The following is a 72,089-nucleotide window of genomic DNA, read 5'->3' on the forward strand; positions in this document are numbered from 1 at the left end:
ATCCCCAAGAGTGTAGTTATCCCATTCCCCAAACATGAGCCAAGACTTCATGAAGGTATAAAGCAGCACCTTTTATTGAGGGCTACCTGCCCGTATTTATGCAGGTCCCCATCTGGTGTACACGCCCCTAGGGGACCAGAAGGAAGACTGTGACACAGGATAGATACGTAGCACTCAGGATACACAGACACAACACATCCCCACAATGCATCATGGTTTCCTCCTCTCTGCCCTGGAGACACCCGAGGAGTAATTCAATTATCTCTCAGGACAAAGGGAAATCACCAATACACATGTGGGGACAACAGGACAGAAATCACCACCCAAACACACAATGTCACACCCCCACAGCAAACACAGACATTTAACATATCCCCAGATAGCTCAAGTCTGAGTGCATATCATTAGGTGAATGGCACTCAGAATACACGAATACAATAAAATTAGCTATCTGGGTACCCTCACATAACAACATACAATTCCATAGACAGATTTAAGCTGTGCGGCCGGTCTGTCTTCTCCTTTAAAGTTAGTATGGGCCATAATCCTGAGGCAAGAGGCTGGTAGCCAGGCCTCTCCAAAACCCAGTGGCGAGGTTGGTTTTGCCACACATCTCCCCCTCCCAGGGAAGACTAACCAGATACCTGACCTCACGGTCAGTACCTGAGTTAGTCTGTGTCACGGCGGACGTACACTTAGCACAAAAGATAACACACCAACCAGGCTCTGGACGAGAGACAGGGGAAGGGTCACCTCCTAGCTTATCCCTGACCTCTTTCCCTGCACTGCTCAGCCCACAGCAGACCTAGATGGTAGGTGTGCTAGTGTCCTCCAGCCTGGGCTAACAAAACCCTGAACTCCCTAAGATGGTGAAGTGGGGAGATAGGAGCAGTCTGCTCGCACAGAACCTGGATGGAATAGAAGACACAAACAACCGAACAAGAAATGACACTTATCTCAGAGAGCAGGAACTGACAGCCAACCTTCCCTCTAAGCTTCCCAGACCAGAATGAACTGTATAATCCGCTCAGGACACTGGGCAGTGTGCTATTTAAACTAAAGACCCCACCCAGTGCACCTGATGAGAGGCGGATCCAGCACGGCTCCAAAACAACATTAAACTCGTGCTGCTATCCTGGCTGACCTCCGCACATCGTCAAAGTGGGGCATGACAGTCTGGCAGTCCAACCACAACCCAATACTGGACCTGTTGAATTTTGGGGCCTGGCTCTGTTTTGTATGTCCCCAGCTGTTGAGTGGGCATTTGCGACTCCTTGCTTCCTTGTGGTTCTCTAGCTTTGAGCTGGAGGTACTTGGTGGGCAGAGGCCGACTGCGCTCTGCCCAGATGCCAGCTCTTCCGCTGGGGTAGCCTGTGGGAAGTCCGGCTCTGGAGAAGAGGATAGGGGAGGGCAGAGGCCGACTGTGCTCTGCCCAGATGCCAGCTCTTCCGCTGGGGTAGCCTGTGGGAAGTCCGGCTCTGGAGAAGAGGATAGGGGAGGGCAGAGGCCAGCGGCACTCTGCCCTGATGCCAGAGCTTCCGCTGGGGTGCATGGTGCCAACTCCTGCTGGGTAGTAACTGAATGGTTAGGGCAGAGGCCAGCGGCGCTCTGCTCTGATGCCAGCTCCTCTGCTGGAGAGGGGTCAGTGGGGTTTAAAGCCTTACCCACTACCCTCAGTATTGGGCTGGGAGAGAGCTGTGGAGGGGGGCTATCACTTACCCCCTCCTCTGGATACCCCATCTGCCGCTGGGGAGAGAGACCAACTGTCTCCTCTCCCTGTAGAGTATACTGCCGCTGGGTAGTGAGACCGGCTGTCTCCACTACCAGTGATTCTGGTTGTTGCAGAGATGTACTCCCAGTGGCAGTTGGGGATCTGGGCCGCCTGCCCAGCCACCCTGTTAGGCCGGTGGAGTGACTACGGTCCCATCTCCACCTGCCGACTGGGGTTCCTCCCAGTACCAGTCTATGAAGTCCCCTACCTCCACAGTTGGTGAGGAAGTAGGGGATACCTCAGCTGTGACTTGCCCGGGGTAGGGCTGCAGGTCTGGGCCTGGTATTCAACTGTCTTGTATCTTGCGCTGGGCTTGAATGGAGCGAAACAACTGTTGATAATCTTGCTCCAGTTCCCACTCCCTTTGGACCAGAAAGGTCAGATCTGCCCTCACCCCACTAGTTGTAGGCCAATTGTGCAAGTCCCACCTGTAGTCAGTAATGTCCCAAAATCTAGATTCTTCTGTGCTCCCAAAGTCAATGTCTTCAAAAGACTCCCACAATAACCCAGGGCAATTATATTCATCACCTTCGGGCTTGGCGTACTCCTCCATCCATGTAGACTGTCGTACTGTGTCCCACCATAGTGCTTGGTAAGCGTCATCCAGCCAGGTTTCCTGCCATACCAGTGTCTCAAGCTCTGACACCCACTCCGTCAATGGTTGCTCTCCCAGTAGAGGTAGTCGCAGCGCCAATCGCATTCGCAATCTCTGCTCCTCACTGGGAAGACTCTCACCCCTCCGACACTGCACGTCCTCCAGGGCCTGGTGCCATACGCCTTTCCGCTCGGCATCCCTGTAATCCGGGTGATCTTCCTCATATTGCTGTAGCCAGGGGCGCTGTACGGATACTAGCGTTGCCCTCAATATACTCCACGAACGGTTTCTCCGAGCTGCTTCTCCTCACACTAGGACGCCATCCCACTGCTTGCCACCAATGTAACGGAACGCCTAGCACCCCGACCGGGTACCTCCGTTGATAGATGCTCCTAGTGCTTCCAGAGGACTCCAAGCACTCCACTTGACACCGTCAGCGCTGCAGACCCCACGAACCGCCGAAGCTTGGTGGAGGTCTCGCCGTCTCCTACCCACCCTGGACCTACGACAAGGCTCCAGGCTCCAGTGGGTGAACCTCTCCTAAATCCAGAGACCAGAACCAGGCACAAGCTCTTACAAGAGCTTCTACTCAGGGGAGTATTGGAATATAGCAATCCCCAAGAGTGTAGTTATCGCATTCCCCAAACATGAGCCTGAACTTCATGAAGGTATAAAGCAGCACTCTTTATTGAGGGCTACCCGCCCGTATTTATGCAGGTCCCATCTGGTGGACACGCCCCTAGGGGACCAGATGGAAGACTGCGACACAGAACAGATATGCAGCAACTCAGGATACACAGACACAACACATCCCCACAATGCATCATGGTTTCCTCCTCTCTGCCCTGGGGACACCCGAGGAGCAATTCAATTATCTCTCAGGACAAAGGGAAATCGCCAATACACATGTGGGGACAACAGGACAGAAACACCACCCAAACACACAATGTCACACCCCCACAGCAAACACAGACATTTAACATATTCCCAGATAGCTCAAGTCTGAGTGCATATCATTAGGTGAATGGCACTCAGAATACACGAATACAATAAAATTAGCTATCTGGGTACCCTCACATAACAAAATACAATTCCAAAGACAGATGGTTCTGTCACACACGTCAAAACCCCACATATCCCTATAATGTATACATCCATGGATAGCTCTGATCTGGGTGAACAACATATCCAAAAATCACCCAGATCCGAGCAGGGGTTCCCGAATTCCATGGAAGTCACATTTGGCCGACCGCAAGCATGGCTTTCCTGCCCAAAACAGTTCCACAGATTTAAGCTGTGCGGCCGGTCTGTCTTCTCCTTTAAAGTTAGTATGGGCCATAATCCTGAGGCAAGAGGCTGGTAAACAGGCCCCTCCAAAACCCAGTGGCGAGGTTATTTTCGCCACAGTAGATTATACTGGGTACAGGGGAAGGACGGTAGGTAGATTACACCGGGTACGAAGGGGAGGACGGTAGGTAGATTACACTGGTTACAGTTGCGGGAGGACGGTAGGTAGATTACACCGGGTACAGTGGGGGGAGGACGGTAGGTAGATTACACCGGGTAAGGGGGAGGGAGGACGGTAGGTAGATTACACCGGGTAAGGGGGGGGGGAGGACGGTAGGTAGATTACACCGGGTACAGTGGGGGAAAGACGGTAGGTAGATTATACCGGGTACAGGGGGAGGACGGTAGGTAGATTACTCTGGGTACAGTGGGGGGAGGACGGTAGGTAGATTAAACCGGGTACAGGGAAAGGACAGTAGGTAGATCACTCTGGGTACAGTGGGGTGAGGACGGTAGGTAGATTACACCGGGTACGATGGGGGGAGGACGGTAGGTAGATTACACCGGGTACAGTGGGGGGAGGACGGTAGGTAGATTACACCGGGTAAGGGGGAGGGAGGACGGTAGGTAGATTACACCGGGTACGATGGGGGGAGGACGGTAGGCGGATTACACCGGGTACAGTGGGGGGAGGACAGTAGGTAGATTACACCGGGTGGGGGGGGGAACGGTAGGTAGATTATACCGGGTACAGGGGGAGGACGGTAGGTGGATTACACCGGGTACAGTGGGGGGAGGACGGTAGGTAGATTACACCGGGTACAGTGGGGGGAGGACGGTAGGTAGATTACACCGGGTAAGGGGGAGGGAGGACGGTAGGTAGATTACATCGGGTACGATGGGGGGAGGACGGTAGGTGGATTACACCGGGTAAAGTGGGGGAAGGACGGTAGGTAGATTACACCGGGTACAGTGGGGGAAAGACGGTAGGTAGATTATACCGGGTACAGGGGGAGGACGGTAAGTAGATTACTCTGGGTACAGTGGGGGGAGGACGGTAGGTAGATTATACCGGGTACAGGGAAAGAACGGTAGGTAGATCACTCTGGGTACAGTGGGGTGAGGACGGTAGGTAGATTACACCGGGTAAGGGGGGGAGGACGGTAGGTAGATTACACCGGGTACGATGGGGGGAGGACGGTAGGTAGATTACACTGGTTACAGTTGCGGGAGGACGGTAGGTAGATTACACCGGGTACAGTGGGGGGAGGATGGTAGGTAGATTACACCGGGTAAGGGGGAGGGAGGACGGTAGGTAGATTACACCAGGTAAGGGGGGGGGGGGGAGGACGGTAGGTAGATTACACCGGGTACAGTGGGGGAAAGACGGTAGGTAGATTATACCGGGTACAGGGGGAGGACGGTAGGTAGATTACTCTGGGTACAGTGGGGGGAGGACGGTAGGTAGATTAAACCGGGTACAGGGAAAGGACGGTAGGTAGATCACTCTGGGTACAGTGGGGTGAGGACGGTAGGTAGATTACACCGGGTACGATGGGGGGAGGACGGTAGGTAGATTACACCGGGTACAGTGGGGGGAGGACGGTAGGTAGATTACACTGGGTAAGGGGGAGGGAGGACGGTAGGTAGATTACACCGGGTACGATGGGGGGAGGACGGTAGGTGGATTACACCGAGTACAGTGGGGGGAGGACAGTAGGTAGATTACCTACCGTTCCCCCCCCCCCACCCGGTGTAATCTACCTACCGTCCTCCCCCCACTGTACCCGGTGTAATCCACCTTCCGTCCTCCCCCCATCGTACCCGGTGTAATCCACCTACCGTCCTCCCCCCATCGTACCCGGTGTAATCTACCTACCGTCCTCCCCCCACTGTACCCGGTGTAATCTACCTACCGTCCTCCCCCCTGTACCCGGTGTAATCTACCTACCGTCCTCACCCCACTGTACCCAGAGTGATCTACCTACCGTCCTTTCCCTGTACCCGGTATAATCTACCTACCGTTCCCCCACCCGGTGTAGATTATACCGGGTACAGGGGGAGGACGGTAGGTGGATTACACCAGGAACAGGGGGAGGACGGTAGGTGGATTACACCGGGTACGATGGGGGGAGGACAGTAGGTAGATTACACCGGGAACAGGGGGAGGATGGTAGGTGGATTACACCGGGTACAGTGGGGAGGACGGTAGAAAGATTACTCTGGGTACAGTGGGGGGAGGATGGTAGGTAGATTACACCGGGTACAGGGGGGAGGACGGTAGGTAGATTACACTGGTTACAGTGGGGGGAGGACGGTAGGTAGATTACACCGGGTAAGGGGGAGGGAGGACGGTAGGTAGATTACACCGGGTAAGGGGGGGGGGGGACGGTAGGTAGATTATAACGGGTACAGGGGGAGGACGGTAGGTAGATTACTCTGGGTACAGTGGGGGGAGGACGGTAGGTAGATTAAACCGGGTACAGGGAAAGGACGGTAGGTAGATCACTCTGGGTACAGTGGGGTGAGGACGGTAGGTAGATTACACCGGGTACGATGGGGGGAGGATGGTAGGTAGATTACACCGGGTACAGTGGGGGGAGGACGGTAGGTAGATTACATCGGGTAAGGGGGAGGGAGGACGGTAGGTAGATTACACCGGGTACGATGGGGGGAGGACGGTAGGTGGATTACACCGAGTACAGTGGGGGGAGGACAGTAGGTAGATTACACCGGGTGGGGGGGGGGAACGGTAGGTAGATTATACCGGGTACAGGGGGAGGACGGTAGGTGGATTACACCGGGTACAGTGGGGGGAGGACGGTAGGTAGATTACACCGGGTAAGGGAGGACGGTAGGTAGATTACATCGGGTACGATGGGGGGAGGACGGTAGGTGGATTACACCGGGTAAAGTGGGGGAAGGACGGTAGGTAGATTACACCGGGTACAGTGGGGAGGACGGTAGGTAGATTACACCGGGACCGGGACCGGGTACGGGGGGGGGGGGGGGGGCGGTAGGTAGATTATACCGGGTACAGGGGGGAGGACGGTAGGTGGATTACATCGGGTACAGTGGGGGGAGGACGGTAGATAGATGTGGCGAAACCAACCTCGCCACTGGGTTTTGGAGAGGCCTGTTTACCAGCCTCTTGCCTCAGGATTATGGCCCATACTAACTTTAAAGGAGAAGACAGACCGGCCGCACAGCTTAAATCTGTCTTTGGAATGGTATGTTGTTATGTGAGGGTACCCAGATAGCTAATTTTATTGTATTCGTGTATTCTGAGTGCCATTCCCCTAATGATATGCCCTCAGACTTGAGCTATCTGGGAATATGTTAAATGTCTGTGTTTGCTGTGGGGGTGTGACATTGTGTGTTTGGGTGGTGATTTCTGTCCTGTTGTCCCCACATGTATATTGGCGATTTCCCTTTGTCCTGAGAGATAATTGAATTGCTCCTCGGGTGTCTCCAGGGCAGAGAGGAGGAAACCATGATGCATTGTGGGGATGTATTGTCTCTGTGTATCCTACAGTGCTGCATATCTGTCCTGTGTCACAGTCCTCCTTCTGGTCCCCTAGGGGCGTGTCCACCAGATGGGGACCTGCATAAATACGGGCGGGTAGCCCTCAATAAAGTGTTCCTGTTTTATCCTTCATCATGTTGAGGCTGGTGTTTGGGTAACTGATCAACACTGGGGGATTGCTATACGCTGAAGATTTGCTATACTCCCCTGGCTTTACTACTAGCTCTTGTAAGAGCTGTTCCTGCTCTCTGGTTTTAGGAGAGGTTCACCCACTGGAGCCTGGAGCCTTGTCGTAGGTCCAGGGTGGGTAGGAGACGGTGAGACCTCAACCAAGCTTCGGTGGTTCGTGGGGTCTGCAGTGCGTACGATGTCAAGTGGAGTGCTTGGAGTCCTTGGAAAGCACTAGGAGCATCCATCAACGGAGGTACCCGGTCGGGTGCTAGGCGTTCCGTTACATTTGGTGGCAAGCAGTGGGATGGCGTCCTAGTGTGAGGAGAAGCAGCTCGGAAACACCGTTCGTGGAGTATATTGAGGGCAACGCTAGTATCCGTACAGCTCCCCTGGCTACAGCAGGATTGAATCGGCTAGTCTTCGGACAGTGTTCCATGGCGAGGAGGAGGAGGCAGCCGCAGACTACAGGGATGCAGACAGAAAGGAAGTCTGGTATGATGCCCTGGAAAATGCCCAGCGGCGGTGAGGTGAGAGTCTCCCCAGTTATGAGCAACAGCTACAGAAGCGTGTGGCGATGCAGATGGGTCTCTTAGGAGAGCAGCCCCTGGATGAGTGGGTAACAGAGCTCCAGAACCTGGTATGTAAAGAGCTTTGGCTAGAGGACGCTTACTAGGCCCTAAGGTGGCATGTCATTCAACATTCCCCCTGGGCAGCTGAGCATGACAGACCCGAGGGTGAGGAGTTTTATGGTCCGGGCTTGTTATGGGAGTCCTTTGCAGAGCCTGATTTCGGGAGCCCTGCAAGGTCCAGACTTCAGAACATCTTCTACGAGAGGGAGGCTAGGCTGGATTGGGATGACCCCCACGAGGTAGAGAAAGACCTGGCTCACCTAGCAACCCTGGAGTGGGAACTGGAGCAGGACTACCAAGATCTCTTCCACTCCATTGAGAGGGCTCAGCGAGAGAGCAGAGTGTCAGACCCAGGTCCAGAGCCCTTCAGCTGGGAAGATATTGTGGAGGTGTTCTGGGAGGACCCGACTGAAGTATCCCCTGCTTCAGTACCAGCTACAGAGGTAGGGGACCTCATAGACTGGTCCTGGGGGGAAACCCATATGGCAGGTGGAGATGGGACCGAGATCTCTCCACCGGCCCTACAGGGATGCTGGGCAGTCGGCCCAGATCCCCAACGGCAGCCGGAGTTTCAGGGAGTAGGGACAGTCGGTCCTGCTCCCCAGCGGCAGTATGTTTTGCAGGGAGAGGAGAGCATCGTCTCCATTCCCCAGCGGCAGTGTGTTGTAAAGAGAGAAGAGACAACCTATCTCTCTCCCAAACCACAGGGGGACAGCACCCCTAACTCCGATGGTGCAGATGGGACCGCGGTCTCTGCACCAGGCCTACCGGGATGCTGGACGGCCGGTTCAGATCCCCACCAACCCCGCAGGAATGCCAGGAGGAGGAGGTAAACTACTACTACAAAGATTATACCGGGTACAGTAGGGGGGGGCGGTAGGTAGATTACACCGGTTATGGTAGGGGGGGAGGACAGTAGATTATACCGGGTACAGGGGGAGGACGGTAGGTAGATTATACCAGGTACAGTAGGGGGGGGGGTGGTAGGTAGATTACACCGGGTACAGGGGGAGGACGGTAGGTAGATTATACCGGTTACAGGGGGGGAGGAAGGTAAGTGGATTACTCTGGGTACAGGGGGGGAGGACGGTAGTAGATTACACCAGTTATGGTGGGGGTGGGGGGGGGGGGAACGGGGGGTAGATTACACCGGGTACAGCGGGAGGACGGTAGGTGGGTTACACCGGGTACGGTGGGGGGAGGACAGTAGATTATACCGGGTACAGGGGGAGGACGGTAGGTGGATTACACCGGGTACAGGGGGAGGACGGTAGGTAGATTACACCGGGTACAGGGGGGGAGGACGGTAGATTATACCGGTTACAGGGGGAGGACGGTAAGTGGATTACTCTGGGTACAGGGGGGGGGAACGGTAGGTAGATTACACCGGGTACAGGGGGGGGGGAGGACGGTAGGTAGCCGGCAGATCAGGCCATCTCTCCCGGGGCTGCAGTGGCTCCTCCCCGCCTCCAGGTGGCGCTGTGCTGCAGGCGGGCACTCGGGGTTGGCGGCTGGAGCAGCGGTTGTAGCCGGCGGAGCTGAGTCCTATCCTGGCCCCGGTACCGGAGAGATGAGGAGCGCAGTCCCGAGCAGGTAAGTGTCCCTTATGATATAGCGGTGCAGCTGTGACGTCACATCGGGAGAGCTCATCACCTCAGGGAGAGGGGAGAACCGCAGAGCTGATAGTCTACCTGTAGACTGGACTGACGGCCGGACCCCCCGTGTACCCCCCTATAGTGTGCCACCCCCTCTATATACCCCCTATAGTGTGCCACCCCCCCGTGTACCTCCTATAGTGTGCCACCCCCTCTATATACCTCCTATAGTGTGCCACCCCCCCCGTGTACCTCCTATAGTGTGCCACCCCCTCTATATACCCCCTATAGTGTGCCACCCCTCTATATACCCCCTATAGTGTGCCACCCCCTCTATATACCCCCTATAGTGTGCCACCCCCCCGTGTACCTCCTATAGTGTGCCACCCCCTCTATATACCTCCTATAGTGTGCCACCCCCCCGTGTACCTCCTATAGTGTGCCACCCCCTCTATATACCTCCTATAGTGTGCCACCCCCCCGTGTACCTCCTATAGTGTGCCACCCCCTCTATATACCCCCTGTAGTGTGCCACCCCCCCGTGTACCTCCTATAGTGTGCCACCCCCTCTATATACCCCCTATAGTGTGCCACCCCCTCTATATACCCCCTATAGTGTGCCACCCCCTCTATATACCCCCTATAGTGTGCCACCCCCCCCGTGTACCTCCTATAGTGTGCCACCCCCTCTATATACCCCCTATAGTGTGCCACCCCTCTATATACCCCCCTATAGTGTGCCACCCCCTCTATATACCCCCTGTAGTGTGCCACCCCCTCTATATACCCCCCTATAGTGTGCCACCCCCTCTATATACCCCCCTATAGTGTGCCACCCCCTCTATATACCCCATATAGTGTGCCACCCCCTCTATATACCCCCCTATAGTGTGCCACCCCCTCTATATACCCCCTATAGTGTGCCACCCCCTCTATATACCCCCCTATAGTGTGCCACCCCCTCTATATACCCCCCTATAGTGTGCCACCCCCTCTATATACCCCCTGTAGTGTGCCACCCCCTCTATATACCCCCTATAGTGTGCCACCCCCTCTATATACCCCCCTATAGTGTGCCTCCCCCTCTATATACCCCCTATAGTGTGCCACCCCCCTCTATATACCCCTTATAGTGTGCCACCCCCTCTATATACCCCCTATAGTGTGCCACCCCCTCTATATACCCCCTATAGTGTGCCACCCCCTCTATATACCCTCCTATAGTGTGCCACCCCCTCTATATACCCCCTATAGTGTGCCACCCCCTCTATATACCCCTTATAGTGTGCCACCCCCTCTATATACCCCCTATAGTGTGCCACCCCCTCTATATACCCCCTATAGTGTGCCACCCCTCTATATACCCCCCTATAGTGTGCCACCCCCTCTATATACCCCCTGTAGTGTGCCACCCCCTCTATATACCCCCCTATAGTGTGCCACCCCCTCTATATACCCCCCTATAGTGTGCCACCCCCTCTATATACCCCCCTATAGTGTGCCACCCCCTCTATATACCCCCCTATAGTGTGCCACCCCCTCTATATACCCCCCTATAGTGTGCCACCCCCTCTATATACCCCCCTATAGTGTGCCACCCCCTCTATATACCCCCTGTAGTGTGCCACCCCCTCTATATACCCCCTATAGTGTGCCACCCCCTCTATATACCCCCCTATAGTGTGCCACCCCCTCTATATACCCCCTATAGTGTGCCACCCCCTCTATATACCCTCCTATAGTGTGCCACCCCCTCTATATACCCCCTATAGTGTGCCACCTCCTCTATATACCCCTTATAGTGTGCCACCCCCTCTATATACCCCCCTATAGTGTTCCACCCCCTCTATATACCCCCTATAGTGTGCCACCCCTCTATATACCCCTTATAGTGTGCCACCCCCTCTATATACCCCCCTATAGTGTGCCACCCCCTCTATATATCCCCCTATAGTGTGCCACCCCTCTATATACCCCCCTATAGTGTGCCACCCCCTCTATATACCCCCTATAGTGTGCCACCCCCTCTATATACCCCCTATAGTGTTCCACCCCCTCTATATACCCCCCTATAGTGTGCCACCCCCTCTATATACCCCCTATAGTGTGCCACCCCCTCTATATACCCCCTATAGTGTGCCACCCCCTCTATATATCCCCCTATAGTGTGCCACCCCTCTATATACCCCCCTATAGTGTGCCACCCCCTCTATATACCCTCCTATAGTGTGCCACCCCCTCTATATACCCCCCTATAGTGTGCCACCCCCTCTATATACCCCCCTATAGTTTGCCACCCCCTCTTTATACTCCCCTATAGTGTGCCACCCCCTCTATATACCCCCTATAGTGTGCCACCCCCTCTATATACCCCCTATAGTGTGCCACCCCCTCTATATACCCCCCTATAGTGTGCCACCCCCTCTATATACCCCCCTATAGTGTGCCACCCCCTCTATATACCCCCTATAGTGTGCCACCCCCTCTATATACCCCCTATAGTGTGCCACCCCCTCTATATACCCCCTATAGTGTGCCACCCCCTCTATATACCCCCTATAGTGTGCCACCCCCTCTATATACCCCCTATAGTGTGCCACCCCCCTCTATATACCCCCCTATAGTGTGCCACCCCCTCTATATACCCCATATAGTGTGCCACCCCCCGTGTACCTCCTATAGTGTGCCACCCCCCTATAGTGTGCCACCCCCTCTATATACCCCCCTATAGTGTGCCACCCCCTCTATATACCCCCCTATAGTGTGCCACCCCCTCTATATACCCCCCTATAGTGTGCCACCCCCTCTATATACCCCCTGTAGTGTGCCACCCCCTCTATATACCCCCTATAGTGTGCCACCCCCTCTATATACCCCCTATAGTGTGCCACCCCCTCTATATACCCACCTATAGTGTGCCACCCCCTCTATATACCCCCCTATAGTGTGCCACCCCCTCTATATACCCCCTATAGTGTGCCACCCCCTCTATATACCCCCTATAGTGTGCCACCCCCTCTATATACCCCCCTATAGTGTGCCACCCCCTCTATATACCCACCTATAGTGTGCCACCCCCTCTATATACCCACCTATAGTGTGCCACCCCCTCTATATACCCACCTATAGTGTGCCACCCCCTCTATATACCCACCTATAGTGTGCCACCCCCTCTATATACCCACCTATAGTGTGCCACCCCCTCTATATACCCACCTATAGTGTGCCACCCACCTATAGTGTGCCACCCCCTCTATATACCCCCTATAGTGTGCCACCCCCCCTCTATATACCCCCTATAGTGTGCCACCCCCTCTATATACCCCCTATAGTGTGCCACCCCCTCTATATACCCCCCTATAGTGTGCCACCCCCTCTATATACCCCCCTATAGTGTCACACCCCCTCTATATACCCCCCTATAGTGTGCCACCCCCTCTATATACCCCCTATAGTGTGCCACCCCCTCTATATACCCCCCTATAGTGTGCCACCCCCTCTATATACCCCCTATAGTGTGCCTCCCCCTCTATATACCCCCCTATAGTGTGCCACCCCTCTATATACCCCCTATAGTGTGCCACCCCTCTATATACCCCCTATAGTGTGCCACCCCCTCTATATACCCCCTATAGTGTGCCACCCCCTCTTTATACCCCCTATAGTGTGCCACCCCCTCTATATACCCCCTATAGTGTGCCTCCCCCTCTATATACCCCCCTATATTGTGCCACCCCTCTATATACCCCCTATAGTGTGCCACCCCCTCTATATACCCCCTATAGTGTGCCACTCCTCTATATACCCCCTATAGTGTGCCACCCCTCTATATACCCCCTATAGTGTGCCACCCCCTCTATATACCCCTATAGTGTGCCACCCCCTCTATATACCCCCCTATAGTGTGCCACCCCCTCTATATACCCCCTATAGTGTGCCACCCCCTCTATATACCCCCTATAGTGTGCCACCCCTCTATATACCCCCTATAGTGTGCCACCCCTCTATATACCCCCTATAGTGTGCCACCCCCTCTATATACCCCCTATAGTGTGCCACCCCCTCTATATACCCCCTATAGTGTGCCACCCCCTCTATATACCCCCTATAGTGTGCCACCCCCTCTATATACCCCCTCTATAGTCTGCCACCCCTCTATATACCCCCTATAGTGTGCCACCCCCTCTATATACCCTCCTATAGTGTGCCACCCCCTCTATATACCCCCCTATAGTGTGCCACCCCCCTCTATATACCCCCCTATAGTGTGCCACCCCCTCTATATACCCCCTATAGTGTTCCACCCCCTCTATATACCCCCTATAGTGTTCCACCCCCCTCTATATACCCCCTATAGTGTGCCACCCCCTCTATATACCCCGCTATAGTGTGCCACCCCCTCTATATACCCCCTATAGTGTGCCACCCCCTCTATATACCCCCTATAGTGTGCCACCCCCCTCTATATACCCCCCTATAGTGTGCCACCCCCTCTATATACCCCCCTATAGTGTGCCACCCCCTCTATATACCCCCCTATAGTGTGCCACCCCCTCTATATACCCCCTATAGTGTGCCTCCCCCTCTATATATCCCCTATAGTGTTCCACCCCCTCTATATACTCCCTATAGTGTTCCACCCCCTCTATATACCCCCTATAGTGTGCCACCCCCTCTATATACCCCCTATAGTGTGCCACCCCCTCTATATACCCCCTATAGTGTGCCACCCCCTCTGTATACCCCCCTATAGTGTGCCACCCCCTCTATATACCCCCTATAGTGTGCCACCCCCTCTATATACCCCCTATAGTGTGCCACCCCCTCTATATACCCCCCTATAGTGTGCCACCCCCTCTATATACCCCCTATAGTGTGCCACCCCCTATAGTGTGCCACCCCCTCTATATACCCCCTATAGTGTTCCACCCCCTCTATATACCCCCTATAGTGTTCCACCCCCTCTATATACCCCCTATAGTGTGCCACCCCCTCTATATACCCCGCTATAGTGTGCCACCCCCTCTATATACCCCCTATAGTGTGCCACCCCCTCTATATACCCCCTATAGTGTGCCACCCCCTCTATATACCCCCTATAGTGTGCCTCCCCCTCTATATACCCCCTATAGTGTTCCACCCCCTCTATATACTCCCTATAGTGTTCCACCCCCTCTATATACCCCCTATAGTGTGCCACCCCCTCTATATACCCCCTATAGTGTGCCACCCCCTCTATATACCCCCTATAGTGTGCCACCCCCTCTGTATACCCCCCCTATAGTGTGCCACCCCCTCTGTATACCCCCTATAGTGTGCCACCCCCTCTGTATACCCCCTATAGTGTGCCACCCCCTCTATATACCCCCCTATAGTGTGCCACCCCCTCTATATACCCCCTATAGTGTGCCACCCCCTCTATATACCCCCCCTATAGTGTGCCACCCCCTCTATATACCCCCTATAGTGTGCCACCCCCTCTATATACCCCCCTATAGTTTGCCACCCCCTCTATATACCCCCTATAGTTTGCCACCCCCTCTATATACCCCCCTATAGTGTCACACCCCCTCTATATACCCCCCTATAGTGTGCCACCCCCTCTATATACCCCCCTATAGTGTGCCACCCCCTCTATATACCCCCTATAGTGTGCCACCCCTCTATATACCCCCCTATAGTGTGCCACCCCCTCTATATACCCCCTATAGTGTGCCACCCCCTCTATATACCCCCCTATAGTGTGCCACCCCCTCTATATACCCCACTATAGTGTGCCACCCCCTCTATATACCCCCTATAGTGTGCCTCCCCCCTCTATATACCCCCTATAGTGTGCCTCCCCCTCTATATACCCCTATAGTGTGCCACCCCTCTATATACCCCCTATAGTGTGCCACCCCCTCTATATACCCCCTATAGTGTGCCACCCCCTCTATATACCCCCTATAGTGTGCCACCCCTCTGTATACCCCCTATAGTGTGCCATCCCCTCTATATACCCCCCTATAGTGTGCCACCCCCTCTATATACCCCCTATAGTGTGCCACCCCCTCTACATACCCCCCTATAGTGTGCCACCCCCTCTATATACCCCCTATAGTGTGCCTCCCCCTCTATATACCCCTTATAGTGTGCCACCCCCTCTATATACCCACCTATAGTGTGCCACCCCCTCTATATACCCCCTATAGTGTGCCATCCCCTCTATATACCCCCCTATAGTGTGCCACCCCCTCTATATACCCCCTATAGTGTGCCACCCCCTCTATATACCCCCCTATAGTGTGCCACCCCCTCTATATACCCCCTATAGTGTGCCTCCCCCTCTATATACCCCTTATAGAGTGCCACCCCCTCTATATACCCACCTATAGTGTGCCACCCCCTCTATATACCCCCTATAGTGTGCCACCCCCTCTATATACCCCTATAGTGTGCCTCCCCCTCTATATACCCCCCTATAGTGTGCCACCCCCTCTATATACCCCCTATAGTGTGCCACCCCCTATATATACCCCCCTATAGTGTGCCACCCCCTCTATATACCCCCTATAGTGTGCCACCCCCTCTATATACCCCCTATAGTGTGCCACCCCCTCTATATACCCCCTATAGTGTGCCACCCCTCCATATCCCATCTCCCCCTGCCCCTTCTCTCCTCCTGCCCCTTCTCTCCTCCTGCCCCTTCTCTCCTCCTGCCCCTTCTCTCCTCCTGCCCCTTCTCTCCTCCTGCCCCTTCTCTCCTCCTGCCCCTTCTCTCCTCCTGCCCCTTCTCTCCCCCTGCCCCTTTTCTCCCCCTGCCCCTTCTCTCCCCCTGCCCCTTCTCTCCTCCTGCCCCTTCTCTCCCCCTGCCCCTTCTCTCCCCCTGCCCCTTCTCTCCCCCTGCCCCTTCTCTCCCCCTGCCCCTTCTCTCCTCCTGCCCCTTCTCTCCCCCTGCCCCTTCTCTCCTCCTGCCCCTTCTCTCCTCCTGCCCCTTCTCTCCTCCTGCCCCTTCTCTCCCCCTGCCCCTTCTCTCCTCCTGCCCCTTCTCTCCTCCTGCCCCTTCTCTCCCCCTGCCCCTTCTCTCCCCCTGCCCCTTCTCTCCTCCTGCCCCTTCTCTCCTCCTGCCCCTTCTCTCCTCCTGCCCCTTCTCTCCTCCTGCCCCTTCTCTCCTCCTGCCCCTTCTCTCCTCCTGCCCCTTCTCTCCTCCTGCCCCTTCTCTCCTCCTGCCCCTTCTCTCCTCCTGCCCCTTCTCTCCTCCTGCCCCTTCTCTCCTCCTGCCCCTTCTCTCCTCCTGCCCCTTCTCTCCTCCTGCCCCTTCTCTCCTCCTGCCCCTTCTCTCCTCCTGCCCCTTCTCTCCTCCTGCCCCTTCTCTCCTCCTGCCCCTTCTCTCCTCCTGCCCCTTCTCTCCTCCTGCCCCTTCTCTCCTCCTGCCCCTTCTCTCCTGACATCCCTCGCCTTGGCGGGTGTAGGGTCTCTCGGGGTGGGCAGAGAGTGGCGGCACACAGTACAGGTCTGTGAGGATCAGAGTGCCCCCTCCTCTGCCAGGAATGACTGGGGGGGGGCACTCAATCCCTCTATTCTTCGTCTGTCTCCTGCCGCGCTCGTTACCTGCACAGAGCGCCCATTATGACCTGTGTGCGCCCCACCGGGGGTTAAACCAACAGTCCCTGGAGCCATCTGTACAGCAGGCCTGTAACCCCAGCTGTACCGCAGATCTGCCACTACTCCCATCATCCTCACTGCCTGCAGAGCTTGAGAAGTAGTACTGTGCGCAGTGTGTACATAGAGAGTATGCAGAGGTACTGCGGGCAGAGCACTCAAGGTGTGAGACACATGGAGCCGGCAGGTATCGACTCCTGGGTGCCGCCACCCCACCCCCACAAACACACCCTGCGGCTCCGCTGTTTACTCAGATGAGGCAGCAACAGGCGGCAGATGACGGTATTTATCCCAGTATGGAAGCCCGGATACTCAAACCGCATGTCGGAAGTGTGACTGTATGTACTGGGACCACAGGAGCAGTATTATAGTATTATAGTAGTTATATTCTTGTACACAGGAGGCAGTATTATAGTAGTTATATTCTTGTACATAGGAGCAGTATTATAATAGTTATATTCTTGTACATAGGAGCAGTATTATAGTAGTTATATTCTTGTACATAGGAGGCAGTATTATAGTAGTTATATTCTTGTACATAGGAGCAGTATTATAGAAGTTATATCCTTGTACATAGGAGCAGTATTATAGTAGTTATATTCTTGTACATAGGAGCAGTACTATAGTAGTTATATTCTTGTACATAGGAGGCAGTATTATAGTAGTTATATTCTTGTATATAGGAGCAGTATTATAGTAGTTATATTCTTGTACATAGGAGCAGTATTATAGCAGTTATATTCTTGTACATAGGAGGCAGTATTATAGTAGTTATATTCTTGTACATAGGAGCAGTATTATAGTAGTTATATTCCTGTACATAGGAGCAGTATTATAGTAGTTATATTCTTGTACATAGGAGGCAGTATTATAGCAGTTATATTCCTGTACATAGGAGGCAGTATTATAGTAGTTATATTCTTGTACATAGGAGCAGTATTATAGTAGTTATATTCCTGTACATAGGAGGCAGTATTATAGTAGTTATATTCTTGTACATAGGAGCAGTATTATAGTAGTTATATTCTTGTACATAGGAGCAGTATTATAGTAGTTATATTCTTGTACATAGGAGCAGTATTATAGTAGTTATATTCTTGTACATAGGAGGCAGTATTATAGCAGTTATATTCTTGTACATAGGAGCAGTATTATAGTAGTTATATTCTTGTACATAGGAGGCAGTATTATAGTAGTTATATTCCTGTACATAGGAGCAGTATTATAGTAGTAATATTCTTGTACATAGGAGGCAGTATTATAGTAGTTATATTCCTGTACATAGGAGGCAGTATTATAGTAGTTATATTCTTGTACATAGGAGCAGTATTATAGTAGTTATATTCTTGTATATAGGAGCAGTATTATAGTAGTTATATTCTTGTATATAGGAGCAGTATTATAGTAGTTATATTCTTGTACATAGGAGCAGTATTATAGTAGTTATATTCTTGTACATAGGAGCAGTATTATAGTAGTTATATTCTTGTATATAGGAGCAGTATTATAGTAGTTATATTCTTGTACATAGGAGCAGTATTATAGTAGTTATATTCTTGTACATAGGAGCAGTATTATAGTAGTTATATACTTGTACATAGGAGCAGTATTATAGTAGTTATATTCTTGTACATAGGAGCAGTATTATAGTAGTTATATACTTGTACATAGGAGCAGTAATATAGTAGTTATATTCTTGTACATAGGAGCAGTATTATAGTAGTTATATTCTTGTACATAGGAGCAGTATTATAGTAGTTATATTCCTGTACATAGGAGCAGTATTATAGTAGTTATATTCTTGTACATAGGAGCAGTATTATAGTAGTTATATTCTTGTACATAGGGGGCAGTATTATAGTAGTTATATTCTTGTACATAGGAGCAGTATTATAGTAGTTATATTCTTGTACATAGGAGGCAGTATTATAGTAGTTATATCCTGTACATAGGAGCAGTATTATAGTAGTTATATTCTTGAACATAGAAGGCAGTATTATGGTAGTTATATTCTTGTACATAGGAGCAGTATTATAGTAGTTATATTCTTGTACATAGGAGCAGTATTATAGTAGTTATATTCTTGTACATAGGAGGCAGTATTATAGTAGTTATATTCTTGTACATAGGAGCAGTATTATAGTAGTTATATTCTTGTACATAGGAGCAGTATTATAGTAGTTATATTCTTGTACATAGGAGGCAGTATTATAGCAGTTATATTCGTGTACATAGGAGCAGTATTATAGTAGTTATATTCTTGTACATAGGAGCAGTATTATAGTAGTTATATTCCTGTACATAGGAGGCAGTATTATAGTAGTTATATTCTTGTACATAGGAGGCAGTATTATAGTAGTTATATTCTTGTACATAGGAGGCAGTATTATAGTAGTTATATTCTTGTACATAGGAGCAGTATTATAGTAGTTATATTCTTGTACATAGGAGCAGTATTATAGTAGTTATATTCTTGTACATAGGAGCAGTATTATAGTAGTTATATTCTTGTACATAGGGGGCAGTATTATAGTAGTTATAGTCTTGTACATAGGAGCAGTATTATAGTAGTTATATTCTTGTACATAGGAGCAGTATTATAGTAGTTATATTCTTGTACATAGGAGGCAGTATTATAGTAGTTATATTCTTGTACATAGGAGCAGTATTATAGTAGTTATATTCTTGTACATAGGAGGCAGTATTATAGTAGTTATATTCTTGTACATAGGAGCAGTATTATAGTAGTTATATTCTTGTACATAGGAGGCAGTATTATAGTAGTTATATTCTTGTACATAGGAGCAGTATTATAGTAGTTATATTCTTGTACATAGGAGGCAGTATTATAGTAGTTATATTCTTGTACATAGGAGCAGTATTATAGTAGTTATATTCTTGTACATAGGAGGCAGTATTATAGTAGTTATATTCTTGTACATAGGAGCAGTATTATAGTAGTTATATTCTTGTACATAGGAGGCAGTATTATAGTAGTTATATTCTTGTACATAGGAGCAGCATTATAGTAGTTATATTCTTGTACATAGGAGCAGTATTATAGTAGTTATATTCCTGTACATAGGAGCAGTATTATAGTAGTTATATTCTTGTACATAGGAGCAGTATTATAGTAGTTATATTCTTGTACATAGGAACAGTATTATAGTAGTTATATTCTTGTATATAGGAGCAGTATTATAGTAGTTATATTCTTGTACATAGGAGGCAGTATTATAGTAGTTATATTCCTGTACATAGGAGGCAGTATTATAGTAGTTATATTCTTGTACATAGGAGCAGTATTATAGTAGTTATATTCTTGTACATAGGAGCAGTATTATAGTAGTTATATTCTTGTACATAGGAGGCAGTATTATAGTAGTTATATTCTTGTACATAGGGGGCAGTATTATAGCAGTTATATTCTTGTACATAGGAGGCAGTATTATAGTAGTTATAGTCTTGTACATAGGAGACAGTATTATAGTAGTTATATTCTTGTACATAGGAGCAGTATTATAGTAGTTATATTCTTGTACATAGGAGGCAGTATTATAGTAGTTATATTCCTGTACATAGGGGGCAGTATTATAGTAGTTATATTCTTGTACATAGGAGCAGTATTATAGTAGTTATATTCTTGTACATAGGAGGCAGTATTATAGCAGTTATATTCTTGTACATATGAGCAGTAATATAGTAGTTATATTCTTATACATAGGAGCAGTATTATAGTAGTTATATTCTTGTACTTAGGAACAGTATTATAGTAGTTATATTCTTGTACATAGGGGCAGTATTATAGTAGTTATATTGTTGTACATAGAGCAGTATTATAGTAGTTATATTCTTGTACATAGGAGCAGTATTATAGTAGTTATATTCTTGTACATAGGGGGCAGTATTATAGTAGTTATATTCTTATACATAGGAGGCAGTATTATAGTAGTTATATTCTTGTACATAGGAGCAGTATTATAGTAGTTATATTCTTGTACATAGGAGCAGTATTATAGTAGTTATATTCTTGTACATAGGAGCAGTATTATAGTAGTTATATTCTTGTACATAGGAGCAGTATTATAGTAGTTATATTCTTGTACATAGGAGCAGTATTATAGTAGTTATATTCTTGTACATAGGAGCAGTATTATAGTAGTTATATTCTTGTACATAGGAGCAGTATTATAGTAGTTATATTCTTGTACATAGGAGCAGTATTATAGTAGTTATATTCTTGTACATAGGAGCAGTATTATAGTAGTTATATTCTTGTACATAGGAGCAGTATTATAGTAGTTATATTCTTGTACATAGGAGGCAGTATTATAGTAGTTATATTCTTGTACATAGGAGGCAGTATTATAGTAGTTATATTCTTGTACATAGGAGCAGTATTATAGTAGTTATATTCTTGTACATAGGAGGCAGTATTATAGCAGTTATATTCTTGTACATAGGAGCAGTAATATAGTAGTTATATTCTTATACATAGGAGCAGTATTATAGTAGTTATATTCTTGTACTTAGGAACAGTATTATAGTAGTTATATTCTTGTACATAGGAGCAGTATTATAGTAGTTATATTCTTGTACTTAGGAACAGTATTATAGTAGTTATATTCTTGTACATAGGGGCAGTATTATAGTAGTTATATTCTTGTACATAGAGGCAGTATTTTAGTAGTTATATTCTTGTACATAGGGGGCAGTATTATAGTAGTTATATTCTTGTACATAGGAGCAGTATTATAGTAGTTATATTCTTGTACATAGGAGCAGTATTATAGTAGTTATATTCTTGTACATAGGAGCAGTATTATAGTAGTTATATTCTTGTACATAGGAGCAGTATTATAGTAGTTATATTCTTGTACATAGGAGCAGTATTATAGTAGTTATATTCTTGTACTTAGGAACAGTATTATAGTAGTTATATTCTTGTACACAGGAGGCAGTATTATAGTAGTTATATTCTTGTACTTAGGAACAGTATTATAGTAGTTATATTCTTGTACATAGGGGCAGTATTATAGTAGTTATATTCTTGTACATAGAGGCAGTATTTTAGTAGTTATATTCTTGTACATAGGGGGCAGTATTATAGTAGTTATATTCTTGTACATAGGAGCAGTATTATAGTAGTTATATTCTTGTACATAGGAGCAGTATTATAGTAGTTATATTCTTGTACATAGGAGCAGTATTATAGTAGTTATATTCTTGTACATAGGAGCAGTATTATAGTAGTTATATTCTTGTACATAGGAGCAGTATTATAGTAGTTATATTCTTGTACATAGGAGCAGTATTATAGTAGTTATATTCTTGTACATAGGAGCAGTATTATAGTAGTTATATTCTTGCATATAGGAGGCAGTATTATAGTAGTTATATTCTTGTACATAGGAGGCAGTATTATAGTAGTTATATTCTTGTACATAGGAGCAGTATTATAGTAGTTATATTCCTGTACATAGGAGCAGTATTATAGTAGTTATATTCTTGTACATAGGAGGCAGTATTATAGTAGTTATATTCTTGTATATAGGAGGCAGTATTATAGTAGTTATATTCTTGTATATAGGAGGCAGTATTATAGTAGTTATATTCTTGTACATATGAGGCAGTATTATAGTAGTTATATTCTTGTACATAGGAGCAGTATTATAGTAGTTATATTCCTGTACATAGGAGGCAGTATTATAGTAGTTATATTCTTGTACATAGGAGCTGTATTATAGTAGTTATATTCTTGTACATAGGAGCAGTATTATAGTAGTTATATCCTTGTACAGAGGAGCAGTATTATAGTAGTTATATCCTTGTACAGAGGAGCAGTATTATAGTAGTTATATTCTTGTACATAGGAGCAGTATTATAGTAGTTATATTCTTGTACATAGGAGCAGTATTATAGTAGTTATATTCTTGTACATAGGAGCAGTATTATAGTAGTTATATTCTTGTACATAGGAGGCAGTATTATAGTAGTTATATTCTTGTACATAGGAGGAGTATTATAGTAGTTATATTCTTGTACATAGGAGCAGTATTATAGTAGTTATATTCTTGTACATAGGAGCAGTATTATAGTAGTTATATTCTTGTACATAGGAGCAGTATTATAGTAGTTATATTCTTGTACATATGAGGCAGTATTATAGTAGTTGTATTCTTGTACATAGGAGCAGTATTATAATAGTTGTATTCTTGTACATAGGAGCAGTATTATAGTAGTTATATTCTTGTACATAGGAGCAGTATTATAGTAGTTATATTCTTGCATATAGGAGGCAGTATTATAGTAGTTATATTCTTGTACATAGGAGCAGTATTATAGTAGTTATATTCTTGTACATAGGAGGCAGTATTATAGTAGTTATATTCTTGTACATAGGAGGCAGTATTATAGTAGTTATATTCTTGTACATAGGAGCAGTATTATAGTAGTTATATTCTTGTACATAGGAGCAGTATTATAGTAGTTATATTCTTGTACATAGGAGGCAGTATTATAGTAGTTATATTCTTGTACATAGGAGGCAGTATTATAGTAGTTATATTCTTGTACATAGGGGCAGTATTATAGTAGTTATATTCTTGTACATAGGAGGCAGTATTATAGTAGTTATATTCTTGTACATAGGAGCAGTATTATAGTAGTTATATTCTTGTACATAGGAGCAGTATTCTAGTAGTTATATTCTTGTACATAGGAGCAGTATTATAGTAGTTATATTCTTGTACATAGGAGCAGTATTATAGTAGTTATATTCTTGTACATAGGAGCAGTATTATAGTAGTTATATTCTTGTACATAGGAGCAGTATTATAGTAGTTATATTCTTGTACATAGGAGGCAGTATAATAGTAGTTATATTCTTGTACATAGGAGCAGTATTATAGTAGTTATATTCTTGTACATAGGAGGCAGTATTATAGCAGTTATATTCTTGTACATAGGAGGCAGTATTATAGTAGTTATATTCTTGTACATAGGAGGCAGTATTATAGTAGTTATATTCTTGTACATAGGAGGCAGTATTATAGTAGTTATATTCTTGTACATAGGAGCAGTATTATAGTAGTTATATTCCTGTATATAGGAGCAGTATTATAGTAGTTATATTCTTGTACATAGGAGCAGTATTATAGTAGTTATATTCTTGTACATAGGAGCAGTATTATAGTAGTTATATTCTTGTACATAGGAGCAGTATTATAGTAGTTATATTCTTGCATATAGGAGGCAGTATTATAGTAGTTATATTCTTGTACATAGGAGCAGTATTATAGTAGTTATATTCTTGTATATAGGAGGCAGTATTATAGATGTCAGATGTGTTTTGTGGTTAGATAACCCGTCAGTCACATGTTCTTATATCGTTACGACCTTCCCCTTGTGAATGGTTTCTTGGTGGAGTTGCGATGGGTTTGTTCCGGTGTCTCTCCTCCTTCATTGTTCCAGGTCTCTCTCTCTGGGTCGCACACATGGGGAGGTGAGTCGGTGGCTTGTTGTGGTGTAGTCAGTCAGCAGAGCTGTGTTTGTTACGTGCGGCTCTCGGAGTAACTTCCTCTTCACGGTTTCACTGGAACGTACAGTTTATAGATTGAGAGTTTCTGCCAAGATGTACAGAAGCCAAAACTCTAAAGGACATGACTGCAGCTGTGGTAATAATGGGATGGACTACCACTCCTATTATACTGTCTGCCTGTGCCCCGCCATCTCTGTTATGGAAGTGATGTCACATGTCTGCCCACATCTCCATTTGTAGTGTATTGGGTATTATATTGGGTCAGTCCCAGGAGTCTGTCAGCAGTTTTATGGATGCACAACTGCTGACAGACATCATCATCATGACCTAGGAGCAGCTCTGGTGTCCCCTCACTGGAGCTCTGGTGTCCCCTCACTGGAGCTCTGGTGTCCCCTCACTGGAGCTCTGGTGTCCCCTCACTGGAGCTCTGGTGTCCCCTCACAGGAGCTCTGGTGTCCCCTCACAGGAGCTCTGGTGTCCCCTCACTGGAGCTCTGGTGTCCCCTCACTGGAGCTCTGGTGTCCCCTCACAGGAGCTCTGGTGTCCCCTCACAGGAGCTCTGGTGTCCCCTCACTGGAGCTCTGGTGTCCCCTCACTGGAGCTCTGGTGTCCCCTCACTGGAGCTCTGGTGTCCCCTCACTGGAGCTCTGGTGTCCCCTCACTGGAGCTCTGGTGTCCCCTCACAGGAGCTCTGGTGTCCCCTCACAGGAGCTCTGGTGTCCCCTCACAGGAGCTCTGGTGTCCCCTCACAGGAGCTCTGGTGTCCCCTCACAGGAGCTCTGGTGTCCCCTCACAGGAGCTCTGGTGTCCCCTCACAGGAGCTCTGGTGTCCCCTCACTGGAGCTCTGGTGTCCCCTCACTGGAGCTCTGGTGTCCCCTCACTGGAGCTCTGGTGTCCCCTCACTGGAGCTCTGGTGTCCCCTCACAGGAGCTCTGGTGTCCCCTCACAGGAGCTCTGGTGTCCCCTCACTGGAGCTCTGGTGTCCCCTCACTGGAGCTCTGGTGTCCCCTCACTGGAGCTCTGGTGTCCCCTCACTGGAGCTCTGGTGTCCCCTCACTGGAGCTCTGGTGTCCCCTCACAGGAGCTCTGGTGTCCCCTCACAGGGGCTCTGGTGTCCCCTCACTGGGGCTCTGGTGTCCCCTCACTGGAGCTCTGGTGTCCCCTCACTGGAGCTCTGGTGTCCCCTCACTGGAGCTCTGGTGTCCCCTCACAGGGGCTCTGGTGTCCCCTCACTGGAGCTCTGGTGTCCCCTCACTGGAGCTCTGGTGTCCCCTCACTGGAGCTCTGGTGTCCCCTCACTGGAGCTCTGGTGTCCCCTCACAGGAGCTCTGGTGTCCCCTCACAGGGGCTCTGGTGTCCCCTCACAGGAGCTCTGGTGTCCCCTCACTGGAGCTCTGGTGTCCCCTCACAGGAGCTCTGGTGTCCCCTCACAGGAGCTCTGGTGTCCCCTCACTGGAGCTCTGGTGTCCCCTCACTGGAGCTCTGGTGTCCCCTCACAGGAGCTCTGGTGTCCCCTCACTGGAGCTCTGGTGTCCCCTCACAGGAGCTCTGGTGTCCCCTCACAGGAGCTCTGGTGTCCCCTCACAGGAGCTCTGGTGTCCCCTCACTGGAGCTCTGGTGTCCCCTCACTGGAGCTCTGGTGTCCCCTCACTGGAGCTCTGGTGTCCCCTCACAGGAGCTCTGGTGTCCCCTCACAGGGGCTCTGGTGTCCCCTCACTGGAGCTCTGGTGTCCCCTCACTGGAGCTCTGGTGTCCCCTCACTGGAGCTCTGGTGTCCCCTCACAGGAGCTCTGGTGTCCCCTCACACTGCTGATCTGCACTCCTATCCTTTTACTATATGCGGTTTTTGCCCGCTGTGTACGTAGAACATGGGACACAATCGTGACGTGGGGACGTCCTCAGATTTGCTTACCTGACATTTCCATCATCCGTATAGGCTCCCCATGGCTGGATTACAGATGTAGCTGTCCGTTTTCTGCTGGACAGAAGAGGGAGGTAGACTCCACCTCTGTGTCAGCTAAATAAAACGGACAGCCACATCTGTAATACGGCCATGTGGAGCCGCGGCCTTGGCGTGCATGTGCATCCGGTTAGTTGGTGTCAAAAAGATCGGCAAATGGAAACGTCAGGTCAACCCAGTCGTACTGAGAAAGCTGCTGCTCGACACCTCTGTCCCCGGACTCCTCTGTGTGCCCCCCTCTTCCTCCTCCATGTGCCCCTCTCTTCCTCCTCCGGACACCTCCGTGTGCCCGTCCTCTTCCTCCTCCATGTGCCCCCCTCTTCCTCCTCCGGACACCTCCGTGTGCCCCCCCTCTTCCTCCTCCATGTGCCCCCCTCTTCCTCCTCCGGACTCCTCCGTGTGCCCCCCTCTTCCTCCTCCATGTGCCCCCCTCTTCCTCCTCCGGACACCTCCGTGTGCACCCCCTCTTCCTCCTCCGGACACCTCCGTGTGCCCCCCCTCTTCCTCCTCCAGACACCTCCGTGTGCCCCCCTCTTCCTCCTCCGGACTCCTCCGTGTGCCCCCCCCTCTTCCTCCTCCGGACACCTCTATATCCCAACTTCCTCCTCCGTGTGCCCCCCCTCTTCCTCCTCCGGACACCTCTATATCCCAACTTCCTCCTCCGTGTTCCCCCCCTCTTCCTCCTCCGGACACCTCCGTGTTCCCCCCCTCTTCCTCCTCCGGACACCTCCGTGTTCCCCCCCTCTTCCTCCTCCGGACACCTCTATATCCCAACTTCCTCCTCTGTGTGCCCCCCCTCTTCCTCCTCCGGACACCTCCGTGTGCCCCCCCTCTTCCTCCTCCGGACACCTCCGGGTGCCCCCCCTCTTCCTCCTCCGGACACCTCCGTGTGCCCCCCCCCTCTTCCTCCTCCGGACACCTCTATATCCCAACTTCCTCCTCCGTGTGCCCCCCCTCTTCCTCCTCCGGACACCTCTATATCCCAACTTCCTCCTCCGTGTGCCCCCCCTCTTCCTCCTCCGGACACCTCTATATCCCAACTTCCTCCTCCGTGTGCCCCCCCCTCTTCCTCCTCCGGACACCTCTATATCCCAACTTCCTCCTCCGTGTGCCCCCCCTCTTCCTCCTCCGGACACCTCTATATCCCAACTTCCTCCTCCGTGTGCCCCCCCTCTTCCTCCTCCGGACACCTCTATATCCCAACTTCCTCCTCCGTGTGCCCCCCCTCTTCCTCCCCTGGACACCTCCGTGTGCCCCCCCTCTTCCTCCTCCGGACACCTCCGGGTGCCCCCCCTCTTCCTCCTCCGGACACCTCCGTGTGCCCCCCCTCTTCCTCCTCCGGACACCTCTATATCCCAACTTCCTCCTCCGTGTGCCCCCCCTCTTCCTCCTCCGGACACCTCTATATCCAAACTTCCTCCTCCGTGTTCCCCCCCCTCTTCCTCCTCCGGACACCTCTGTGTGCCCCCCCTCTTCCTCCTCCGGACACCTCTATATCCCAACTTCCTCCTCCGTGTGCCCCCCCTCTTCCTCCTCCGGACACCTCTATATCCCAACTTCCTCCTCCGTGTGCCCCCCCTCTTCCTCCTCCGGACACCTCCGTGTGCCCCCCCTCTTCCTCCTCCGGACACCTCCGTGTGCCCCCCCCCCTCTTCCTCCTCCGGACACCTCCGTGTGCCCCCCCTCTTCCTCCTCCGGACACCTCCGGGTGCCCCCCCTCTTCCTCCTCCGGACACCTCCGTGTGCCCCCCCCTCTTCCTCCTCCGGACACCTCTATATCCCAACTTCCTCCTCCGTGTGCCCCCCCGCTTCCTGCTCCGGACACCTCTATATCCCAACTTCCTCCTCCGTGTTCCCCCCCTCTTCCTCCTCCGGACACCTCTGTGTGCCCCCCCTCTTCCTCCTCCGGACACCTCTATATCCCAACTTCCTCCTCCGTGTGCCCCCCCTCTTCCTCCTCCGGACACCTCTATATCCCAACTTCCTCCTCCGTGTGCCCCCCCTCTTCCTCCTCCGGACACCTCCGTGTGCTCCCCCTCTTCCTCCTCCGGACACCTCCGTGTGCTCCCCCTCTTCCTCCTCCGGACACCTCCGTGTGCCCCCCCTCTTCCTCCTCCGGACACCTCTATATCCCAACTTCCTCCTCCGTGTGCCCCCCCTCTTCCTCCTCCGTGTCCCCCCCCCTCTTCCTCCTCTGTGTGCTTCCCCTCTTCCTCCTCCGTGTGCCCCCCCCTCTTCCTCCTCCGTGTGCCTCCCCCTCTTCCTCCTCCGGACACCTCCGTGTGGCCCCCCTCTTCCTCCTCCGGACACCTCCGTGTGCCCCCCCCCTCTTCCTCCTCCGGACACCTCTATATCCCAACTTCCTCCTCCGTGTGCCCCCCCCCCTCTTCCTCCTCCGTGTGCCCCCCCTCTTCCTCCTCCGGACACCTCTATATCCCAACTTCCTCCTCCGTGTGCCCCCCCTCTTCCTCCTCCGTGTGCCCCCCCTCTTCCTCCTCCGGACACCTCTATATCCCAACTTCCTCCTCCGTGTGCCCCCCCTCTTCCTCCTCCGGACACCTCCGTGTGCCCCCCCTCTTCCTCCTCCGGACACCTCCGTGTGCCCCCCCTCTTCCTCCTCCGGACACCTCTATATCCCAACTTCCTCCTCCGTGTGCCCCCCCTCTTCCTCCTCCGTGTTCCCCCCCCTCTTCCTCCTCTGTGTGCCCCCCCTCTTCCTCCTCCGTGTGCCCCCCCCCCTCTTCCTCCTCCGTGTGCCCCCCCCTCTTCCTCCTCCGTGTGCCTCCCCCTCTTCCTCCTCCGTGTTCCCCCCCTCTTCCTCCTCTGTGTGCCCCCCTCTTCCTCCTCCGTGTGCCCCCCCTCTTCCTCCTCCGTGTGCCCCCCCTCTTCCTCCTCCGTGTGCCCCCCCTCTTCCTCCTCCGTGTGCCCCCCCCTCTTCCTCCTCCGTGTGCCCCCCCCTCTTCCTCCTCCGTGTGCCCCCCCCCTCTTCCTCCTCCGTGTCCCCCCCCCTCTTCCTCCTCCGTGTGCCTCCCCCTCTTCCTCCTCCGTGTTCCCCCCCCTCTTCCTCCTCCGTGTGCCCCCCCTCTTCCTCCTCCGTGTGCCCCCCCTCTTCCTCCTCCGTGTGCCCCCCCCTCTTCCTCCTCCGTGTGCCCCCCCCTCTTCCTCCTCCGTGTGCCCCCCCCTCTTCCTCCTCCGTGTGCCCCCCCCTCTTCCTCCTCCGTGTGCCCCCCCCCTCTTCCTCCTCCGTGTGCCCCCTCTCTTCCTCCTCCGTGTGCCCCCCCTCTTCCTCCTCCGGTTGTGAGAAGTGACTGGGCCTCGTGATGTTATCTCCCCCGGGGGTCTCGGATCTCGTTCCCCATGTATCTCCGCTTCTCTTCCTATGTCTCTCTGTTTTGCTGTTCTCCTATTATTCCTCCTAGAAGATTATGCAATGTGTCAGGAGAGAACACGTGTCTGATGGGAGTTGTAGTACATTGTCCCCCTCTGTCATTTCCCCAGGTCTCTGCTGCTCCTGCTGATCCTCCTGGGGGTCTCCGCTGAAGAGCCGCCCCCCGCAGCCCCGGCTCAGGACACATGGAGGGAGTTCTGGCTGCTGCGCTTCATGGTGAACATCGCCGGTTACGGGACCGTTCTGATACCGGGCGTCCTGCTCATCCAGTACTTCAAGCGGGGCAACTACCTGGAGACGGGTGGGTAGACGTGTATACCGCATGTGTGATCCATGTACACACCCTGTCATCATACATGTACACAGCCGGGGGCTCTGTCATCATACATGTACACAGCCGGGGGCTCTGTCATCATACATGTACACAGCCGTGTGCTCTGTCATCGCACATGTACACAGCCGTGTGCTCTGTCATCGCACGTGTACACAGCCGTGTGCTCTGTCATCGCACATGTACACAGCCGTGTGCTCTGTCATCGCACATGTACACAGCCGTGTGCTCTGTCATCATACATGTACACAGCCGGGGGCTCTGTCATCATACATGTACACAGCCGTGTGCTCTGTCATCATACATGTACACAGCCGGGGGCTCTGTCATCGCACATGTACACAGCCGTGTGCTCTGTCATCGCACATGTACACAGCCGTGTGCTCTGTCATCGCACATGTACACAGCCGTGTGCTCTGTCATCGCACATGTACACAGCCGGGGGCTCTGTCATCGCACATGTACACAGCCATGTGCTCTGTCATCATACATGTACACAGCCGGGGGCTCTGTCATCGCACATGTACACAGCCGTGTGCTCTGTCATCGCACATGTACACTGCCGTGTGCTCTGTCATCGCACATGTACACAGCCGTGTGCTCTGTCATCATACATGTACACAGCCGTGTGCTCTGTCATCGCACATGTACACAGCCGTGTGCTCTGTCATCGCACATGTACACAGCCGTGTGCTCTGTCATCGCACATGTACACAGCCGTGTGCTCTGTCATCATACATGTACACAGCCGGGGGCTCTGTCATCATACATGTACACAGCCGTGTGCTCTGTCATCATACATGTACACAGCCGGGGGCTCTGTCATCATACATGTACACAGCCGTGTGCTCTGTCATCGCACATGTACACAGCCGTGTGCTCTGTCATCGCACATGTACACAGCCGTGTGCTCTGTCATCGCACATGTACACAGCCGGGGGCTCTGTCATCGCACATGTACACAGCCATGTGCTCTGTCATCATACATGTACACAGCCGGGGGCTCTGTCATCGCACATGTACACAGCCGTGTGCTCTGTCATCGCACATGTACACTGCCGTGTGCTCTGTCATCGCACATGTACACAGCCGTGTGCTCTGTCATCATACATGTACACAGCCGTGTGCTCTGTCATCGCACATGTACACAGCCGTGTGCTCTGTCATCATACATGTACACAGCCGGGGGCTCTGTCATCATACATGTACACAGCCGTGTACTCTGTCATCGCACATGTACACAGCCGCCCTCTGTCTAAACTGGATTTTTAAAGGTTTCTTCCAAGTTTTGAAGTCATTTCATAACTAACTGACTGTGGGGTCCGACCGCTGCCCCCGCTCTTGTACCCCCGATGTGATGAAGCTGCTGCCCCCGCTCTTGTACCCCCGATGTGATGAAGCCGCTGCCCCCGCTCTTGTACCCCCGATGTGATGAAGCTGCTGCCCCTGCTCTTGTACCCCCGATGTGATGAAGCCGCTGCCCCCGCTCTTGTACCCCCGATGTGATGAAGCCGCTGCCCCCGCTCTTGTACCCCCGATGTGATGAAGCAGCTGCCCCCGCTCTTGTACCCCCGATGTGATGAAGCCGCTGCCCCCGCTCTTGTACCCCCGATGTGATGAAGCTGCTGCCCCTGCTCTTGTACCCCCGATGTGATGAAGCTGCTGCCCCCGCTCTTGTACCCCCGATGTGATGAAGCCGCTGCCCCCGCTCTTGTACCCCCGATGTGATGAAGCTGCTGCCCCCGCTCTTGTACCCCCGATGTGATGAAGCTGCTGCCCCTGCTCTTGTACCCCCGATGTGATGAAGCCGCTGCCCCCGCTCTTGTACCCCCGATGTGATGAAGCCGCTGCCCCCGCTCTTGTACCCCCGATGTGATGAAGCAGCTGCCCCCGCTCTTGTACCCCCGATGTGATGAAGCTGCTGCCCCCGCTCTTGTACCCCCGATGTGATGAAGCCGCTGCCCCCGCTCTTGTACCCCCGATGTGATGAAGCCGCTGCCCCCGCTCTTGTACCCCCGATGTGATGAAGCAGCTGCCCCCGCTCTTGTACCCCCGATGTGATGAAGCCGCTGCCCCCGCTCTTGTACCCCCAATGTGATGAAGCTGCTGCCCCTGCTCTTGTACCCCCGATGTGATGAAGCCGCTGCCCCCGCTCTTGTACCCCCGATGTGATGAAGCTGCTGCCCCCGCTCTTGTACCCCCGATGTGATGAAGCTGCTGCCCCTGCTCTTGTACCCCCGATGTGATGAAGCCGCTGCCCCCGCTCTTGTACCCCCGATGTGATGAAGCCGCTGCCCCCGCTCTTGTACCCCCGATGTGATGAAGCCGCTGCCCCCGCTCTTGTACCCCCGATGTGATGAAGCCGCTGCCCCCGCTCTTGTACCCCCGATGTGATGAAGCTGCTGCCCCCGCTCTTGTACCCCGATGTGATGAAGCCGCTCCCCCCGCTCTTGTACCCCCGATGTGATGAAGCTGCTCCCCCCGCTCTTGTACCCCCGATGTGATGAAGCCGCTGCCCCCGCTCTTGTACCCCCGATGTGATGAAGCCGCTTCCCCCGCTCTTGTACCCCCGATGTGATGAAGCTGCTGCCCCCGCTCTTGTACCCCCGATGTGATGAAGCTGCTGCCCCCGCTCTTGTACCCCGATGTGATGAAGCAGCTGCCCACGCTCTTGTACCCCGATGTGATGAAGCTGCTGCCCCTGCTCTTGTACCCCCGATGTGATGAAGCTGCTTCCCCCGCTCTTGTACCCCCGATGTGATGAAGCCGCTCCCCCCGCTCTTGTACCCCCGATGTGATGAAGCTGCTGCCCCCGCTCTTGTACCCCGATGTGATGAAGCAGCTGCCCACGCTCTTGTACCCCCGATGTGATGAAGCTGCTGCCCCCGCTCTTGTACCCCCGATGTGATGAAGCTGCTGCCCCCGCTCTTGTACCCCGATGTGATGAAGCAGCTGCCCACGCTCTTGTACCCCCGATGTGATGAAGCCGCTTCCCCCGCTCTTGTACCCCCGATGTGATGAAGCCGCTCCCCCCGCTCTTGTACCCCGGATGTGATGAAGCTGCTTCCCCCGCTCTTGTACCCCCGATGTGATGAAGCCGCTGCCCCCGCTCTTGTACCCCCGATGTGATGAAGCTGCTGCCCCTGCTCTTGTACCCCGATGTGATGAAGCTGCTTCCCCCGCTTTTGTACCCCCGATGTGATGAATCTGCTGCCCCCGCTCTTGTAGCCCCGATGTGATGAAGCCGCTGCCCCCCCTCTTGTACCCCCGATGTGATGAAGCCGCTGCCCCCGCTCTTGTACCCCGATGTGATGAAGCCGCTGCCCCTGCTCTTGTACCCCCGATGTGATGAAGCCGCTGCCCCCGCTCTTGTACCCCCGATGTGATGAAGCAGCTTCCCCCGCTCTTGTACCCCCGATGTGATGAAGCCGCTGCCCCTGCTCTTGTACCCCCGATGTGATGAAGCCGCTGCCCCCGCTCTTGTACCCCCGATGTGATGAAGCTGCTGCCCCCGCTCTTGTACCCCGATGTGATGAAGCTGCTGCCCCCGCTCTTGTACCCCGATGTGATGAAGCTGCTGCCCCCGCTCTTGTACCCCCGATGTGATGAAGCTGCTGCCCCCGCTCTTGTACCCCGATGTGATGAAGCTGCTGCCCCCGCTCTTGTACCCCGATGTGATGAAGCTGCTGCCCCCGCTCTTGTACCCCCGATGTGATGAAGCAGCTGCCCCCGCTCTTGTACCCCCGATGTGATGAAACCGCTGCCTCCGCTCTTGTACCCCCGATGTGATGAAGCTGCTTCCCCCGCTCTTGTACCCCCGATGTGATGAAACCGCTGCCTCCGCTCTTGTACCCCCGATGTGATGAAGCTGCTTCCCCCGCTCTTGTACCCCCGATGTGATGAAACCGCTGCCTCCGCTCTTGTACCCCCGATGTGATGAAGCCGCTGCCCCCGCTCTTGTACCCCCGATGTGATGAAGCCGCTGCCCCCGCTCTTGTACCCCCGATGTGATGAAGCCGCTGCCTCCGCTCTTGTACCCCCGATGTGATGAAGCCGCTCCCCCCGCTCTTGTACCCCCGATGTGATGAAGCTGCTGCCCCTGCTCTTGTACCCCCGATGTGATGAAGCCGCTGCCCCCGCTCTTGTACCCCCGATGTGATGAAGCCGCTGCGCCCGCTCTTGTACCCCGATGTGATGAAGCAGCTGCCCACGCTCTTGTACCCTGATGTGATGAAGCTGCTGCCCCTGCTCTTGTACCCCCGATGTGATGAAGCTGCTTCCCCCGCTCTTGTACCCCCGATGTGATGAAGCCGCTCCCCCCGCTCTTGTACCCCCGATGTGATGAAGCTGCTGCCCCCGCTCTTGTACCCCGATGTGATGAAGCAGCTGCCCACGCTCTTGTACCCCCGATGTGATGAAGCTGCTGCCCCCGCTCTTGTACCCCCGATGTGATGAAGCTGCTGCCCCCGCTCTTGTACCCCGATGTGATGAAGCAGCTGCCCACGCTCTTGTACCCCCGATGTGATGAAGCTGCTTCCCCCGCTCTTGTACCCCCGATGTGATGAAGCTGCTGCCCCTGCTCTTGTACCCCGATGTGATGAAGCAGCTGCCCCCGCTCTTGTACCCCCGATGTGATGAAGCCGCTTCCCCCGCTCTTGTACCCCCGATGTGATGAAGCCGCTTCCCCCGCTCTTGTACCCCCGATGTGATGAAGCCGCTCCCCCCGCTCTTGTACCCCGGATGTGATGAAGCTGCTTCCCCCGCTCTTGTACCCCCGATGTGATGAAGCCGCTGCCCCCGCTCTTGTACCCCCGATGTGATGAAGCTGCTGCCCCTGCTCTTGTACCCCGATGTGATGAAGCTGCTTCCCCCGCTTTTGTACCCCCGATGTGATGAATCTGCTGCCCCCGCTCTTGTAGCCCCGATGTGATGAAGCCGCTGCCCCCCCTCTTGTACCCCCGATGTGATGAAGCCGCTGCCCCCGCTCTTGTACCCCGATGTGATGAAGCCGCTGCCCCTGCTCTTGTACCCCCGATGTGATGAAGCAGCTTCCCCCCCTCTTGTACCCCCGATGTGATGAAGCCGCTGCCCCCGCTCTTGTACCCCGATGTGATGAAGCCGCTGCCCCTGCTCTTGTACCCCCGATGTGATGAAGCCGCTGCCCCCGCTCTTGTACCCCCGATGTGATGAAGCAGCTTCCCCCGCTCTTGTACCCCCGATGTGATGAAGCCGCTGCCCCTGCTCTTGTACCCCCGATGTGATGAAGCTGCTGCCCCCGCTCTTGTACCCCCGATGTGATGAAGCTGCTGCCCCCGCTCTTGTACCCCGATGTGATGAAGCTGCTGCCCCCGCTCTTGTACCCCGATGTGATGAAGCTGCTGCCCCCGCTCTTGTACCCCCGATGTGATGAAGCTGCTGCCCCCGCTCTTGTACCCCGATGTGATGAAGCTGCTGCCCCCGCTCTTGTACCCCGATGTGATGAAGCTGCTTCCCCCGCTCTTGTACCCCCGATGTGATGAAGCAGCTGCCCCCGCTCTTGTACCCCCGATGTGATGAAACCGCTGCCTCCGCTCTTGTACCCCCGATGTGATGAAGCTGCTTCCCCCGCTCTTGTACCCCCGATGTGATGAAACCGCTGCCTCCGCTCTTGTACCCCCGATGTGATGAAGCTGCTTCCCCCGCTCTTGTACCCCCGATGTGATGAAACCGCTGCCTCCGCTCTTGTACCCCCGATGTGATGAAGCTGCTGCCCCTGCTCTTGTACCCCCGATGTGATGAAGCCGCTGCCCCCGCTCTTGTACCCCCGATGTGATGAAGCCGCTGCGCCCGCTCTTGTACCCCCGATGTGATGAAGCCGCTGCGCCCGCTCTTGTACCCCCGATGTGATGAAGCCGCTGCCCCCGCTCTTGTACCCCCGATGTGATGAAGCCGCTGCCCCCGCTCTTGTACCCCCGATGTGATGAAGCCGCTGCCCCCGCTCTTGTACCCCCGATGTGATGAAGCTGCTGGCGGAGATGGAGTACAAGACCCCAGTTCTCTGAATCGGTGGGGGTCCCCGCGGTCGGACCCGCACAATCAATTATCTCCTATGGGAAAACTTGGACCTTTTCATGTAGATTTTATGTGATGGATCAGAGGAGAGAGAACCTGACACGAGGGTGCATATGTATTCACGCCCTGCGCTGTGGAACCTCGACGTAAGGTCCGGTCCCGCGGTCTGACGAGGTCCCCTGTGTGCAATCACGGTGTCAAGTGACCTGTCACATGACAGTGTACATACACCTGATCCGAAATGGCGCAACTCTGCCGAGCACCACGGAGCCGCCAAGATAGAGGCGGTGCATACAGGGCAGCAGTGGGTGGCGGAGGGCCACCCCCCAGCAGACCTCAGTCCAGAGGCGCTGTGCATGCCGGTGAGGTGACTGATGGAGGCGCTTCAGCCCTTTTATGACATACGCAGTAGGAGGGGGGCTTCATGTAAACGCCATTTCTTTTTGACTCTTTTCTCTGGTGGTCCCGCAGGTCGGGGGATCTGTTTCCCGGTGGTGAAGTCGTGTGTATTCGGACATGAGTCGAAGTCTGTGGCCGCTGATGAGCCGCCATCCAGCCCCCGGGGCGATGGAGACCCCTCCACCACGCAGCAAGCCTTCAAACTGCTCTTCTGCGCCTCCGGCCTCCAGGTAAGAGGGGGCGCCGCTGCTCTATCCCGTGAGAAGGGGTGTCAGCTTCGGTGACCCACACTGAGACCTGCAGGGCCAGGTGATGTAATGGCGGCTCCTGCGCCATTGTTCAGACGGGCTGCGGTCTCGTGGGGCGGGTTGTCCGGTCCCACGGGCTGCGTTTCCGTGTGTGGGCGCTCCTATCACCCGATTGTGCTCACTGTCTCCACAGATCTCGTACCTGACCTGGGGCGTGTTGCAGGAGCGCGTGATGACCCGCACCTACTCCTCTGCCGAGCCCGGGAGTCCCGGGGAGAAGTTCAGAGACTCCCAGTTCTTGGTGTTCATGAACCGTATCCTGGCGCTGGTTGTGGCGGGCACTTACTGCGCTCTCACCAAGCAGCCGCGCCACGGGGCGCCCATGTACAAGTACTCGTTTGCCTCCCTCTCCAACATCCTGAGCAGCTGGTGCCAGTACGAGGCGCTGAAGTTCATCAGCTTTCCCACCCAGGTCTTGGCCAAAGCCTCCAAGGTGATCCCGGTGATGCTGATGGGGAAGCTGGTGTCGCACAAGAGCTACGAGTACTGGGAGTACTTCACGGCCGTCCTCATCTCTCTGGGGGTCAGCATGTTCTTACTGTCCAACGGGGAAGGCCACCGCGCCCCTGGCGTCACCACCTTCTCCGGAGTGGTCATCTTGGCGGGGTACATCGTCTTCGACAGCTTCACCTCCAACTGGCAGGACTCGCTCTTCAAGTACAAGATGTCGTCGGTGCAGATGATGTTCGGGGTGAACCTCTTCTCCTGCCTCTTCACCGTCTTCTCTCTGCTGGAACAGGGGGCGCTGCTGGACGCCGTCCGCTTCATGTCCCGACACCCGGACTTCGCCTTCCATGCGGCGCTGCTGTCGGTGTGCTCGGGCTTCGGCCAGCTCTTCATATTTTATACCATAAACAAGTTTGGGGCGGCCATTTTTACCATCATTATGACTCTGCGCCAGGCCTTGGCCATCCTCTTGTCTTGTCTGCTCTACGGGCACCCGGTCACCGCAGTGGGCGCGGTGGGCGTGGCGGTGGTCTTTCTTGCCTTATTCCTCCGTGTCTATGCCAGGGGCAGGATGAAGAAGAAGGGCAGGAAGGCGGCAGATGCCCCGGTGGTTCAGAAGGTCTGAGCAGGACGCGGTAATTGACCATTCATGTGGGGACTTGTGTGGGGACTGATGGACGGCGGAGAGCCGCTTATCTCTGACGGAGGAGGGATCTGGGATCCTTTATTTGTATTTGGGACGTTAATATCGTTATTAAACATTTACATTTTCTTTGATTTGTATTATTATTTTGTCCAAAAATAAAAAAAAATACAAAACTTGACAATCACCCGTAACTCACAGCAGCACAGAGGATGGGGGAGGGGGAAGGGCGGCCTGAACACCCCAGAAATGCTCAGACAGGAGAAATTACTGCATGATACAGTGACATCACTGAGACCAGCGGTGACCTCACTGAGACCAGCGGTGACCTCACTGAGACCAGCGGTGACCTCACTGAGACCAGCGGTGACATCACAGAGAATGTTGCCTATCCATTCACTAGAGATCAGCGTTGCCATCACTGAGAATGACGCCTATCACTAGAGATCAGCGGTGCCATCACTGGGAATGCCGCATATCCATCACTAGAGATCAGCGGTGCCATCACTGGGAATGCCGCCTATCACTAGAGATCAGCGGTGACATCACTGAGAATGCAGGCTATCCATTCACTAGAGATCAGCGGTGACATCACTGAGAATGCAGGCTATCCATTCACTAGAGATCAGCGGTGACATCACTGAGAATGCCGCCTATCCATCACTAGAGATCAGCGGTGCCATCACTGGGAATGCCGCCTATCACTAGAGATCAGCGGTGACATCACTGAGAATGCAGGCTATCCATTCACTAGAGATCAGCGGTGACATCACTGAGAATGCAGCCTATCCATCACTAGAGATCAGCGGTGACATCACTGAGAATGCAGGCTATCCATTCACTAGAGATCAGCGGTGACATCACTGAGAATGCAGGCTATCCATTCACTAGAGATCAGCGGTGACATCACTGAGAATGCAGCCTATCCATCACTAGAGATCAGCGGTGACATCACTGAGAATGCAGGCTATCCATTCACTAGAGATCAGCGGTGACATCACTGAGAATGCAGCCTATCCATCACTAGAGATCAGCGGTGACATCACTGAGAATGCAGGCTATCCATTCACTAGAGATCAGCGGAGATATCACTGAGAATGCAGCCTATCCATCACTAGAGATCAGCGGTGACATCACTGAGAATGCCGCCTATCACTAGAGATCAGCGGTGACATCACTGAGAATGCAGGCTATCCATTCACTAGAGATCAGCGGAGATATCACTGAGAATGCAGCCTATCCATCACTAGAGATCAGCGGTGACATCACTGAGAATGCCGCCTATCCATTCACTAGAGATCAGCGGTGACATCACTGAGAATGCAGGCTATCCATTCACTAGAGATCAGCGGAGATATCACTGAGAATGCAGCCTATCCATCACTAGAGATCAGCGGTGACATCACTGAGAATGCCGCCTATCCATTCACTAGAGATCAGCGGTGACATCACTGAGAATGCAGGCTATCCATTCACTAGAGATCAGCGGTGACATCACTGAGAATGCAGGCTATCCATTCACTAGAGATCAGCGGTGACATCACTGAGAATGCCGCCTATCCATTCACTAGAGATCAGCGGTGACATCACTGAGAATGCAGGCTATCCATTCACTAGAGATCAGCGGTGACATCACTGAGAATGCCGCCTATCCATCACTAGAGATCAGTGGTGCCATCACTGGGAATGCCGCCTATCACTAGAGATCAGCGGTGACATCACTGAGAATGCAGGCTATCCATTCACTAGAGATCAGCGGTGACATCACTGAGAATGCCGCCTATCCATCACTAGAGATCAGCGGTGACATCACTGAGAATGCAGGCTATCCATTCACTAGAGATCAGCGGTGACATCACTGAGAATGCAGGCTATCCATTCACTAGAGATCAGCGGTGACATCACTGAGAATGCAGCCTATCCATTCACTAGAGATCAGCGGTGACATCACTGAGAATGCAGGCTATCCATTCAATAGAGATCAGCGGTGACATCACTGAGAATGCAGGCTATCCATTCAATAGAGATCAGCGGTGACATCACTGAGAATGCCGCCTATCACTAGAGATCAGCGGTGACATCACTGAGAATGCCGCCTATCCATTCACCCGAGATCAGCGGTGACATCACTGAGAATGCCGCCTATCCATTCACTAGAGATCAGCGTTGCCATCACTGAGAATGACGCCTATCACTAGAGATCAGCGGTGCCATCACTGGGAATGCCGCATATCCATCACTAGAGATCAGCGGTGCCATCACTGGGAATGCCGCCTATCACTAGAGATCAGCGGTGACATCACTGAGAATGCAGGCTATCCATTCACTAGAGATCAGCGGTGACATCACTGAGAATGCAGGCTATCCATTCACTAGAGATCAGCGGTGACATCACTGAGAATGCCGCCTATCCATCACTAGAGATCAGCGGTGACATCACTGAGAATGCAGGCTATCCATTCACTAGAGATCAGCGGTGACATCACTGAGAATGCAGGCTATCCATTCAATAGAGATCAGCGGTGACATCACTGAGAATGCCGCCTATCACTAGAGATCAGCGGTGACATCACTGAGAATGCCGCCTATCCATTCACTAGAGATCAGCGGTGACATCACTGAGAATGCCGCCTATCCATTCACTAGAGATCAGCGGTGACATCACTGAGAATGCCGCCTATCCATTCACTAGAGATCAGCGGTGACATCACTGAGAATGCAGGCTATCCATTCACTAGAGATCAGCGGTGACATCACTGAGAATGCAGGCTATCCATTCAATAGAGATCAGCGGTGACATCACTGAGAATGCCGCCTATCACTAGAGATCAGCGGTGACATCACTGAGAATGCCGCCTATCCATTCACCCGAGATCAGCGGTGACATCACTGAGAATGCCGCCTATCCATTCACTAGAGATCAGCGTTGCCATCACTGAGAATGACGCCTATCACTAGAGATCAGCGGTGCCATCACTGGGAATGCCGCATATCCATCACTAGAGATCAGCGGTGCCATCACTGGGAATGCCGCCTATCACTAGAGATCAGCGGTGACATCACTGAGAATGCAGGCTATCCATTCACTAGAGATCAGCGGTGACATCACTGAGAATGCAGGCTATCCATTCACTAGAGATCAGCGGTGACATCACTGAGAATGCAGCCTATCCATCACTAGAGATCAGCGGTGGCATCACTGAGAATGCAGGCTATCCATTCACTAGAGATCAGCGGTGACATCACTGAGAATGCAGGCTATCCATTCACTAGAGATCAGCGGAGATATCACTGAGAATGCAGGCTATCCATTCACTAGAGATCAGCGGTGACATCACTGAGAATGCCGCCTATCCATTCACTAGAGATCAGCGGTGACATCACTGAGAATGCAGGCTATCCATTCACTAGAGATCAGCGGTGACATCACTGAGAATGCCGCCTATCCATCACTAGAGATCAGCGGTGCCATCACTGGGAATGCCGCCTATCACTAGAGATCAGCGGTGACATCACTGAGAATGCAGTCTTTCTATCACTAGAGATCAGCGGTGACATCACTGAGAATGCCGCCTATCCATTCACTAGAGATCAGCGGTGACATCACTGAGAATGCCGCCTATCTATCACTAGAGATCAGCGGTGACATCACTGAGAATGCCGCCTGTCCATCACTAGAGATCAGCGGTGACATCACTGAGAATGCGGAGACAATGCGGCGGCACTCTGCAAATCAGACAAAGTACAACAATGCTTACTCCCTGAATTTTATGGCGGTCATTATGGCGCATAACAGGTAGTATTTAGTGTTAGGACCCGTCTAACAGAGATCGCCTTGACGTTTGGCAGACGGGCTCAGATGGTTTTGTACAAAATGCATTGACCAAGCATCTCGCTTTTATAAATAAGCGTAGTATTAGCACCATAATTTTTGTAAGCATTGTTGTACTTTGTCTGATTTGCAGAGTGCTGCCGCATTGTCTTCTTTTTTTCCTCTAGGTCTTTGCCATGGCGGCGTGCACCTGCGCACTGGGAGGTGCTGACTAACCCTCTTTTTTTGCAAATCACTGAGAATGCAGCATATCTATCACTAAAGATCAGCGGTGACATCACTGAGAATGCCGCCTATCCATCACTAGAGATCAGCGGTGACATCACTGAGAATGCAGTCTTTCTATCACTAGAGATCAGCGGTGACATCACTGAGAATGCAGCATATATGTCAGTAGAGATCAGCGGTGCCCTCTCTATGAACATTCTTTTCCACTCTGGGTGCGGTCATGTGATGCGGTGTGTTCAGGGCGGTGAAGGACATTTATATGACGAGCTGTAATAAAACCTGCTGATATGAAGGAGGCCGGCGTCCTCCGCTCTTCTGAATCCACAGTCCAATGTCCCCGGGCGGAGGGTGGGGGGTTCGTATGGTGGGGGTGCATCTACCGTCACATGGGAGGGATGAGTCCTTATCACCTACAAGAAGTAAATAGACAATAGTTTAGGAAATGGCGCTCATAAACACTGCGATGAAAACTGCGCAGCACGACATGAACAGCAATGTTCTACGTCAGAAGTCAAGCGGCAATCACAACGTACACCTTTCTGCTGGATGCTCTGCATGGAACAGTGCAGCAGATTACACTCAAATCCACATGACAAAGGCAAAAACACTCATAATGAAGGCCTGTCCGCTTAACATAATGCCGCCAAACTGTGAAAGGAACCTAATGGACTGAGTCCAAAGGACTGCTGCAGGTCTGGAGACTTTTATAAGTACCATAATAAAAAATACTGACAATGGTAACCTGTACTACACTCCTGTAATGCCTGTCAGTCATCAGTGTCAGACTGTACTGCACTTCTGTAATGAGCCGTAATGCCTGTCAGTCATCAGTGTCACACTGTACTGCACTTCTGTAATGAGCCGTAATGCCTGTCAGTCATCAGTGTCAGTCAATGTACTGCACTCCTGTAATGCCTGTCAGTCATCAGTGTCACACTGTACTGCACTCCTGTAATGCCTGTCAGTCATCAGTGTCACACTGTACTGCACTCCTGTAATGCCTATCAGTCATCAGTGTCACACTGTACTACACTCCTGTAATGCCTGTCAGTCATCAGTGTCACACTGTACTGTACTCCTGTAATGCCTGTCAGTCATCAGTGTCAGTCAATGTACTGCACTACTGTAATGCCTGTCAGTCATCAGTGTCACACTGTACTGCACTCCTGTATGCCTGTCAGTCATCAGTGTCACACTGTACTGTACTCCTGTAATGCCTGTCAGTCATCAGTGTCAGACTGTTCTGCACTCCTGTAATGCCTGTCAGTCATCAGTGTCACACTGTACTACACTCTTATAATGCCTGTCAGTCATCAGTGTCAGACTGTACTGCACTCCTGTAATACCGGTCAGTCATCAGTGTCAGACTGTACTACACTCCTGTAATGCCTATCAGTCATCAGTGTCACACTGTACTACACTCCTGTAATGCCTGTCAGTCATCAGTGTCACACTGTACTGTACTCCTGTAATGCCTGTCAGTCATCAGTGTCAGTCAATGTACTACACTCCTGTAATGCCTGTCAGTCATCAGTGTCACACTGTACTGCACTCCTGTAATGCCTGTCAGTCATCAGTGTCACACTGTACTGTACTCCTGTAATGCCTGTCAGTCATCAGTGTCAGTCACTGTACTACACTCCTGTAATGCCTGTCAATCATCAGTGTCACACTGTACTGCACTCCTGTATGCCTGTCAGTCATCAGTGTGAGACAATTTACTGCACTCCTGTAATGCCTGTCAGTGATCAGTGTCAGACTGTACTGCACTCCTGTAATGCCTGTCAGTCATCAGTGTCAGACTGTACTGCACTCCTGTAATGCCTGTCAGTCATCAGTGTCACACTATACTGTACTCCTGTAATGCCTGTCAGTCATCAGTGTCACACTGTACTCTACTCCTGTAATGCCTGTCAGTCATCAGTGTCACACTGTACTGTACTCCTGTAATGCCTGTCAGTCATCAGTGTCAGTCAATGTACTACACTCCTGTAATGCCTGTCAGTCATCAGTGTCACACTGTACTGCACTCCTGTAATGCCTGTCAGTCATCAGTGTCACACTGTACTGTACTCCTGTAATGCCTGTCAGTCATCAGTGTCAGTCACTGTACTACACTCCTGTAATGCCTGTCAATCATCAGTGTCACACTGTACTGCACTCCTGTATGCCTGTCAGTCATCAGTGTGAGACAATTTACTGCACTCCTGTAATGCCTGTCAGTCATCAGTGTCAGACTGTACTGCACTCCTGTAATGCCTGTCAGTCATCAGTGTCAGACTGTACTGCACTCCTGTAATGCCTGTCAGTCATCAGTGTCACACTGTACTGTACTCCGGTAATGCCTGTCAGTCATCAGTGTCACACTGTACTGTACTCCTGTAATGCCTGTCAGTCATCAGTGTCAGTCACTGTACTACACTCCTGTAATGCCTGTCAATCATCAGTGTTACACTGTACTGCACTCCTGTAATGCCTGTCAGTCATCAGTGTCACACTGTACTGCACTCCTGTATGCCTGTCAGTCATCAGTGTGAGACAATTTACTGCACTCCTGTAATGCCTGTCAGTCATCAGTGTCACACTGTACTACACTCCTGTAATGCCTGTCAGTCATCAGTGTCACACTGTACTGTACTCCTGTAATGCCTGTCAGTCATCAGTGTCACACTGTACTGTACTCCTGTAATGCCTGTCAGTCATCAGTGTCAGTCAATGTACTACACTCCTGTAATGCCTGTCAGTCATCAGTGTCACACTGTACTGCACTCCTGTAATGCATGTCAGTCATCAGTGTCACACTGTACTGCACTCCTGTAGTGCCTGTCAGTCATCAGTGTCAGACAATTTACTTCACTCCTGTAATGCCTGTCAGTCATCAGTGTCAGACTGTACTGCACTCCTGTAATGCCTGTCAGTCATCAGTGTCACACTGTACTACAATCCTGTAATGCCTGTCAGTCATCAGTGTCAAACACTGTACTGCACTCCTGTAATGCCTGTCAGTCATCAGTGTCACACTGTACTACACTCCTGTAATTCCTGTCAGTCATCAGTGTCAGACACTGTACTGCACTCCTGTAATGCCTGTCAGTCATCAGTGTCACACTGTACTACACTACTGTAATGCCTGTCAGTCATCAGTGTGAGACAATTTACTGCACTCCTGTAATGCCTGTCAGTCATCAGTGTCAGTCAATGTACTACACTGCTGTAATGCCTGTCAGTCATCAGTGTCACACTGTACTGCACTCCTGTAATGCCTGTCAGTCATCAGTGTCAGTCACTGTACTACATTCCTGTAATGCCTGTCAATCATCAGTGTCACACTGTACTGCACTCCTGTATGCCTGTCAGTCATCAGTGTGAGACAATTTACTGCACTCCTGTAATGCCTGTCAGTCATCAGTGTCAGACTGTACTGCACTCCTGTAATGCCTGTCAGTCATCAGTGTCAGACTGTACTGCACTCCTGTAATGCCTGTCAGTCATCAGTGTCACACTGTACTGTACTCCTGTAATGCCTGTCAGTCATCAGTGTCACACTGTACTGTACTCCTGTAATGCCTGTCAGTCTTCAGTGTCAGTCACTGTACTACACTCCTGTAATGCCTGTCAATCATCAGTGTTACACTGTACTGCACTCCTGTAATGCCTGTCAGTCATCAGTGTCACACTGTACTGCACTCCTGTATGCCTGTCAGTCATCAGTGTGAGACAATTTACTGCACTCCTGTAATGCCTGTCAGTCATCAGTGTCACACTGTACTACACTCCTGTAATGCCTGTCAATCATCAGTGTCACACTGTACTGCACTCCTGTAATGCCTGTCAGTCATCAGTGTCAGACTGTACTGCACTCCTGTAATGCCTGTCAGTCATCAGTGTCACACTGTACTGTACTCCTGTAATGCCTGTCAGTCATCAGTGTCACACTGTACTGCACTCCTGTATGCCTGTCAGTCATCAGTGTGAGACAATTTACTGCACTCCTGTAATGCCTGTCAGTCATCAGTGTCACACTGTACTGTACTCCTGTAATGCCTGTCAGTCATCAGTGTCACACTGTACTGTACTCCTGTAATGCCTGTCAGTCATCAGTGTCAGTCAATGTACTACACTCCTGTAATGCCTGTCAGTCATCAGTGTCACACTGTACTGCACTCCTGTAATGCCTGTCAGTCATCAGTGTCACACTGTACTGCACTCCTGTAGTGCCTGTCAGTCATCAGTGTCAGACAATTTACTTCACTCCTGTAATGCCTGTCAGTCATCAGTGTCAGACTGTACTGCACTCCTGTAATGCCTGTCAGTCATCAGTGTCACACTGTACTACACTCCTGTAATGCCTGTCAGTCATCAGTGTCAAACACTGTACTGCACTCCTGTAATGCCTGTCAGTCATCAGTGTCACACTGTACTACACTCCTGTAATTCCTGTCAGTCATCAGTGTCAGACACTGTACTGCACTCCTGTAATGCCTGTCAGTCATCAGTGTCACACTGTACTACACTACTGTAATGCCTGTCAGTCATCAGTGTCACACTGTACTACACTCCTGTTAGCCTGTCAGTCATCAGTGTCACACTGTACTGCACTCCTGTAATGCCTGTCAGTCATCAGTGTCAAACACTACTGCACTCCTGTAATGCCTATCAGTCATCAGTGTCACACTGTACTACACTGCTGTAATGCCTGCCAGTCATCAGTGTCACACTGTACTGCACTCCTGTAATGCCTGTCAGTTATCAGTGTCACACTGTACTACACTCCTATAATGCCTGTCTGTCATCAGTGTCACACTGTACTGCACTCCAGTAATGAGCCGTAATGCCTGTCAGTCATCAGTGTCAGTCAATGTACTGCACTCCTGTAATACCTGTCAATCATCAGTGTCAGACTGTACTGCATTCCTGTAATGAGCTGTAATGCCTCAGTCATCAGTGTCAGACATTGTAATGCACTCCTGTAATGCCTGTCAGTCATCAATGTCACTTAACTCCTGTAATGCCTGTCAGTCATCAGTGTCAGACAATGACAGGCATTACAGGAGTGCAGTACAGTCATCAGTGTCAGACAATGTAATGCACTCCTGTAATGCCTGTCAGTCATCAGTGTCACACTGTACTACACTCCTGTAATGCCTGTCAGTCATCAGTGTCACACTGTACTACACTCCTATAATGCCTGTCGGTCATCAGTGTCACACTGTACTGCACTCCTGTAATGAGCCGTAATGCCTGTCAGTCATCAGTGTCAGACAATATACTGCACTCCTGTAATGTCTGTCAATCATCAGTGTCAGACAATGTACTGCACTCCTGTAATGCCTGTCAGTCATCAGTGTCACACTGTACTACACTCCTGTAATTCCTGTCAGTCATCAGTGTCAGACACTGTACTGCACTCCTGTAATGCCTGTCAGTCATCAGTGTCACACTGTACTACACTACTGTAATGCCTGTCAGTCATCAGTGTCACACTGTACTACACTCCTGTTAGCCTGTCAGTCATCAGTGTCACACTGTACTGCACTCCTGTAATGCCTGTCAGTTATCAGTGTCACACTGTACTACACTCCTATAATGCCTGTCTGTCATCAGTGTCACACTGTACTGCACTCCAGTAATGAGCCGTAATGCCTGTCAGTCATCAGTGTCAGTCAATGTACTGCACTCCTGTAATACCTGTCAATCATCAGTGTCAGACTGTACTGCATTCCTGTAATGAGCTGTAATGCCTCAGTCATCAGTGTCAGACATTGTAATGCACTCCTGTAATGCCTGTCAGTCATCAATGTCACTTAACTCCTGTAATGCCTGTCAGTCATCAGTGTCAGACAATGACAGGCATTACAGGAGTGCAGTACAGTCATCAGTGTCAGACAATGTAATGCACTCCTGTAATGCCTGTCAGTCATCAGTGTCACACTGTACTACACTCCTGTAATGCCTGTCAGTCATCAGTGTCACACTGTACTACACTCCTATAATGCCTGTCGGTCATCAGTGTCACACTGTACTGCACTCCTGTAATGAGCCGTAATGCCTGTCAGTCATCAGTGTCAGACAATATACTGCACTCCTGTAATGTCTGTCAATCATCAGTGTCAGACAATGTACTGCACTCCTGTAATGCCTGTCAGTCATCAGTGTCAGACAATTTACTGCACTCCTGTAATGCCTGTCAGTTATCAGTGTCAGACTGTACTGCACTCCTGTAATGCCTGTCAGTCATCAGTGTCACACTGTACTACACTCCTGTAAAGCCTGTCAGTCATCAGTGTCACACTGTACTACACTCCTGTAATGCCTGTCAGTCATTAGTGTCACACTGTACTGCACTCCTGTAATGCCTGTCAGTCATCAGTGTCAAACACTACTGCACTTCTGTAATGCCTGTCAGTCATCAGTGTCACACTGTACTACACTCCTGTAATCCCTGTCAGTCATCAGTGTCACACTGTACTACACTCCTGTAATGCCTGTCAGTCATAAGTGTCACACTGTACTGCACTCCTGTAATGCCTGTCAGTTATCAGTGTCACACTGTACTACACTCCTATAATGCCTGTCAGTCATCAGTGTCACACTGTACTGCACTCCAGTAATGAGCCGTAATGCCTGTCAGTCATCAGTGTCAGTCAATGTACTGCACTCCTGTAATACCTGTCAATCATCAGTGTCAGACTGTACTGCATTCCTGTAATGAGCTGTAATGCCTCAGTCATCAGTGTCAGACATTGTAATGCACTCCTGTAATGCCTGTCAGTCATCAGTGTCACTTAACTCCTATAATGCCTGTCAGTCATCAGTGTCAGACAATGACAGGAATTACAGGAGTGCAGTACAGTCATCAGTGTCAGACAATGTAATGCACTCCTGTAATGCCTGTCAGTCATCAGTGTCACACTGTACTACACTCCTGTAATGCCTGTCAGTCATCAGTGTCACAATGTACTACACTCCTATAATGCCTGTCAGTCATCAGTGTCACACTGTACTGCACTCCTGTAATGAGCCGTAATGCCTGTCAGTCATCAGTGTCAGACAATGTACTGCACTCCTGTAATGCCTGTCAGTCATCAGTGTCTGACAATGTACTGCACTCCTGTAATGCCTGTCAGTCATCAGTGTCAGACTGTACTGCACTCCTATAATGAGCTGTAATGGCTATCAGTCATCAGTGTCACACTGTACTACACTCCTGTAATGCCTGTCAGTCATCAGTGTCAGACTGTTCTGCACTCCTGTAATGCCTGTCAGTCATCAGTGTCACACTTTACTACACTCCTGTAATGCCTGTCAGTCATCAGAGTCACACTGTACTACACTCCTGTAATGCCTGTCAGTCATCAGTGTCACACTGTACTGCACTCCTGTAATGCCTGTCAGTCATCGGTGTCAGACAATTTACTGCACTCCTGTAATGCCTGTCAGTCATCAGTGTCAGACTGTACTGCACTCCTGCAATGCCTGTCAGTCATTAGTGTCACACTGTACTGCACTCCTGTAATGAGCTGTAATGCCTGTCAGTCATCAGTGTCAGAAAATGTACTGCACTCCTTTAATGCCTGACAGTCATTAGTATCACACAATGTACTGCACTCCTGTAATGAGCTGTAATGCCTGTCAGTCATCAGTGTCAGTCAATGTACTGCACTCCTGTAATGCCTATCAGTCATCAGTGTCACACTGTACTACACTCCTGTAATGCCTGTCAGTAATCAGTGTCAGTCAATGTACTACACTCCTGTAATACCTGTCAATCATCAGTGTCACACTGTACTGCACTTCTGTATGCCTGTCAGTCATCAGTGTGAGACAATTTACTGCACTTCTGTAATGCCTGTCAGTCATCAGTGTCAGACTGTTCTGCACTCCTGTAATGCCTGTCAGTCATCAGTGTCACACTGTACTACACTCCTGTAATGCCTGTCAGTCATCAGTGTCAGACTGTACTGCACTCCTGTAATGAGCTGTAATGCCTGTCAGTCATCAGTGTCAGTCAATGTACTGCACTCCTGTAATGCCTATCAGTCATCAGTGTCACACTGTACTACACTCCTGTAATGCCTGTCAGTCATCAGTGTCACACTGTACTGCACTCCTGTAATGCCTGTCAGTCATCAGTGTCACACTGTACTACACTCCTGTAATGCCTGTCAGTCATCAGTGTCAGACTGTTCTGCACTCCTGTAATGCCTGTCAGTCATCAGTGTCACACTGTAGTACACTCCTGTAATGCCTGTCAGTCATCAGTGTTACACTGTACTACACTACTGTAATGCCTGTCAGTCATCACTGTCAGACTGTACTACACTACTGTAATGCCTGTCAGTCATCAGTGTCACACTGTAGTACACTACTGTAATGCCTGTCAGTCATCAGTGTCACACTGTACTGCACTCCTGTAATGCCTGTCAGTCATCAGTGTCAGACTGTACTACACTACTGTAATGCCTGTCAGTCATCAGTGTCACACTGTACTGCACTCCTGTAATGCCTGTCAGTCATCAGTGTCACACTGTACTTCTCTACTGTAATGCCTGTCAGTCATCAGTGTCACACTGTACTGCACTCCTGTAAAGCCTGTCAGTCATCAGTGTCAGACTGTAATACACTCCTGTAATGCCTGTCAGTCATCAGTGTCACACTGTACTACACTCCTGTAATGCCTATCAGTCATCAGTGTCACACTGTACTACACTCCTGTAATGCCTATCAGTCATCAGTGTCACACTGTACTGCACTCCTGTAGTGCCTGTCAGTCATCAGTGTCAGACAATTTACTTCACTCCTGTAATGCCTGTCAGTCATCAGTGTCAGACTGTACTGCACTCCTGTAATGCCTGTCAGTCATCAGTGTCACACTGTACTACACTCCTGTAATGCCTGTCAGTCATCAGTGTCAAACACTGTACTGCACTCCTGTAATGCCTGTCAGTCATCAGTGTCACACTGTACTACACTCCTGTAATTCCTGTCAGTCATCAGTGTCAGACACTGTACTGCACTCCTGTAATGCCTGTCAGTCATCAGTGTCACACTGTACTACACTACTGTAATGCCTGTCAGTCATCAGTGTCACACTGTACTACACTCCTGTTAGCCTGTCAGTCATCAGTGTCACACTGTACTGCACTCCTGTAATGCCTGTCAGTCATCAGTGTCAAACACTACTGCACTCCTGTAATGCCTATCAGTCATCAGTGTCACACTGTACTACACTGATGTAATGCCTGCCAGTCATCAGTGTCACACTGTACTGCACTCCTGTAATGCCTGTCAGTTATCAGTGTCACACTGTACTACACTCCTATAATGCCTGTCTGTCATCAGTGTCACACTGTACTGCACTCCAGTAATGAGCCGTAATGCCTGTCAGTCATCAGTGTCAGTCAATGTACTGCACTCCTGTAATACCTGTCAATCATCAGTGTCAGACTGTACTGCATTCCTGTAATGAGCTGTAATGCCTCAGTCATCAGTGTCAGACATTGTAATGCACTCCTGTAATGCCTGTCAGTCATCAATGTCACTTAACTCCTGTAATGCCTGTCAGTCATCAGTGTCAGACAATGACAGGCATTACAGGAGTGCAGTACAGTCATCAGTGTCAGACAATGTAATGCACTCCTGTAATGCCTGTCAGTCATCAGTGTCACACTGTACTACACTCCTGTAATGCCTGTCAGTCATCAGTGTCACACTGTACTACACTCCTATAATGCCTGTCGGTCATCAGTGTCACACTGTACTGCACTCCTGTAATGAGCCGTAATGCCTGTCAGTCATCAGTGTCAGACAATATACTGCACTCCTGTAATGTCTGTCAATCATCAGTGTCAGACAATGTACTGCACTCCTGTAATGCCTGTCAGTCATCAGTGTCACACTGTACTACACTCCTGTAATTCCTGTCAGTCATCAGTGTCAGACACTGTACTGCACTCCTGTAATGCCTGTCAGTCATCAGTGTCACACTGTACTACACTACTGTAATGCCTGTCAGTCATCAGTGTCACACTGTACTACACTCCTGTTAGCCTGTCAGTCATCAGTGTCACACTGTACTGCACTCCTGTAATGCCTGTCAGTTATCAGTGTCACACTGTACTACACTCCTATAATGCCTGTCTGTCATCAGTGTCACACTGTACTGCACTCCAGTAATGAGCCGTAATGCCTGTCAGTCATCAGTGTCAGTCAATGTACTGCACTCCTGTAATACCTGTCAATCATCAGTGTCAGACTGTACTGCATTCCTGTAATGAGCTGTAATGCCTCAGTCATCAGTGTCAGACATTGTAATGCACTCCTGTAATGCCTGTCAGTCATCAATGTCACTTAACTCCTGTAATGCCTGTCAGTCATCAGTGTCAGACAATGACAGGCATTACAGGAGTGCAGTACAGTCATCAGTGTCAGACAATGTAATGCACTCCTGTAATGCCTGTCAGTCATCAGTGTCACACTGTACTACACTCCTGTAATGCCTGTCAGTCATCAGTGTCACACTGTACTGCACTCCTATAATGCCTGTCAGTCATCAGTGTCACACTGTACTGCACTCCTGTAATGAGCCGTAATGCCTGTCAGTCATCAGTGTCAGACAATATACTGCACTCCTGTAATGTCTGTCAATCATCAGTGTCAGACAATGTACTGCACTCCTGTAATGCCTGTCAGTCATCAGTGTCAGACAATTTACTGCACTCCTGTAATGCCTGTCAGTTATCAGTGTCAGACTGTACTGCACTCCTGTAATGCCTGTCAGTCATCAGTGTCACACTGTACTACACTCCTGTAAAGCCTGTCAGTCATCAGTGTCACACTGTACTACACTCCTGTAATGCCTGTCAGTCATTAGTGTCACACTGTACTGCACTCCTGTAATGCCTGTCAGTCATCAGTGTCAAACACTACTGCACTTCTGTAATGCCTGTCAGTCATCAGTGTCACACTGTACTACACTCCTGTAATCCCTGTCAGTCATCAGTGTCACACTGTACTACACTCCTGTAATGCCTGTCAGTCATAAGTGTCACACTGTACTGCACTCCTGTAATGCCTGTCAGTTATCAGTGTCACACTGTACTACACTCCTATAATGCCTGTCAGTCATCAGTGTCACACTGTACTGCACTCCAGTAATGAGCCGTAATGCCTGTCAGTCATCAGTGTCAGTCAATGTACTGCACTCCTGTAATACCTGTCAATCATCAGTGTCAGACTGTACTGCATTCCTGTAATGAGCTGTAATGCCTCAGTCATCAGTGTCAGACATTGTAATGCACTCCTGTAATGCCTGTCAGTCATCAGTGTCACTTAACTCCTATAATGCCTGTCAGTCATCAGTGTCAGACAATGACAGGAATTACAGGAGTGCAGTACAGTCATCAGTGTCAGACAATGTAATGCACTCCTGTAATGCCTGTCAGTCATCAGTGTCACACTGTACTACACTCCTGTAATGCCTGTCAGTCATCAGTGTCACACTGTACTACACTCCTATAATGCCTGTCAGTCATCAGTGTCACACTGTACTGCACTCCTGTAATGAGCCGTAATGCCTGTCAGACATCAGTGTCAGACAATGTACTGCACTCCTGTAATGCCTGTCAGTCATCAGTGTCTGACAATGTACTGCACTCCTGTAATGCCTGTCAGTCATCAGTGTCAGACTGTACTGCACTCCTATAATGAGCTGTAATGGCTATCAGTCATCAGTGTCACACTGTACTACACTCCTGTAATGCCTGTCAGTCATCAGTGTCAGACTGTTCTGCACTCCTGTAATGCCTGTCAGTCATCAGTGTCACACTGTACTACACTCCTGTAATGCCTGTCAGTCATCAGAGTCACACTGTACTACACTCCTGTAATGCCTGTCAGTCATCAGTGTCACACTGTACTGCACTCCTGTAATGCCTGTCAGTCATCGGTGTCAGACAATTTACTGCACTCCTGTAATGCCTGTCAGTCATCAGTGTCAGACTGTACTGCACTCCTGCAATGCCTGTCAGTCATTAGTGTCACACTGTACTGCACTCCTGTAATGAGCTGTAATGCCTGTCAGTCATCAGTGTCAGAAAATGTACTGCACTCCTTTAATGCCTGACAGTCATTAGTATCACACAATGTACTGCACTCCTGTAATGAGCTGTAATGCCTGTCAGTCATCAGTGTCAGTCAATGTACTGCACTCCTGTAATGCCTATCAGTCATCAGTGTCACACTGTACTACACTCCTGTAATGCCTGTCAGTAATCAGTGTCAGTCAATGTACTACACTCCTGTAATACCTGTCAATCATCAGTGTCACACTGTACTGCACTTCTGTATGCCTGTCAGTCATCAGTGTGAGACAATTTACTGCACTTCTGTAATGCCTGTCAGTCATCAGTGTCAGACTGTTCTGCACTCCTGTAATGCCTGTCAGTCATCAGTGTCACACTGTACTACACTCCTGTAATGCCTGTCAGTCATCAGTGTCAGACTGTACTGCACTCCTGTAATGAGCTGTAATGCCTGTCAGTCATCAGTGTCAGTCAATGTACTGCACTCCTGTAATGCCTATCAGTCATCAGTGTCACACTGTACTACACTCCTGTAATGCCTGTCAGTCATCAGTGTCACACTGTACTGCACTCCTGTAATGCCTGTCAGTCATCAGTGTCACACTGTACTACACTCCTGTAATGCCTGTCAGTCATCAGTGTCAGACTGTACTACACTCCTGTAATGCCTGTCAGTCATCAGTGTCACACTGTAGTACACTCCTGTAATGCCTGTCAGTCATCAGTGTTACACTGTACTACACTACTGTAATGCCTGTCAGTCATCACTGTCAGACTGTACTACACTACTGTAATGCCTGTCAGTCATCAGTGTCACACTGTAGTACACTACTGTAATGCCTGTCAGTCATCAGTGTCACACTGTACTGCACTCCTGTAATGCCTGTCAGTCATCAGTGTCAGACTGTACTACACTACTGTAATGCCTGTCAGTCATCAGTGTCACACTGTACTGCACTCCTGTAATGCCTGTCAGTCATCAGTGTCACACTGTACTTCTCTACTGTAATGCCTGTCAGTCATCAGTGTCACACTGTACTGCACTCCTGTAAAGCCTGTCAGTCATCAGTGTCAGACTGTAATACACTCCTGTAATGCCTGTCAGTCATCAGTGTCACACTGTACTACACTCCTGTAATGCCTATCAGTCATCAGTGTCACACTGTACTACACTCCTGTAATGCCTATCAGTCATCAGTGTCACACTGTACTACACTCCTGTAATGCCTGTCAGTCATCAGTGTCAGACTGTTCTGCACTCCTGTAATGCCTGTCAGTCATCAGTGTCACACTGTACTACACTCCTGTAATTCCTGTCAGTCATCAGTGTCACACTGTACTGCACTCCTGTAATGCCTGTCAGTCATCAGTGTCACACTGTACTGCACTTCTGTAATGCCTGTCAGTCATCAGTGTCAGACTGTTCTGCACTCCTGTAATGCCTATCAGTCATCAGTGTCACACTGTACTACACTCCTGTAATGCCTATCAGTCATCAGTGTCACACTGTACTACACTCCTGTAATGCCTGTCAGTCATCAGTGTCAGACTGTTCTGCACTCCTGTAATGCCTGTCAGTCATCAGTGTCACACTGTACTACACTCCTGTAATTCCTGTCAGTCATCAGTGTCACACTGTACTGCACTCCTGTAATGCCTGTCAGTCATCAGTGTCACACTGTACTGCACTTCTGTAATGCCTGTCAGTCATCAGTGTCAGACTGTTCTGCACTCCTGTAATGCCTGTCAGTCATCAGTGTCACACTGTACTACACTCCTGTAATGCCTGTCAGTCATCAGTGTCACACTGTACTGCACTCCTGTAATGCCTGTCAGTCATCAGTGTCACACTGTACTGCACTCCTGTAATGCCTGTCAGTCATCAGTGTCAGACTGTACTGCACTCCTGTAATGCCTGTCAGTCATCAGTGTCACACTGTACTACACTCCTGTAATGCCTGTCAGTCATCAGTGTTAAACACTGTAATGCACTCCTGTAATGCCTATCAGTCATCAGTGTCACACTGTACTACACTTATTTAATGCCTGTCAGTCATCAGTGTCACACTGTACTGCACTCCTGTAATGCCTGTCAGTCATCAGTGTCAAACACTGTACTGCACTCCTGTAATGCCTGTCAGTCATCAGTGTCACACTGTACTACACTACTGTAATGCCTGTCAGTCATCAGTGTCAGACTGTACTACACTTCTGTAATGCCTGTCAGTCATCAGTGTCACACTGTACTGCACTCCTGTAATGCCTATCAGTCATCAGTGTCAAACTGTACTGCACTCCTGTAATGCCTGTCAGTCATCAGTGGCAGACTGTACTGCACTCCTGTAATGCCTGTCAGTTATCAGTGTCACACTGTACTACACTACTGTAATGCCTGTCAGTCATCAGTGTTATACTGTACTGCACTACTGTAATGCCTGTCAGTCATCAGTGTCACACTTTACTACACTCCTGTAATGCCTGTCAATCATCAGTGTCAGACTGTACTGCACTCCTGTAATGCCTGTCAGTCATCAGTGGCAGACTGTACTGCACTCCTGTAATGCCTGTCAGTCATCAGTGTCACACTGTATTACACTATTGTAATGCCTGTCAGTCATCAGTGTTATACTGTACTGCACTACTGTAATGCCTGTCAGTCATCAGTGTCAGACTGTACTACACTACTGTAATGCCTGTCAGTCATCAGTGTCAGACTGTACTACACTCCTGTAATGCCTGTCAGTCATCAGTGTCAGACTGTACTGCACTCCTGTAATGCCTGTCAGTCATCAGTGTCACACTGTACTGCACTCCTATAATGCCTGTCAGCCATCAGTGTCACACTGTACTGCATTCCTGTAATGAGCTGTAATGCCTCAGTCATCATTGTCAGACATTGTAATGCACTCCTGTAATGCCTGTCAGTCATCAGTGTCACATAACTCCTGTAATGCCTGTCACTCATCAGTGTCACACTGTACTACACTCCTGTAATGCCTGTCAGTCATCAGTGTCACACTGTACTACACTCCTATAATGCCTGTCAGTCATCAATGTCACACTGTACTGCACTCCTGTAATGAGCCGTAATGCCTGTCAGTCATCAGTGTCAGACTGTATTGCACTCCTGTAATGCCTGTCAGTCATCAGTGTCAGACAATGTACTGCACTCCTGTAATGCCTGTCAGTCATCAGTGTCAGACAATTTACTGCACTCCTGTAATGCCTGTCAGTCATCAGTGTCACACTGTACTACACTCCTGTAATGCCTGTCAGTCATCAGTGTCACACTGTACTGCACTCCTGTAAAGCCTGTCAGTCATCAGTGTCACACTGTACTGCACTCCTGTAATGCCTGTCAGTCATCAGTGTCACACTGTACTGCACTCCTGTAATGCCTGTCAGTCATCAGTGTCACACTGTACTACACTCCTGTAATGCCTGTCAGTCATCAGTGTCAGACTGTTCTGCAGTCCTGTAATGCCTGTCAGTCATCAGTGTCACACTGTACTACACTCCTGTAATGCCTGTCAGTCATCAGTGTCACACTGTACTACATTCCTGTAATGCCTGTCAGTCATAAGTGTCAGACTGTTCTGAACTCCTGTAATGCCTGTCAGTCATTAGTGTCACACTGTACTACACTCCTGTAATGCCTGTCAGTCATCAGTGTCACACTGTAATGCACTCCTGTAATGCCTGTCAGTCATCAGTGTCAGATAATTTACTGCACTCCTGTAATGCCTGTCAGTCATCAGTGTCAGACTGTACTGCACTCCTGTAATGCCTGCCAGTCATCAGTGTCACACTGTACTGCACTCCTGTAATGCCTGTCAGTCATCAGTGTCAGATTGTACTGCACTCCTGTAATACCTGTCAGTCATCAGTGTCAGACTATACTACACTACTGTAATGCCTGTCAGTCATTAGTGTCACACTGTACTACACTCCTTTAAAGCCTGTCAGTCATCAGTGTCACACTGTACTGCACTCCTGTAATGCCTGTCAGTCATCAGTGTCAGACTGTACTGCACTCCTGTAATGAACCGTAATGCCTGTCAGTCATCAGTGTCACATTGTACTACACTCCTGTAATGCCTGTCAGTCATCAGTGTCAGACTGTACTGCGCTCCTGTAATGCCTGTCAGTCATCAGTGTCAGTCACTGTACTACACTCCTGTAATGCCTGTCAGTCATCAGTGTCACACTGTACTGCACTCCTGTAAAGCCTGTCAGTCATCAGTGTCACACTGTACTGCACTCCTGTAATGCCTGTCAGTCATCAGTGTCAGACTGTACTGCACTCCAGTAATACCTTTCAGTCATCAGTGTCAGACTGTACTGCACTCCTGTAATACCTGTCAGTCATCAGTGTCAGACTGTACTGCACTCCTATAATACCTGTCAGTCATCAGTGTCACACTGTACTACACTCCTGTAATGCCTGTCAGTTATCAGTGTCAGTCACTGTACTGCACTCCTGTAATGCCTGTCAGTCATCAGTGTCAGACTGTACTGCACTCCTGTAATACCTGTCAGTCATCAGTGTCAGACTGTACTGCACTCCTGTAATACCTGTCAGTCATCAGTGTCAGACTGTACTGCACTCCTGTAATACCTGTCAGTCATCAGTGTCAGACTGTACTGCACTCCTGTAATACCTGTCAGTCATCAGTGTCAGACTGTACTGCACTCCTGTAATACCTGTCAGTCATCAGTGTCAGACTGTACTGCACTCCTGTAATACCTGTCAGTCATCAGTGTCAGACTGTACTACACTCCTGTAATACCTGTCAGTCATCAGTGTCAGACTGTACTGCACTCCTGTAATGCCTGTCAGTCATCAGTGTCAGTCACTGTAATGTACTCCTGTAATGCCTGTCAGTCATCAGTGTCAGACAATGTAATGCACTCCTGTAATGCCTGTCAGTCATCAGTGTCAGACAATTTACTGTACTACACTCCTGTAATGCCTGTTATTCATCAGTGTCATACTGTACTGCACTCCTGTAATGCCTGTCAGTCATCAGTGTCAGACTGTACTGCACTCCTGTAATGCCTGTCAGTCATCAGTGTCAGACTGTACTGCACTCCTGTAATACCTGTCAGTCATCAGTGTCAGACTGTACTACACTCCTATAATGCCTGTCAGTCATCAGTGTCAGACTGTACTGCACTCCTGTAATGAGCTGTAATGACTGTCAGTCATCAGCATCAATGTTTTGTACTTAGCTGTCAGGCATCAGTGACAGGCATGCTTGGAGTTGTGGTTTTGCAGTAGATAAGTCACACGTGTATAGGGTTGTTTTGGTTGTTTTCACCCTGAATTTAAGGAATGTTGCTGTCCCTGTTGTGTCTCTTGGGCTGGCACGATCTGGAGGCTTCTCCTGGTGAATGAGCTGAAGTAAATGTAATTAACGCATTGTTATTGGGTCACTGAGGCCTCGCCCTGTACAATTATACAGCCGTGAGAACAATAATTATTAACTGAAAAAATTCTTAGTATGGGTCCCTCACGTGGGGACTGGTACACATACAAAACAGACAGTAAGAACCAATTCGGGGGCCAGGCAGGAGAGGATGTTAATGGTGGTGCACCAGGGCCAGAACCATATGGGTCCCTAATGTATCCCTAGGGTGTCCCTACCCTTGTCTCAGCCCAGAGATGCACCCAGATGGTAGGAGCGCTCCGTCCCCGTACCTAGCCTACCTGTCCTTGAAATCCCCTTACAACACAATGACCCATATGGATGTCTGGGTCCTGCAACAATAATTAACAATGGTTGTATTTTTAAAAAAATTGGGGTCTTCATTTCTTGATCCAAATAGATGCCTGGATCAATCAATAGAGAACAACAATTAACATAAGTTGTTATAAATTAATAATCCAAATCTCGAGGCGTTTCCCCTTTACACGGTTCATCAGGAGACCATAAGAGTGGACAGGCCAGTACGTCGCTGCCAAAGTCCAGCGGCTACATAACAACGGTTTAACAGACTCCAAAAATACTGGAGCACCTCCAGGTGGTCCTCAACTGTCAGAGGTGGAACATCCACCAATAATAAAAGATACCATTAGTAACGGATGCTAAGGTACTTATCCGTTCCTGTGGATCCTCTCCGTACAGTGGACTGCAATCTGGGCTGCTCCAGGGGCCACACAAGATAAGGCTCCAATTTGTAAACTGACGATACGATTATTTATACCCTAAACAGGGCGGACCTCCATTATTGCGCTCCAATCACCACGTCTCTCTCAGTCATGTGACCCAATGATCTTAATGATCCTGGGCAAAGTTATAGGGCATGGTTAAGAATGTGGCTAGAAAACCGCTGGGGTACATTAGTTGATGTCTATAGTGTCCCCTTATTCTTTATGCCGAGGGGTAAATGCTAAATCCGACATGTATTATCCCGGATCGTCGGTGGAACGCACGCCGAGGCCTAAAGATGGCAGAGAAGCCAGTCCAGGCCTTCCGCGTCATCAAGGCGCTGCGGACATTAGGTCACATGAGCGCTTGCGTTCCACAGCGGTATCCTGGGGGCGTGGTTATGCGTTCCATCCGCGGTGAAGTATGGATCATGCATTCCTTCCTGGGCTAACTTGTAGGATATGAGCAGTAGCGTCTCACAATGCTATTGGGGGAGGCTAATTAGCCAACTTATATATATAAATATAGATATAGATAGAGACCTCCGTAAGATCTATATAAGCCACTGGAGGTAAACATTAATGATATATTTACTACCGTTACGGTGGCAGGTATGCTAAACCGGTTATCAATATGTCACCCCAATAGAGTGCTGATGGCGCTACTGGACGGTGGTAATCCTCTTATAATAGGTGCATGAGGCGCATCCCTAAATCCGGATACTACAAATATGTAGAGCGGATAGAGTGCCAATCACAATAACCTGAGGCGTGGTGGACGGGTGTACAGAGTGTCCTGATAAGATGATATAACGTCAGCCCGCTAACTGATGATACCTGCGGGGTTGGGGTACATCGTATGTCAGTGTATAATCCTGTCTGAAAGTAATAGTAGATACATATAAAGATAAGCAATCAGCGGACCTTGCTAATGAAGATAGGTCCTAAATTCTATCTACTGACACTTCGCGTGTCGATAATCAGTTCTGTCATGCGAGGAAGAAGTTTTGGGTAAAGACAAGGAGGCCAGGTACATTAAAGGAAGCATGAAAACGTAAGTTGTTCGTTCAGGTCTCCCGGAGATTGCGACCGGAACCGGAAGATCCACTCGGACTCTTTCTGGAGGATCCTGCGGTCCCAGCCGCCCCTCCTTGGTCTTTCCTGACACACACACTTGGTGGGGTGACAAGATCGTCTTCTGGACCAGGTATATAGATGATGTCTTTATTATCTGGAATGGAAACTCGGACGAATTTGATTTGTTCATTAGGGCCCTAAATATCAACGCATTGGGGCTCTCCTTCACTTCTGAATTTCACCCTGAATCATTAACGTTCATTGATGTCAGGGTCACTAAAACCAGAGGCGGTCTTGTCATCTCCACCTCCACGAAGACCACTGCCACAAATAGTTTATTACACTGGGATAGCCATCACCCAATGAGATTAAAGAAGGGTATACCCCGTGGACAATATTTACGCATGAGAAGAAATTGTTGTGGGGGATACCTGTGGATGACGCACTTATGGGGGATATCTGTGGATGACGCACTTATGGGGGATATCTGTGGATGACGCACTTATGGGGGATATCTGTGGATGACACATATATAGCATAAGATGCTATATATGTGTCATCCACAGATATCCCCCATAAGTGCCCTCCACAGATATCCCCCATAAGTGCCCTCCACAGATATCCCCCATAAGTGCCTTCCAGTAAGTAATGTATTAGTGGGGGGAAGGAAGGGTGCAGGGACACTTGCGGCGGGGCCGGTGCAGTGCACACACCGGGGGCAGCTCCTACCTTTCTGCTACCAGAACATTTCGTTCCTCCTGGGCGGCGGCCTCTTCACCACTCCACCCCTCCTCACAGTGGGCAGCCGAACTCGAGCCGCGCTGCCCGCCCTTCTGCTGCTGTGCGCAGCGTGACATCTCTCCCTCCGTCATGCGCCTCCTGCCCCGCCTGCCTGCTTCATTCATAAAGTGGAAGGAGCAGACAGACGGGGCAGCAGGCGCATGACGGACAATTTACAAGCAGCTTGAGCGGCGCGATATGGCTGCGCGGCCGCCCACCCGAACCAAAGAGCCGCAGTGAAGGATCAAAAGAGCCGCATGTGGCTCGCGAGCCGCGGCTTGCCGACCACTGCTCTAGATCAATACGATTACAGTGATACCACATTTATATAGTTTTATGGGTTTTGTTTTTACGATGTTCCCTATGAGATAAAACTGTCCTGTTCTCTTCATTCTCCGGGTCAGTACGATTACAGTGATACCACATTTATATAGTTTTATGGGTTTTGTGTTTACAGCGTTCCCTATGAGATAAAACTGACCTGTTCTCTTCATTCTCCGGTCAGTACGATTACAGCGATACCACATTTATATAGTTTTATGGGTTTTGTTTTTACAGCGTTCCCTATGAGATAAAACTGACCTGTTCTCTTCATTCTCCGGTCAGTATGATTACAGTGACACCACATTTATATAGTTTTATGGGTTTTTGTTTTTACAGCGTTCCCTATGAGATAAAACTGTCCTGTTCTCTTCATTCTTGGGTCAGTACGATTACAGCGATACCACATTTATATAGTTTTATGGGCTTTGTTTTTACAGAGTTCTCTATGAGATAAAACTGACCTGTTCTCTTCATTCTCCGGATCAGTAGGATTACAGCGATACCACATTTATATAGTTTTATGGGTTTTGTTTTTACGACGTTCCCTATGAGATAAAACTGACCTGTTCTCTTCATTCTCCGGGTCAGTACGATTACAGCGATACAATATTTATATAGTTTTATGAGTTTTGTTTTTACAGTGTTCCCTATGAGATAAAACTGACCTGTTCTCTTCATTCTCCGGTCAGTATGATTACAGTGATACCACATTTATATAGTTTTTTATTGGCTTTGTTTTTACAGCGTTCCCTATGACATAAAACTGACCTGTTCTCTTCATTCTCCGGTCAGTACGATTACAGCGATACAATATTTATATAGTTTTATGAGTTTTGTTTTTACGACGTTCCCTATGAGATAAAACTGACCTGTTCCCTTCATTCTCCGGTCAGTACGATTACAGCGATACCACATTTATATAGTTTTATGGGTTTTATTTTTATGACATTTCCTCTGAGATAAAACTGACCTGTTCTCTTCATTCTCCGGGTCAGTACGATTACAGCGATACCACATTTATATAGTTTTATGGGCTTTGTTTTTACAGCGTTCCCTATGAGATAAAACTGACCTGTTCTCCTCATTCTCCGGGTCAGTACGATTACAGCGATACAATATTTATATAGTTTTATGAGTTTTGTTTTTACAGCGTTCCCTATGAGATAAAACTGACCTGTTCTCTTCATTCTCCGGTCAGTATGATTACAGTGATACCACATTTATATAGTTTTATGGGTTTTGTTTTTACAGCGTTCCCTATGAGATAAACTGTCCTGTTCCCTTCATTCTCGGGGTCAGTATGATTACAGTGATTCCACATTTATATAGTTTTATGGGTTTTGTTTTTACAGCGTTCCCTATGAGATAAACTGTCCTGTTCCCTTCATTCTCGGGGTCAGTATGATTACAGTGATTCCACATTTATATAGTTTTATGGGTTTTGTTTTTACAGCGTTCCCTATGAGATAAACTGTCCTGTTCCCTTCATTCTCGGGGTCAGTAGGATTACAGTGATACCACATTTATATAGTTTTATGGGTTTTGTTTTTACAGCGTTCCCTATGAGATAAACTGTCCTGTTCCCTTCATTCTCCGGGTCAGTACGATTACAGTGATACCACATTTATATAGTTTTATGGGTTTTGTATTTACAGTGTTCCCTATGAGATAAAACTGACCTGTTCTCTTCATTCTCTGGGTCAGTACGATTACAGTGATACCACATTTATATAGTTTTTTATTGGCTTTGTTTTTACAGCGTTCCCTATGAGATAAAACTGACCTGTTCTCTTCATTCTCCGGTCAGTACGATTACAGCGATACAATATTTATATAGTTTTATGAGTTTTGTTTTTACAGCGTTCCCTATGAGATAAAACTGACCTGTTCTCTTCATTCTCCGGTCAGTACGATTACAGTGATACCACATTTATATAGTTTTATGGGTTTTGTTTTTACAGCGTTCCCTATGAGATAAAACTGACCTGTTCTCTTCATTCTCCGGTCAGTACGATTACAGTGATACCACATTTATATAGTTTTATGGGTTTTGTATTTACAGCGTTCCCTATGAGATAAAACTGATCTGTTCCCTTCATTCTCCGGGTCAGTACGATTACAGTGATTCCACATTTATATAGTTTTATTGGTTTTGTTTTTACAGCGTTCCCTATGAGATAAAACTGACCTGTTCCCTTCATTCTCGGGGTCAGTATGATTACAGTGATTCCACATTTATATAGTTTTATGGGTTTTGTTTTTACAGCGTTTCCTATGAGATAAAACTGACCTGTTCCCTTCATTCTCCGGTCAGTACGATTACAGTGATACCACATTTATATAGTTTTATGGGTTTTGTTTTTACAGCGTTCCCTATGAGATAAAACTGACCTGTTCTCTTCATTCTCCGGGTCAGTACGATTACAGTGATACCACATTTATATAGTTTTATGGGTTTTGTTTTTACAGCGTTCCCTATGAGATAAAACTGACCTGTTCCCTTCATTCTCCGGTCAGTACGATTACAGTGATACCACATTTATATAGTTTTTTATTGGCTTTGTTTTTACAGCGTTCCCTATGAGATAAAACTGACCTGTTCTCTTCATTCTCCGGGTCAGTACGATTACAGCGATACCATATTTATATAGTTTTATGGGGTTTGTTTTTACAGCGTTCCCTATGAGATAAAACTGACCTGTTCCCTTCATTCTCCGGGTCAGTACGATTACAGTGATACCACATTTATATAGTTTTATGGGTTTTGTTTTTACAGCGTTCTCTATGAGATAAAACTGTTCTGTTCTCTTCATTCTCGGGTCAGTACGATTACAGCGATACCACATTTATATAGTTTTATGGGCTTTGTTTTTACAGAGTTCTCTATGAGATAAAACTGACCTGTTCTCTTCATTCTCCGGGTCAGTAGGATTACAGTGATACCACATTTATATAGTTTTATGGGTTTTGTTTTTACGACGTTCCCTATGAGATAAAACTGACCTGTTCTCTTCATTCTCCGGGTCAGTACGATTACAGCGATACCACATTTATATAGTTTTATGGGTTTGGTATTTACAGCGTTCCCTATGAGATAAAACTGTCCTGTTCCCCTCATTGTCCGGGTCAGTACGATTACAGTGATACCACATTTATATAGTATTATGGGTTTTGTTTACAGCGTTCCCTATGAGATAAAACTGACCTGTTCTCTTCATTCTCCGGTCAGTACGATTACAGTGATACCACATTTATATAGGTTTATGAGTTTTGTTTTTACAGCGTTCCCTATGAGATAAAACTGACCTGTTCCCTTCATTCTCCGGTCAGTACGATTACAGCGATACAATATTTATATAGTTTTATGAGTTTTGTTTTTACAGCGTTCCCTATGAGATAAAACTGACCTGTTCTCTTCATTCTCCGGTCAGTACGATTACAGAGATACCACATTTATATAGTTTTATGGGTTTTGTTTTTACAGCGTTCCCTATGAGATAAACTGTCCTGTTCCCTTCATTCTCCGGGTCAGTACGATTACAGTGATTCCACATTTATATAGTTTTATGGGTTTTGTTTTTACAGCGTTCCCTATGAGATAAAACTGACCTGTTCCCTTCATTCTCCGGGTCAGTACGATTACAGTGATTCCACATTTATATAGTTTTATGGGTTTTGTTTTTACAGCGTTCCCTATGAGATAAACTGTCCTGTTCCCTTCATTCTCGGGGTCAGTACGATTACAGTGATACCACATTTATATAGTTTTATGGGTTTTGTTTTTACAGCGTTCTCTATGAGATAAACTGTCCTGTTCCCTTCATTCCCGGGGTCAGTACGATTACAGTGATATCACATTTATATAGTTTTATGGGTTTTGTATTTACAGTGTTCTCTATGAGATAAAACTGACCTGTTCTCTTCATTCTCCGGGTCAGTACGATTACAGCGATACCACATTTATATCGTTTTATGGGCTTTGTTTTTACAGAGTTCTCTATGAGATAAAACTGACCTGTTCTCTTCATTCTCCGGGTCAGTAGGATTACAGTGATACCACATTTATATAGTTTTATGGGTTTTGTTTTTACGACGTTCCCTATGAGATAAAACTGACCTGTTCTCTTCATTCTCCGGTCAGTATGATTACAGTGATACCACATTTATATAGTTTTTTATTGGCTTTGTTTTTACAGCGTTCCCTATGAGATAAAACTGACCTGTTCTCTTCATTCTCCAGTCAGTACGATTACAGAGATACCACATTTATATAGTTTTATGGGTTTTGTTTTTACAGCGTTCCCTATGAGATAAACTGACCTGTTCCCTTCATTCTCCGGGTCAGTACGATTACAGTGATTCCACATTTATATAGTTTTATGGGTTTTGTTTTTACAGCGTTCCCTATGAGATAAAACTGACCTGTTCCCTTCATTCTCCGGTCAGTACGATTACAGTGATTCCACATTTATATAGTTTTATGGGTTTTGTTTTTACAGCGTTCCCTATGAGATAAAACTGACCTGTTCTCTTCATTCTCCGGGTCAGTACGATTACAGTGATACCACATTTATATAGTTTTATGGGTTTTGTTTTTACAGCGTTCCCTATGAGATAAAACTGACCTGTTCCCTTCATTCTCCGGTCAGTACGATTACAGTGATACCACATTTATATAGTTTTTTATTGGCTTTGTTTTTACAGCGTTCCCTATGAGATAAAACTGACCTGTTCTCTTCATTCTCCGGGTCAGTACGATTACAGCGATACCATATTTATATAGTTTTATGGGGTTTGTTTTTACAGCGTTCCCTATGAGATAAAACTGACCTGTTCCCTTCATTCTCCGGGTCAGTACGATTACAGTGATACCACATTTATATAGTTTTATGGGTTTTGTTTTTACAGCGTTCTCTATGAGATAAAACTGTTCTGTTCTCTTCATTCTCGGGTCAGTACGATTACAGCGATACCACATTTATATAGTTTTATGGGCTTTGTTTTTACAGAGTTCTCTATGAGATAAAACTGACCTGTTCTCTTCATTCTCCGGGTCAGTAGGATTACAGTGATACCACATTTATATAGTTTTATGGGTTTTGTTTTTACGACGTTCCCTATGAGATAAAACTGACCTGTTCTCTTCATTCTCCGGGTCAGTACGATTACAGCGATACCACATTTATATAGTTTTATGGGTTTGGTATTTACAGCGTTCCCTATGAGATAAAACTGTCCTGTTCCCCTCATTGTCCGGGTCAGTACGATTACAGTGATACCACATTTATATAGTATTATGGGTTTTGTTTACAGCGTTCCCTATGAGATAAAACTGACCTGTTCTCTTCATTCTCCGGTCAGTACGATTACAGCGATACAATATTTATATAGTTTTATGAGTTTTGTTTTTACAGCGTTCCCTATGAGATAAAACTGACCTGTTCTCTTCATTCTCCGGTCAGTACGATTACAGAGATACCACATTTATATAGTTTTATGGGTTTTGTTTTTACAGCGTTCCCTATGAGATAAACTGTCCTGTTCCCTTCATTCTCCGGGTCAGTACGATTACAGTGATTCCACATTTATATAGTTTTATGGGTTTTGTTTTTACAGCGTTCCCTATGAGATAAAACTGACCTGTTCCCTTCATTCTCCGGGTCAGTACGATTACAGTGATTCCACATTTATATAGTTTTATGGGTTTTGTTTTTACAGCGTTCCCTATGAGATAAACTGTCCTGTTCCCTTCATTCTCGGGGTCAGTACGATTACAGTGATACCACATTTATATAGTTTTATGGGTTTTGTATTTACAGTGTTCTCTATGAGATAAAACTGACCTGTTCTCTTCATTCTCCGGGTCAGTACGATTACAGCGATACCACATTTATATCGTTTTATGGGCTTTGTTTTTACAGAGTTCTCTATGAGATAAAACTGACCTGTTCTCTTCATTCTCCGGGTCAGTAGGATTACAGTGATACCACATTTATATAGTTTTATGGGTTTTGTTTTTACGACGTTCCCTATGAGATAAAACTGACCTGTTCTCTTCATTCTCCGGTCAGTATGATTACAGTGATACCACATTTATATAGTTTTTTATTGGCTTTGTTTTTACAGCGTTCCCTATGAGATAAAACTGACCTGTTCTCTTCATTCTCCAGTCAGTACGATTACAGAGATACCACATTTATATAGTTTTATGGGTTTTGTTTTTACAGCGTTCCCTATGAGATAAACTGACCTGTTCCCTTCATTCTCCGGGTCAGTACGATTACAGTGATTCCACATTTATATAGTTTTATGGGTTTTGTTTTTACAGCGTTCCCTATGAGATAAAACTGACCTGTTCCCTTCATTCTCCGGTCAGTACGATTACAGTGATTCCACATTTATATAGTTTTATGGGTTTTGTTTTTACAGCGTTCCCTATGAGATAAACTGTCCTGTTCCCTTCATTCTCGGGGTCAGTAGGATTACAGTGATACCACATTTATATAGTTTTATGGGTTTTGTTTTTACAGCGTTCTCTATGAGATAAACTGACCTGTTCTCTTCATTCTCGGGGTCAGTAGGATTACAGTGATACCACATTTATATAGTTTTATGGGTTTTGTTTTTACAGCGTTCCCTATGAGATAAACTGACCTGTTCCCTTCATTCTCGGGGTCAGTAGGATTACAGTGATACCACATTTATATAGTTTTATGGGTTTTGTTTTTACAGCGTTCCCTATGAGATAAACTGTCCTGTTCCCTTCATTCTCCGGGTCAGTACGATTACAGAGATACCACATTTATATAGTTTTATGGGTTTTGTTTTTACAGCGTTCCCTATGAGATAAAACTGACCTGTTCCCTTCATTCTCCGGGTCAGTACGATTACAGTGATTCCACATTTATATAGTTTTATGGGTTTTGTTTTTACAGCGTTCCCTATGAGATAAACTGTCCTGTTCCCTTCATTCTCGGGGTCAGTAGGATTACAGTGATACCACATTTATATAGTTTTATGGGTTTTGTTTTTACAGCGTTCTCTATGAGATAAACTGACCTGTTCTCTTCATTCTCGGGGTCAGTAGGATTACAGTGATACCACATTTATATAGTTTTATGGGTTTTGTTTTTACAGCGTTCCCTATGAGATAAACTGACCTGTTCCCTTCATTCTCGGGGTCAGTAGGATTACAGTGATACCACATTTATATAGTTTTATGGGTTTTGTTTTTACAGCGTTCCCTATGAGATAAACTGTCCTGTTCCCTTCATTCTCCGGGTCAGTACGATTACAGTGATACCACATTTATATAGTTTTATGGGTTTTGTATTTACAGTGTTCCCTATGAGATAAAACTGACCTGTTCTCTTCATTCTCCGGGTCAGTAGGATTACAGTGATACCACATTTATATAGTTTTATGGGTTTTGTTTTTACAGCGTTCCCTATGAGATAAACTGACCTGTTCCCTTCATTCTCCGGGTCAGTACGATTACAGTGATATCACATTTATATAGTTTTATGGGTTTTGTTTTTACAGCGTTCCCTATGAGATAAAACTGACCTGTTCTCTTCATTCTCCGGGTCAGTACGATTACAGAGATACCACATTTATATAGTTTTATGGGTTTTGTTTTTACAGCGTTCCCTATGAGATAAAACTGACCTGTTCTCTTCATTCTCCGGGTCAGTACGATTACAGTGATATCACATTTATATAGTTTTATAGGTTTTGTATTTACAGTGTTCCCTATGAGATAAAACTGACCTGTTCTCTTCATTCTCCAGTCAGTACGATTACAGTGATACCACATTTATATAGTTTTATAGGTTTTGTATTTACAGTGTTCCCTATGAGATAAAACTGACCTGTTCCCTTCATTCTCCGGTCAGTACGATTACAGCGATACCACATTTATATAGTTTTATGGGCTTTGTTTTTACAGCGTTCCCTTTCGTCCTAACCAGCAGCACAAGTGGGGTATTTGCCCCTGTGAAGCTGGTCAGGACAGGCGGAATTTTTAATGAACACAAAAAATTTCTGCCTAAGTATCCTAATTAATTAATTAAGCCCCTACCCCATATAACCCGGCCCCTAACTGGACGGGGTTGCTTTTTTATTGTCCTGTGGACTCCAGGACAGGCTAGACTCCTTACTGTAGTCTCCCATAGTTATCTGTAGCGTTATAATAATGATTATTATAATGTCTAATTCTGCCTTCTTGTTTTTCAGATATCCTGAGAATATCCTGCCCTCTCATGCCTCCGCTGGATTACATTCGGGGCCATCTATCTATATTTATATTGATGCTTTTTACCTTGTGTGCCGCATAAGCTGTTGCTTCAGCGCTCCTCCTGCGTCTCGCGAGTACCGGAAGTGCGTCATTGTCGTCACTTCCGGTCCGCGGCTCCGTCCTCCAGCGCTGTGTTCAGCGCTTTCCCTGTATTAAAATCCTCTCAAATTCGTGCCCTCAGGTTTGCTGGGGCACCCAACGGGGGGAGGTAGAGGAATTAGTGTATTTCTATTTAAATTGTAGTTTTAACTTCGGGATCCACCCCCTGGGTGGGGGAGTGACTATAAACTCCTCCCCCTTGTGCTATTTAAGGCACCTGTGTGAGGCAGGTCAGTGTTGCTCTCAGTTTTCTGAGCTCAACTGACTTCTGCTGTTGGTTACTCCTGCGCTCAGGAAGTTTTCCTTGAAGTCACCTTGCTTTCTTCTAAGATGGCATCGCCACCTCACGGTAAGGTACTGCTCTCCCTTTTTTGTACCGTTTTGGGTCCAAATTCTTATTCTGTTGTCTGTGTCTTAGGCAAATCTACCCAGAAGCAGAAGCATCTCGCCTGCTCCAGCTGCAGCACCCCATTGCCGGATTCATCCGAATTCCATCGATGCCCAGGCTGCCGTCCCAGACCAACGGACCCAGAACCAACCGTGGTGGATATGTTTTCATGGATGAAACAGTTCATGGATACGTCCATTGTCGAGATTAAGGCAGCAGTCTCTAACAAGAGGCCCAGACAGGCTTCTCCTGGTCCTGTACCCATGTCTGAAGACGTCGTCTCCATTGAGGATAATTCTTCCTCTGAGGAAGAGGGTTCGGCCTTCCTTTTTCCGGCCGAAAAAACTCAAAGACTGTTACGCTCCATCAGGTCGAGGGACCATGCTGTTGAGCAAGGGGAAGCTCCACAGTCCACCTCTAGGGGGCCAAGGGCCTTTAAAGTGGACGAGTCTTTAAAGAAATTAATAACGACCGAGTGGAAACACCCGGAGAAGGTGCCAGTATTAACAAAAAGATTTAAACTAATGTTCCCTCTACAGGATGCG

At 48.8% G+C, this 72,089-nt stretch overlaps 1 protein-coding gene across 2 annotated transcripts; it reads left to right on the forward strand.

Moving 5' to 3' along the window:
* Nucleotides 1-9,438: 9,438 nt before the first annotated feature.
* SLC35B2 (solute carrier family 35 member B2) lies at nucleotides 9,439-38,415 on the forward strand. 2 transcript variants are annotated; one of them, XM_040430841.1, is made up of 4 exons: nucleotides 9,439-9,572; nucleotides 30,218-30,408; nucleotides 36,961-37,118; nucleotides 37,330-38,415. In XM_040430841.1, exons 1-4 carry the CDS (start codon nucleotides 9,550-9,552, stop codon nucleotides 38,266-38,268), a joined length of 1,311 nt encoding a protein of 436 aa, XP_040286775.1. In that variant the 5' UTR covers nucleotides 9,439-9,549; the 3' UTR covers nucleotides 38,269-38,415. The 2 variants fall into 2 exon arrangements, with proteins under 2 accessions (XP_040286775.1, XP_040286774.1); XM_040430840.1 differs by lacking the exon at nucleotides 9,439-9,572 and adding an exon at nucleotides 16,932-17,544.
* The last annotated feature ends 33,674 nt before the right edge of the window (nucleotides 38,416-72,089 follow it).

This window comes from Bufo bufo, chromosome 4 (genome assembly GCF_905171765.1).
Source record: "Bufo bufo chromosome 4, aBufBuf1.1, whole genome shotgun sequence".
In the NCBI taxonomy this organism is placed as follows: domain Eukaryota; kingdom Metazoa; phylum Chordata; class Amphibia; order Anura; family Bufonidae; genus Bufo; species Bufo bufo.

Excerpts from the sequence above, each read along its gene's own strand:
- SLC35B2 (XM_040430840.1), top strand. The coding sequence starts at position 17,495 with ATGACGGTATTTATCCCAGTATGGAAGCCCGGATACTCAAACCGCATG. Across the intron at positions 30,409-36,960 it reads GGGCAACTACCTGGAGACGG|GTCGGGGGATCTGTTTCCCG; the intron begins GTGGGTAGACGT and ends GTGGTCCCGCAG. Across the intron at positions 37,119-37,329 it reads TCTGCGCCTCCGGCCTCCAG|ATCTCGTACCTGACCTGGGG; the intron begins GTAAGAGGGGGC and ends CTGTCTCCACAG.